Here is a 61,034-nt window from a genome sequence, read left to right on the forward strand (position 1 = left end):
GCTGGAAGGGGTCTCCCAGGCCATCTAGTCTGACCCCCGGCTCCAGCTGGCTCAGCTCATGACATGCCTATCATGTGGAAGTCCAGCCTGTCCTTGAACACCCTCCCCGATGGGGCCTCAGCCATTAAAAACAAGTCTGCCCACCGTGGCTTTAAATGCCATTCAGTTCCTGGGAGAAGACAGCTGTCCTGTCCAGGCACCAAAGAGATGACAGCGCTGGCACCGTGCGGCCCTCGGGGGCAGAGCACCCACCAAGTTCTCCTCAGAGGAAGGGGGCTCGGAGGAGGCCTCCAACGGCGCCTGGGCGTCCTTGGGCACGGAGAGGCGCCCCGCCAGGCGCTGCAGGGTCCAGAACCACGCGGCGCCCTCTGGGCTGAGAGCAGCAGCTTGGAGCAGCCCCGCCCTCGCCCCGCGGCAGGGATGGGGTGCCCCAGCCCCCAGCAGCCTCCTGCTTGGCCTGCGGGGGCTCCCTCTGGCTGGGGCGGAGGAGTCCCTGCTGCCCTCCCCCACCAGCCTCGCCGCAGCAAGCCCCTGAGTAAGGCGGCGGGGACCCCTGGTGCCCAGGAGACCTGTCCTCAGGCAGGAAGGGACCCAAATGGCTGGACTGAAGGGCGCCATCATCTGGCCCCCTCCCGGGTCTCCAGACAAGCAGTGCCAAGCAACCCTTTGGGAAAGAGTCCTGGTAGGGGTCAGGATGGGGGGCCTCCTGAGCACCCCCAGCGTCCAGCTGAAAGGCGCAGAAGTGGCGTCGGCGTGGCTTCCCCCTCTCTGCTGTGCAGGCAGCCGCCAGGCCGCGAGCATCACAGAAAGGGTGCGGCCCGGCTGCAAGCGAGCAGGCCCAAACGGGGTGCCCCCCGGCCCCCCCGAGCCAAGCTTACCTGGACTGCTGCAGGCAGTGGAGCCGGAAGGTCACACAGCCCGTTGTCTCGGTGCGGAAGCCGAAGCGGCTCAGGCGGTCGCCCTGCAGGGAGGAAGAGGCCCAGTCTGAAGCGCCCGTGCGGCCGCCGGCCACTTTCCTCCACTCCCTCCCTGGGCTCCCCTCTGGCTGTTACGAAGGCTGCAAACACTCACGGTGAACGTGCTCGGCACCCTGACGTAGGCTGTGTCCTCGAGCTCCGGCGACCCACCGATGAAGAACCTCTGCAGCTCCGAGAAGGTGCCGGGCCGCACAGGGCGCCACGTGGCAGCCGCCAGGACGTGAGCTCCTGAGTCGCGGGGGGGAAAAAGGCACGCCACAGGCGCTGAAGTGGGTCGGGGAGCCGCCTGGCACACGTGCGCCTGGCCAGCAGGGTGGTTGGTGCCCCCGGGGGGGCGGCCAAAGGGTACCTGTGAGCGACCCTGGCCAGCTGGCTCCTGCCCGAGCCCTGGAGCAGCCTGCTGGCCGACGCAGCCCAGAAGAGGCGGCGTCCCTGGGGGTGCAAGCCAAGGAGGGCTCTCCCGCTCTGGGGGCCGCCACGGCCTCCTCCCCTCCAGGCCTGGAGGAGCCAGGAAGGAGCAAGGGGGATTCCGCCTGCCAGACGCATGCGGGATTCCTAATCCAGCGGGGTCAGTGCCGGAGGGAACCCTCGTCAGTCCCAGATTATGCGGCCCTTCCTCCCAAGGAGCTCAGAGTGAAGAGTCAGCACTCAAACCCCGTGAGAACAGAAGGCACGCCCTGCTGGATCAGACCACAGAAGGCCCGTCTTAGCCAGTGTTCCGTCCCACAGGGTCCAAGCAGCAGCTCATGGGAAACCCAGAAGCAGGACATGTGTGCAGAACCCCCTCCCCCATGTGCCCCAGCAACTGGGGCACAGAGGCGTAGTTCCTCTGATACTGGAAGGCGCCTCCCGAGAATGGAACCTGCTCTGAACAGATGCGAACAAGGCGGTGCTGACTACGCAAGCCGGCCAAGGACAGGAAAGGCCCTGGAGAAACGGGAGACGCCCGACCCTTTGCAGGCGGGTGCCGGCGGCTCGGCAGCTTCCCACCGCATCCCCCCATCGAAGGAACGCGCGGCTCTGCCTGGGCGCTGCATCAGCTTGTGCTTCCCACCCCGCCTCCCAAGCCTTGATGTTTTTCAGACACTGACACTGCTGCAGCACCAATGATTGCCATCCGTTCTGCATGCACACTTGCGCAAGATTTCCCGCAGGAGGAGGTCCGAGGGTGGCTGAACCGGGCGTTTGAAGAGACGACCGGGCCGGGCCCCGATCTTGACGAAGCCGTGCCACGAGCACAATCACGAGCTGTGGCGGCTCACTCGGCCCCCAGGCCCAAACGCCAGGCTCCGTGGCCCCCAGCCCTTTTACCTGGCGTTGCCGGCAGTACCACGAACCCATAGCCCTCAACGCGGTACCGCTGCCAGAAATCCAAGGAGAGAACCTCAAAGTAGAGGACAGGCCACTGGGGGAAGGTGCCTAGGGAAAGGAGAGGCCAAAAGCTGCAGTTTGCCGGCTCCTGGGGGGAGAACCATGGTGGGGGCGGCAGCGGCGGCCTCCAGGCGCTGGCCAGACCCCCTCACTCACAGGCAGGTTGGCCGGAGGCACAGCCACACCACACAGGGCGCGCCTCCGTCACGCCGTTCCCCGCAGCGGGGCTCGTGTGGAGAAAGCCGCCCGGTATTCCCCCCACCCCAGGCTGCTGTCCGGATTTGCCCGTGCCCAGATCCCCTCCCAGGCGGATCCCCTCCCCTTGTGCTCACCTTCTGCATGGTTTCCTGGCGCAAAGAACAGATCCAGGGTGAAAGGGAAGGAGAAAAAGGCCACGCTGTCCTGGGGACGGAAAGCAGGTCAGTCTCTGCCTGGAGCAAGGCCAGCCGGCTCACAGACCGAGCATTTGAGAGCATCCTTTTGCAAGCCGGCTGCCTACAGCCCCATCCTCCCCCAGCCAAAGGACACCAGGTCAGGGAAGGCCCCTTCAAAATGCCCGGGGCGCCCACGGCTCTTCTCTGTGGCGAGAGCCGGGCAGGGCCGCCACCCGCTGCCCGCCCAGGAGTGCGCACTCAGCCACCCCGCACGGACTGCGGCTCGGCCGCCGGCCCGCACACCACAGCTGCCCACTTACCCTGCCACAGGCCTGGGCAGCGCAGGTCTGGGTCACCCCCGAGAGCGGCTGGGATGGCGGGCACGACCAGCCTAGGGGCAAGCGAGGCAAAGGCTCAGCGAGGCTGAGGAAAGGGACCGACGGGCCAGGGTGGGAGGTGGGGAAGAACTGGGAAGCGGCGATGCCCCAGCACGCGAGGCCGCGGCTGCCCAGCTGGGCCAGGGCTGCCGCCACGCACAGAGCAGCGCCTCGCTCGCTCCGGGAGCATCTGCGGGGCCCCTGCGCAAGGACGCTTTGCCCTCGGGAGCCTCTGCTCCTGGCTCCGGAAAGCGGGGCCCGGTTATCCAGGGGCCCCTCGGCAGGCCAAGACCGGACCTTCCCGGGAAACGGGTGCGGAAGGAGAGGAGCGACCCGTAAGTGGAGCGCACAAGAAAGCAGCTCAGGGCGGGAGGGGAAGAGCGGCCAGGCCCGCGCAGCTCCGGGCTCGGCACGAAGGGGCTCTTCCCCTGGCAGGCCCAGGGCGCCACCCAGCCTCGGGCCCCCTGCCAGGGGGCCGGCGGGCTCAGCAGGGGCTGCTGCTCCCGCCCTGTCCTGGCCCAGTTTCCATTCACTCACAGTCGGGCAGCTCCACGAAGAAGCGGACGTAGAGGTTGTCGTACTCGTAGCCCTGGGCTGAAACTGGGGGGGGGGGGGAGAGGAGCCCACGCAGGGGCTTGAGAAACTCCCTGCTCCATGGCCGCCCACCCCCAGATCTCCGCAGCCTGCAGCAAACGGGCCTTCTCCCCAGCCCAGGGCGGGGGAGGCACCGAGGACTGTTTGGCCGGGACCGCCAGCCCGCCCCACGGACACGCTGGAGCGGCCGAAGCCACGCCAAGGGTGGAGCACAGCTGGCAGCAGCCCCCCCAAGTGCCAGCCCGGGGGGGGTCCCCGCCCCCCCCAAGCCGTGTGCCACTCTCAAGGGAGGCCAGGCCAGGCCAGTTCCCAGGTGGCTCGGCTTGGAATGCGTTCCCGCCACCTGCAGGCACTCTTCCCCCGTGGGAGGGAGGGAGGCGGGCAGCCCTCCATGGCCAAGCCTCTTACCGATTTCGCCGTTAACAACGAGCCGGAGGGTGCCTGGGGGGGTCTGCAAGAGGCGGAGAGAGTGGAGCTCAGCGGTGGGGGGTCGCCACGGAAGGCCCGGCACTTCCAGCTCAGGGGGCTCCGGAAGTCGACGGCAAGACCCCCCGGGCGAGACTGTGGGAAGCCACAGATGGGGGCTGCAAAGCCTCCTGCCCTCCCCAGCCTGGAGAGGCTCTCCGGGACCACGTTCCAGAGGACACGTGGGGCAAGCGCCCGAGCCAGCAAGCTCGGGAACGACGAAGTGCTTCTGGCCCACAGCAAAGGCTCAAAAACAGCATTTCGGCCTCTGGGGACGACGGACACAGATCGCTGGCAAAACCTGAGAAAACGTCTGCACGGCTGGTGAGCGGGGGCAGAGGCCGGTCCGCCTGGGCATCTCGCAGGGCCATGTCTGGCTCCCGGGCCAGGGCTGCGCACGACGCAGCATCAGAGGAGCCGGAGGCCCGACCCGAGACGAGGCAGCTGCGGGCCCCCTCCCTCTTGCATGCTCAGGGGGTGCCACAGCCCCGCTGCCCTCCCCGCAGACTACTCTGCGCTCTGCTGCCACTCAGACGGGAGCCGTCCAGCTGAGGTGGAGCGGCTGCAGGAGGGCGCTTGTGCTCTCTGCCCGCGGCCTCGGTGGCAGGGCCCGGCGACACGCACAAGCCGTGTCGGTTGTTTCCGACGCTCTGCACTGCTCTCTGGGCCGCCGCAGCTCGCAGCCCAGCGGGTCAGGGACAGGTGGGCTGGCCCCTCGGCAGCACGCAAGCTCTGTGCACAAACGGTCGGAGAGCTCCGCTCTCGGGGCAGCTTCGCAGCTGGTCAAGTTGTGCGGGCCTGCGCAGCCCAGCAGGGCCGCCGGTTCTCCAGCTCCCCAGCCCCGAACCCGGGGGGTCTGCCTTAACAGAGTCATTCCAGCAGGAGCCACTCACCATCTCAAAGTCGGAGCCAACGAGTCTGCTGAGGTGCTCCTTGTGGCGGCTGTACAGCTAAGGAAGGAAGCGCAGGCGGTAGGGGAGCCGTCCGAGGGGACAGCGACCAGGGGAGCGCTCCTGCTGCTGTGGGAGATCCCAGGCAACGCCGTGGCGTCGCGGGTGCCGTGGGACTCCGGCAGATGCTCTGCACCGGCCGAGCAGGCGGTAGGAGGGTTGCCCGTTGTATGACGACGACCCTGAACGCAGTGCAGTGCCTTGAAGGCCAGCTGACGGTGCGCTTTGCAAGGCGCCCCCTGCAGGTGGAACCCTGACATCTCCCACGTCAGCCACCTGGACCCTCAGTACTTCCTCAGCATAAGCTGAGCCAGCACACAGATGTCCACGTTTAAAACAAGCTGCAATTTGTGCTCAGGCAATGTGTGCAGGTTTTCAGTGCTGCAACTTGTGCAGCTTTCCCCAGTTTTGCTTTTTAAAAAATCTGGACAAAATTGGCAATGGCCCGTTTCATGTGAAGCAAGGTCTACCCAGGAAGCAGTGGGACGAACCAGAGGCACCTGAGGTGGTTCTTTACTAAGGAAACATCCTGGACCAGCAGTTAGATGAGGGACTGCTAAAACATTAAGAACAGGGCAAATGCTTTATGCAAAACTGAAGTTTCAGACCCCATTTGAGCAAATCTGTATTTATGCAAATGACGCTGAAAATATGCAGCTCTGTTCTCCTGAACCCCTCCCCGCAAACTGAAAATTCTGGCTGGGATTTTCAAAATCCCATTTCCTGGACTGGAAGCGCTATGGAAGTCCACTGGGTTCCAATGGGCAGGGGTGAAAAAAATTATTATTATTATTATTATTATTATTATTATTATTATTATTACATTTCTATGCCTGCACAAGACCAGCATTTCACTAAGGAGGCCTGACTGCCCCCCCCACCCTCCCCAGGGGACATCCTCCCGATGTGCCAGGCTACGAGGCCAATCAGGCCGAGAGCTGGACGGGGGGCTGCGGTCTGGCACATCGGAAGAAGAGCAGCCAGACGCGGCCAGACCGGGAGCCCAAGAGGGCCGCCCATCCCGGGCAGCACTGTGGCCCTGGCGAGCGCAGGGGAGTCGACTGACGATGCCCGGAAGTCCGTGTGCCCAGCGCAAGGCTCGACTCCACGCCTGTAGACGACAGTGCCCTGAGGAGCATGCCCGAGGCCTGCGGAGACGGGCGGACGCAGCCGCCGGCACTGGGCTCCCGTTCCGGACCGAAGGGCAGCGAGCTCAGCCCGCAGAAACGCCTCTCCCCTCCAGGGCAAAGGACCGCAGCCTTACGTCCTTGAAGACCCGCTGCTCCTGGGCCGCCGCCTCCTGCTGGAAGTGGGCCGAGGCATCCTCCAGCGTGTACTTCCACATGTCCCGCTTCTCCCCTTCCGTTTCGATCCTTCAGCCAAAAAGAGCACGGGGGAAAGACTGAGAGGAAAGCTCCTCCCCACAAGCAGCCCCTCCCCTCACCCGGAGAGGCCTTGGCCTGCACACCACGGACCTACCTGTACGGGCCCTTCGTGCCAGTGAAGTCTGGCTTGACCGTGATGACGCCGTTGCTGTCCGCCCTGATTGTGCAGAGGACGTGCTCGCAGTCTTTGCAACCAAGCCTGTGGGGAGAGCGGGTCAAAGAGCAGCCCTGGCTCCCAGCTCCCGGGGGGCTGGCCAGTCGGGGCACTTTTGCCGGGCGTGTGGGTGCAGCTCCTTTCTGAGAGCCCTCGGCCAGCCAAGGCAGCCCGCAAACGGCTGCGGGAACCCAGTGCCCGAGCAGACGGTGGTGCCCAGGCAGGAGCCCTCTGCATCTCCTCCGCACCCGCTTCACCTGACCCCGGCAGCAGGGCAGCACTGCCCACCCCCCAACCAGGGTCCAGGCTGCCCTCTGCCTCTGCTCACCTGTGATGCGCCCTCGGCCTTAGATCTGCCAGGGATCTCCTGGAGGTCGGAGGCCTCCTTCAAGCCCCTGGCCTGGCTGCTGGTTGCCGCGGCCTAGTCTCCAAGGCGAGCCGATTACTTTCCCTGAGCTTGTGGAAGCCGGACAGGGACAGTGGGGGAAGAGAGATGGGGCAGCAGCCGCTGACTTACTTGCCAGGGGGTCCCAAGTCCCCCATGATGTACATGGTCTGCACAGGGGTGTTGATGACATGGTTGTTCTTGATGAACTCTTCCGAGGGTTGCCAGGTGATGAGGCGGGATTTCAGGGCACCCCCTTCTCTGTCAGAGGGATGGGAGAGGTCACGCACGGCAGGAACGGCCCCCTCTGTGGGAGCAGCCAAGGGGCTGGGGCCCGCCAGGGTCTGGAGTGGCCAGCAAGGAGGATTCCGCTCACGTTGGCTGGCGCTCCTGCCGCCGCCTCCTGACGTTGGCCATCCTCTCCGTCAAGTACGACGGCACTTCCTTCCCAGATGTGGTCACCTTCTGGCAGTGCTGGAAGGCAGAGAGGGCTGGTTGTGCTTCTCCCCAGCCTGTGCTTGAGGCAGACGCGACAACCCACCCCCCATCTCAGCCCAGTACAGTCTGTGGCTCGGCAGAATGACCCCCAAACAGCCCACAATTCTGAGTTAATATACCAAAGCCCCCCACGGTTTAGACAATCCAGAGATTATAACCAAAGAACAAATCTCGGCTGTCCTTCCGGATTGTTCATGGCTAAGAAGCCACAAGTATTTGCATGGGGACCCTTCCAAATTTGGACACACGTGAATTCAACAATCTAAGCCATAGCTTAGTGTTATGTATGAACCAAGCCACAACTTGTCGGGCAGCTTTTGTCAAATTACCCTCTTGCTCCCTAATTTTTATTTATTTATTTTATTATTATTTATTAAAACATTTCTATGCCGCCCCATTTGCTAAAGCCTCGGGGCGGCTCACAACATTAAGTTAAAATACAAACATCAATTTTCCTTCCTTTTGTCTGTAAAACAGGAAGAAAGTGCCTCTCAAGAAGCTGCGATGCAAAGGAAACACAGAGAAAGGCGCAGCAATTCATAAGGCAGCAAAAAGCAAGCTGCCCGGTTCTATTCTTATTTTTCTGAAATGAGCGACTCCTTCCGTCCTGTTGCTGAAACTCAGTAGGCAAACTTTGCATTCTGTGCCACCAGGAAAGGGGGTCATAAATCACATCCCTGTCCTAACCCCCTGAAGAAGTAGGCAGGCACCTCCTCCAGGTTGGTGAAGCGGTCGTGGTCTGTGTACGTGAAGATCCGGGTGTTTGTCCGCCTCCCTGACCCTTCCAGCTTCAGCACGTCCTGATGGTACTGGTGGTCAAGAGGACTCTGGCAGGCGGACTCATTCTGGTAGAGATCCACTTCAAACTGAGCAGAGCACAGAAAGCTCTAATGGGGGAGGCACAATGCCCCGCAACGCCCCAGTCCCCTGAACAAGAACTGCATTTGAGAATCTCTAGGTCAGGCTTCCCCACAACCCGCCGCCCTCTCAATGAGCAGGTCTGCAGCTCCCAGCGTTCCTGGCATCAGCCACCCTGGGCTGCACCGACACTCCTCTGAAGCAAGTCGGGCGTGGAACGGCTGAGCTGGGCATCAAGGCCGCCCACTTGGGACCAAAGCTTCGCCTGTTTCCCGATCATTAGAAAATTCGCCTCTTCTGCCCCACCCACTGCTGCAATGTGGCCCCCAAAATTGTTTCTGAAACCAAATTTGACTCTTGAGCTGAAAGAGGTTCAGCTCTCATGCTATTCAGGAAGAGCTCCCGCTGGGGAAGATGCAGCCCTGTCCTCCAAGAAGGGGGTGGAGGCGCTCAGCAGCTGGGAGCCCCTGCCACAGAAGCGCTCCTGGGGGAGGTGGGCACACAGGAAGCACCAGACCTCACGGCGCACAAAGACCGTCCGGGAACGTGTGCCGGGGCTCTGCGGGGCAAGCACAGCATCCTTGGATGAAGGAGGCCTGGAGTCAATTCACCATTTGGCCATTTAGACATGAAACTGACTGGCTGGCCCTCAGCTTGGCCTTCCCCACAGGAATGTCACAAATATCAACGAAATCGGGATCACAGACATTCGCTCAGCTCTCACCTGGCTGAACAGTTTCTCTTGCCAGCCAATTATAGCCTCCTCTTTCTCTTCCTCAATGCAACTGTCATCTGAAACACAGGTATTTATTTATTTATTACATTTTTATGCCGCCCCCATCGCAACAAAGCCTCGGGGCGGCTCACAACAAAAACAAAATACATAAATATAACAATTAAACAGTAAAAATATTAAAACCCAGTGCATCTTGGCTTAAAAGATTTAAAATCCTATAAATACAATTAACAATTAAAATGAGTTTTAAATAAAAAGGTCTTAGCCTGGCGCCGAAAAACAAATAATGATGGCGCCAGGCGGACCTCTCTGGGGAGCGCATTCCATAGATGGGGCGCCACCGCAGAGAAGGCCCTCCTCTGGGTACTCACCCTCCCAATATCATTCACAGAGGGTTCCCAGAGAAGGGCATCTGTAACTGATCTCAAGGGATGGGAGGGCATATATGGACGCAAGCGTTCCTTTAGATACCCAGGCTGTTGAGGACTTTATAGGTCATAACCAACACCTTGAATTGGGCCCGGACTTCAATCGGGAGCCAGTGGAGCTGACGGAGAACTGGGGTTATATGAGAACAACGCCCAGTCCCCGTCAGCAGCCTGGCAGTTCTATTCTGCACCAACTGAAGGTAGGGGGTAATGGCTGGATCAGGTAAGCAGTCCTTTCGCACTGTCCTTTATCAAGCCAACAGGGGTGAGACATGAGTGGGGAGACAGAAACAAAGAGGTGCGTTTGCTTCCAAAGGAGAAAACACGGCCTCTTGTAGGAACACCCAGGATTCCTGCAGGAGGAGGCTGCCCTGGATTGTGGGCCATCTTGGACCTGGCGTGAAGGAAGCAGCAAAGTACTTTTTCCGGGATCGGAGGGCATCGGCAGCAGGCTGTCCTGGACCAAACCTGGCTGCCTGTCACCGCCAGCCCCAGAGCGGCAAGTGTGCCACTGGGGGAGGTAAGGCGGGGGTCTCACTGGCGCGCATCCCCGAACTGCTGCCTGTAGCACTCAAGGGGCTGGCACGGCCCCCCGCTGTGGTCTCTCAGTGTGTGGACCGTGTGAACTGATGAAACGCTTTCTTCACCTGTGGAACCTCGTGACCCAAGTCAAAGCCTCAGAGATGGCAGGTCGATGAGCCGACGAAGCACGGCAGCACCTGAGCTCGGGCGCACTGGGGAACGGCCGCAGCCGCTGTGGGAACCCCTGCAAAATGGCTCCCACAGAGGAGCTGGCGACTTCCGCGGGGCCCTGGCTGATCAAGGGCGGGGTGCGCGGAGGACAGGGCTCGGGGACGGAAGGAGGGAGTGCGGCCAGAGACAGGCAGGGAATGACATGCCTCCTGGCGTGCCCACGCAGTGCTCGCCTGTTGCCCGTCTCCAGCCTCGCCCTTTCTCACTTCCCTGCCTTGCTTCCTCTTCCTGCCCGCAAAGCACCAGGTTCAGGAGCTCGAAGCCCTAACATTTTTATTACCAATCTTTTTTTAAGGGGATCCCAGAGGGAAGAGCTACGTGGGTCCCCCGGAGATGCTGTGGCTGTTGGTGCTTCGCATCTGTGAGTGTTGCGATCGAGGTGCCTGGTTTAACCAGTAGGAGAATGCGACACACGGGGATGTTTTGGCTGAAGGGGGAAGGAATCTCATTAAGAACTGGTGCCAAAGAGATGGTCTGCTGGTTTTATGGCAGTCGACTCAAAACAGGAGCCCTCTGGGTGGTTCGGTCCTCAATTCCCATCAGCCCCCGCCAACCTGGATGATGGTCTGGTATCCCGGGGCAGTCATTCAAAACGCCTGCAGGGTGTCCGCTCTGTGGGAACAGCCAGCCTGGCGGCAGCTCTGTGCCACCACGTGGGACCCCCAAGGGCTGCGGCACTCACCTGTCGGGCCATGAGGGCCGAGGGTGGCCAAGCCGACGAGCTGCCGGCCGGGGGGGCAGAAGGGCTGCTGGAGCTGCTGCAGCAGGAGGCTGGTGGAGGTCACCCGCTGGAGGCAGACCCTGCAGGGAGGGAGGAGAAAAGGAAAGCCATGCGTAGCGCTTGCCCAAGAAACAGGCATCATGATGCCTGGGGAGAAGCCAGAGACAAGCGACCGCAACTGGGGGCGGGGGGAGCAAAAGCAGGAAGGCTTACGGCACCCTCCAGAACAACGATTACGGCAGAAGTTTTTACAAGCATGGATCTGCGGGGACAGAGGGGACCACCCTGGGCCCAGGACGGACCTGCAGCGGCAGGCCTGTGACTGTAAACGGAGGAATTATCTTGCCGCTTCGGAGTGGGTCACCCAGAAGAGGGCTGAGCAGACATTAGGTCGGGACTGCCACTCCCAGAAGCCCCCATTACGGTGGCCAAAGGTCAGGAAGGGTAGGTGTGGGTGGCCAGGGCACCTGGAAATCACCTTTCTGCTCTAAACCAGCTTGCAAAGGGGCTCTGGCTGATGGAACAAAGATGCTTGCATTCAAACAGGCTGTAAGCCCATCAAATGACTTGCTGGGCAGTTCCCTCTGCTGGCCTCCTCATTCGGTCCTCTGTATTTTATTGCTCTTCAGTTGGATTTTAAGTCCATGCTTTGTGGCCGTTAACCACCTTAGGCCAGTGTAGTGCCATGGCTAAGAACACGGGTCTGGCACTCAGGCAAGCTGGCTTCTAGTCCCCGCTCGGCCATGGAGCCAACTGGGGAACTTTGGGCCAGTCTCAGACTCTCAGCCCAACCTACTTTGCAGGGTTGTTGTGGGGAAACATTGGGAGAAGCTGGAGGAGAGTATTGTAAGCTGCTGGGTTCTTTGTAAGAAAAAAGACAGGGTATAAATCTTATAAATAAATGAATAAGTAAACACATGGTCTGAAAAGTTCATTATTCTATTCACTTTTGAGACGGCGCACCCTGCTGCAGCTTGCAAGAAGAAAGGCATGGGCTACCCTGGCCTCTCTTTAGACTGCTGGTGCTGCGATCCTTGCACACGTTTAGGGCGCAATCCTCTGCACACTTATATCAGTTCTGCAGACCTAGGCACATTCAGACAGCAAGATATATCTATGAAAGGCTGGAAAATCTTGCAGCTCCCTGGTCAGCACAAGCTGGCCAAAACCTGCCTACATCGCACCCTTACGCTCTTGAGACCCCTTGCGTCTCAAGTCCATTACTTTTTGGATTTGTAGGACTACAGCTCCCATCCCGCAGCCGGAACGGCCGAGGATTAGGGGACCTCTGGCCCAAAGCACCCGGGGGGCGCCGGGGCGCCCCCCCCCCCCCGGCTGCGCCCCGACCCTTCGGCCGGGCGCCCGCTCCCTTGCGAGCCGGACGGGCACCGACCTGACGCGCAAGTTGCGTACGGGGTCCCGGGAGCGGTAGACCGCCGCGCCCGCGTCCTCGCCCCACGCCACCTCCGCCATGGCGCCCGCGGCCGCGTCTCCCCGGACGCGCGGGGCGGGGCGGGGCGGGGCGCGGCGGGAGCGAGAGCGAGAGCGACCCCTGGCGCCCCGCTCGGGAGGCGCGCCCGCCGGAGCCGCGTGAGGGGCGGCCGGCCTGCGCACCGTGCGCTGCCGCCAGCAACCGCGCGGCCGGAGGGGCCCGGCGGCCGGCCAAGCCCGGAGGGCGGCGCGAAGCCGGGGCGCGATGAAAATGCGGTGCGCGCGGGCCCCTTTGAGAGCTGCGCCGCTGTTGCCGAGTGGGGCCCCCGCTGCGAGCGAGCGAGCGAGCCAGCCAGCCAGCCCGCGCTGCCGCCCGCGGTCCTGCAGAGTTGCCCGCTACCGAGCTTTCAGGCTGTGGGTTCCCAGACAGAAACCTCGCCCGCACCCCTGCAAAAGTCCCCTTCCGAGTTGCTGCACGGCCTTCAGTCCCCCTCAAGCCAGGCGTCGAGCGTGGATTGCTGTTGGAGCCGGCGGAGGCGACAGGGCCCGGTGGGCAACCCGCAGTTCACCTGCAGCAGCAAACTGGGCTTCTGGCCGGCGGAGGGGCTGGGAGAGGCGCCGGTGGCGCGCCTGCCCTGTCCGCCCGTGCTGGCTGCTCCTCGGGCCAGGCTGCTGCTTACCCTCGTGGCCTGCAGCTTCCCATGTGGGGGGGGGGGGGGGCTTGGAAATCAACCCCAGGTTCTCTTCATGGATAACAAGCCCCACCTTGCCAATGAGGCTTAGTGCAGGTGAAGCAACCGCCCCCGTTTCTTCACCAGGTTGCCATGTTGCCCGACTGCATAAACTCGAAACGACTAATTGCTTAAATCTGCGCACATTTCTCAGCAAAGAAAATGATCCTTCCGAGAGGGGCGAGAGGCACTGCAGGCAGAATCTGCAAACCCCCCACCCTCCCGGGTTCCTGCCCCATGCAGGGAAGTGAACATGAGCAGAGGTGCCTCTCGGTTCTGGTCTTCCATATTTTCCGCTTCTTGCCTCCTTGCCACATAGAGCTTGTTGTGGAGAGAAAAGGCAGAGAAGGGCACCGATTACTTAGCGCTGACGCCCTGGAGCCCCCCAGGTCGTAAAGCACCCCGAATCCTGAAGAAGGCGACTGCCACCTGTGGTTTGGGGGGAGGCTTCTGCAAAAAGTGATCAACCATTCCCAGCTGGCGAAGCTCAGGCTGGCCCAAGATTTTAAAATTGAAGACATCCCATTTCTATCCTGCCTCGTCTTCCCACAATCCTCGCCATCCCTTCATTCCCCTAACGCTCTCGCAAGTCAGGCTGAGGGTCCGGGACCTGCTGGAGCCGCCTGGTGCGCGTGCGTGACCAGGGAGGGACTGGAACCGGCTTTCTGGCCCAACCATCACGGCAGGGAAGTGGCCTGAAGCTTTCCTCCAGGCACCTGCCTCTCCTGCAGGCTGTGCTCTCCTGCCCCAAACGGGGCTCACGCCAGTCCTGTGCCGCAGGGGAATGTCCTGGCAGGCTGGGCCCCGGCGCGTCACCCCCGCCTCCCGTAGGCCAGACGGCTGCCTTATGCGGCCAGGAAGACCTGCTGCTCCCGTGCCTGTCCTGCCCCATCAAAGACGCATCAAAGATGCTTCCCGAGGGGCAGCGCCCCGTGGGCCTACGCAGAAGGCCTGGCACAGCTCTTACGCCTTTCCCGTCTGAATGGGGGGCGGGGAGGCACAGCCTGGTCCTGGTGGAGGTCACGGCGCGCTGCACCCAGAGAGAGGGCTCCAACCCCGAGAGAGACGCTCTCCCACACACATGCTCTATTTCAAATAGTTTAATTTTAAAAAATATTCTCTTCAGTGCGAAAATATCTCTTTGCTGCCCCGGGTGGCCGGTGTGCTGCGCCACAGCAGGGCCTCGATCACAAACTCGATTCCACATGCAGATTGCGAGCAGGAGGGTCTGCAGAGACCAGAGGGTGGGGAGGTGGGCAGCCGCGGGGCTCGAGGGGGCAGGCCCCGTCCCTGGTGGCTGGAGGGGGCTGGCTGAGCAGGCAGGATGCTGGGGGGCCTCTGGAGGTGAGGCCTCCCTGCGTCCTCCTGCGGGAGAGCCCTCGGCTGCCGGAGGCAGCTGAGCCGTCGCTTCCGAGGCCTTCCAAGCCTGCAGGCGCCTCGCCGGCCCCCCGAGGCAAATGGCTTGACCCCACAATTATTGCACAGAATCCCAGTTAGGGTCCCATCAAGCCCTGAGTGACCTCCCACAGGGCTGCCTTGTCCCTGCTGCTCCCTCCCCGCTCCCATGGCGGCCTCCTGCCCCGCAGCCCCCCGGGCTCCCGAGGGGGTCTCTCCGACAAGGCATGCAAGTGCAGCTGCAGCCTTCCACCCCCAGGCGTACCAAGCTGGGGGGCTGGCCCCTGCCGCGTGGAGAATGGCGGGGGGAGCCGGCGTCTGGAGGGAGCGGCAGGGCGACTCTCGGAGGACATTGCACATCCAGGACACGGAGGAAAAGGGAGGGCAGCTTCCAGCCAGACCGGCAGCTTGGGCGGGGGTCTGCGGGAACGGGGGAGCAGGGCGGCTCTTGGAGGAGGCATCTGGCGAGGGGAGGGGAGGGGAGGGGGCAGTGCAAGCCTAGCTAGCTCTCCGAGGCCGTGTGGCAGGTGGCGCTCTGGTCCGCGCAAAACCTCTTGAGCGGAGGGGCGCCCGAGCACTCCTTGCCTCCGGCTGCCTGCAGCGGGGAACAAAAGGGGGTGATCAGCAGGGGTCTGGCCGGGCACGGCCCTGCACATGCCGGGGGGGCACGGGGGGCCCCTTCCCACTCAGCATGACTCCGCTGGGGGCCAGGGCCTGGCATGCTCCAGGGATGCTGGGCCTCGTGCCCACCTTCTCCGGCCAGCACAGCCGTGGCTGTGGCCCAGGAGGGGGCTGGGTGCTGAGCCCCTTCTTGCTTCTGGCCGCCACGCAATGCCAGAGAAGTGCCCGAGTGGAGTTGCCCGCCGGTGGTTTGGGGGACGTTAAAGCCTCAGCTGCTGAAATGTGAACAGGGCTGTGCCAAACCGGGTGAGGGGAGGCTCCCTCACCCGCACCTCCCCAGCCAGGCAGGGCTGGGGGCCCAGCCACGCAGAGCGGAAGGTGCGCACGCCGCCGTCCCACAAGGCTCTGCAAGAGCAGAAGAGGGCCGTGGCCGGGCAGCCACCGCTCCAGCATCGCCTGCTCCGGTGTCCCTCTTCCTGGTGGGCCACGGGAGGTGCTGCAGCAGGCACTGGGGGGTCACCTTGTGCCGGGAGGCACCTCAAGGCCCAAACCCTTCCTCCCTCCCCTCAGGGGCCCTCTGTGGTGCTGCACACCAGGCAGCGGTTCCGCTGTACCAGGCCGCTGCCCTTACCTGGGCCTCGGGTGGCACAGGCTCCTCCTTGGTGAGGGTTGGAGGCTCGTCGGCAACTTCGGAGGGCGGCAGGGCAGGCTCTGGAGAATGGGAGGGGCAAGGGCTGGTGGTGAGGCTGGAGTGCGCAGTGGCTCCCGGGGTGCTCCGGGCAACTCGGCACCTGGCCCGCCTGAGGCTTCTCCCGCCCATCCCTGGAGGGGATCAGCCCAGCCTTCAGGTCTGCAGCGGCGCCTGCTGGTGAGCAGCCCCAGGAAGGAAGAGGGGTCTTCCTGGAGCGCTGAGCCCACCCTGGCTTGCCGCTCACCTTCCAAGGGCTCCTGGCCCAGGGTGGGCGGCTGGGAGTCATCCGTGCGGAAGTCAGAGGTGTGGCTGGGGCTCAAGGACTCGCTCTGCTGTGGGCTGGGGCTGGAGGCAGCGCTGCTGTCCGCCTTGAGCTGGTAGGTGTCCGAGAGGGAGCTCTGGTTGCTGTTCTCATCTGGAGAGCCCAAGGAAGAGAGGACCTGAGCCAGGAGCCAGCCTGCGGCCGGGGCACATGGCTGCCGAGCAGCGCGACTTTCCACGAGTTCAGGGCAGCTCCTGTCCTTGCCAGCCCAGGCGACCCCCCAGGCAGGCAGGCAGGCAGGCAGGCAACCGGGAGCTGAGGGACTTCCACTCCAGGCCGGATGCCTCCTTGTGGTTCTGCCAGCAAATCAAGCGGAAACCGCAGGCAGGTCTGCCCCTTTGCTTTCAAGGGCAGGCACAAATTCCTTGCCCTCTTCTCACAAAAAGCAGCCTGAATGTGAGTGGCACTTGGGGCCTTGGGCAGGCATCCTCCTTGTGATGGGGGCAAGGTGGGGGGAAGACGTTGCCTGGCTGCCAGGGCTCGCTCTGGCTCACACCAGCCCTGCCTGGGTCTCCCTGGGCTCTGCTGACCTTGGAACTCCAAGAGGAGGGATGAGTTGGCTGCCGCGTCAGCTGGAAAGCCATTCGGCTCCCGGGCAGCAGCCCCGCTGGATTTCGACTTCTCCTTCTGGAACGGGAGAGAAGGAAGGCACATGAGGAGCCCCCACTGGCTGTCAGAGCAGCTCCCCAGAGCCATGGAAGGGGGTGGCTGCCCGCTTCTCTGGGGGGAAGTGAAGCAGAAGAGGAGGGCCTGGCACAGCCTCTCCGCCCTGCCGATGCGTGGAACGGCGGCTTCCATCACCCCCTGCTGGCACATGGGCACGGCAATCCCACGAGTCCCGAGGGCACTGCCTCAGGCTGGGCTGGTCCGCCACAGTGCCATCTCCCCAGAGCCTTACCCTGGAAGCTGGACCTGAGGGGCAGGCTTGTCTCCACCCAGGTTTTGGGCTGCTCATGTCCCCCTGGCTCCACACATCTTCAGGAACCCAGAGCAACCCTCCTGGACCTCACTCTGCTCCACCCAGGGGCGGGCAGGCGGTGCGGAAGGAAGGGGGGGGGGAGGGAGGAAGCCTGGCCTGCTGGCTGTGTCCCACCAAGGATCGCCTCGCCACCCCCTTCCACCAGGTGGCCAGCTCTCCAGGCCTCACCCCACTGTGAAGGGCAGCCTGAGCTCTCCATCACAGGCTCTTGCCCCTCACCTCTTTGCTGTCGGCCACAGGGACCCATTTGAATATCCGCAGGGAAGTGTCTCCCACCGTCACCCACTTCTTCTCCCTGCAGGAAGGCGGGAAAGGCGTTAGTCCTGAGCTAAGCCGGCAGGGGGGCTGGGCTGAACGCAGCCTGAAGGCTGGCCCTCGCCGGCCGGTGGCAGCTCCAGCGCTGCAGTGCCAATCACCCGCTGCTCGTGCTCCCTGCCCCTCTGTGGCAGCACCGTGTCAATGGGGCATGCAAGAGTGGCATAGCATTGGTGCTGCAAACCAGACCTCCCAGGGCTGGGAGTCCCCCATGGAGGGCAGCTCGGGAGGCGGAAGGCAGTGGAAAAGCTGCAGAGGCCCCACGGCGAGACACCGCTCTGGAACCGGCCCTGCTATGCCGTGCGCATCCTCCTGGGCTGCTGCGGTATAGATCTCCGGGCAGAGATGGATTCTCGTGGGTGGATGCCCGAACTGAAAGAGACTGCTTCTTACTGAGTATCCCTGTGAGGAAGATAGTGGGTGTGATCCCAGGTGTGTTTACATGGAAGGAAAACTAGGGAGTCCAGCAGAGATTGCTCTGGGTCAGTGCACACGAGACTGTACAAGCCCTGCCCCGGGGAAGCAGAGTTCCACCCGTGTCTTGCCCTTGGGTGGTCTTCATATTTTTAAAGGCCTTCAATGTTGCCTTTCAATTTGACATCCCAAATTTATTTTAAATTGTTGGATACAGCCTTTTTAGCATCAACGCGTCTACAATTATTTGTTGTTATTCCTGTCATTCCTAAAATTGTTTACAATGATAAACACAATAAAAATTAGTTGTGGGGGAAGCAGCACTGAAAACTGTTGCAGCAGGGGGGAGAGGCCCTAGATGAACGAGGAGGCCTTTGCCTGCCCCCTAAAAGATATCTGGCTGGCTGCCTTGCGGAGGCAGTTCTACCAAAGAGGGGCTGGAACTGCCCGTTTCACCTGAGATCGTGATGGTGGGGCAGGAGAAGACATCCAAGGGACAGCCTTGGGCAGAGGCCAGCTGATCAACCTGTTCCCCCCTGGGCCCGGGTCCTAAGGCGTGTGGGGCTCTAAACAGGAACTAGCCCGGAGAGTGCCAGTGGTTTGTGCCGTGCGAGGAAGTTGCCTATTCAGCCAGAAACGGGGGAACGAGTCTTACGCCCCACCAGTAAAGGCTGCCTCAGAGATTCCGATCGTTTGCTGGTCTGACACCCTCCCGGTGTCACGCTGCTGTTATGCGCTGCTGAGCTGTCCCCCATGCAAGGCAGCCCTGTGAAGGCAGCCCTGCTCAGCGCTTACAGCTCCCTTGCTGGAGTCCATCCACATCCTAGCTCCTCCTCCTCTTCTGTCTTCTATGGAAGTCTGCCTTTTGAATGATGGAATTTGCTGCCACAGGAGATGATGATGGCCTTAAAAGGGCAGATTCATGAGCGAAAAGGTTATCAGTGGCCACAAGCCTGGCTGGCAATGTGCTCCCTCCACCAGAGGAGGCCTGTCTGCATACACTCGTTGCTGAGGAGCTGGGCAGGAAGACTGGGCTCGCACTCATCCTGCTGGAGGGATCCTGTGGGCATCGGCACCACGTGAATGGAGTGCCGGGCTGGCCGGTCAGGGGCGGCAGGGCTTTTCTTAGGCTTGGATGTCCTTCCACTTTCCCTAGCACACTGGTCCTCTCCATGCAGCCCTGCCCTTCCATCATGCACCCAAGCGGGGCAGCCTCAGCTGCGCACCTTCCAGGGCAGATGCTGGCCTGGCTCTCTCCGGGCTCACGGGCCAGGCCACCGCGTGCCCAGGGCACTCGCCCAGCACTCCTCCAGCACCGCATTGCGAGCGGATCTGCTCCCTTCCGGCACGCTTTCTCCACTTGGTGGCCAGAGGAGCTGCGGGTGATGGGAGCTGCAGTCCAACACATCCGGAGGACGCCGTGGGGGCGACATGAACCAACTCCTGGGCCTCAACCTGAGCGACGCCAAATGCGCGTGCAGCTCCAGCACGTGGGCACGCGCAGGCAGCTAAGCCGATCCCGCGCCCGGCTGCGCCAGCCCAGCGCCCGGAGGCCGGGCCCGCCGGTCTCCATGGCAACCGGGCTCCCTCGGGATGCGACCGGCGCAACGCGAAGCCCATCCGGAAGCTCGGGAGCGGCCTAAGAGCGGGAATGACCCTTCGCTCCGCCAATTGCGCAGCACCTCGAGACCCCGCCTCTGCCGGCTGCTGCGGCGCGATTGGCCGCTCCAGAGATGCCTCGCCCACCAGGCCAAGCGGTCGCCGCCGGTTGGTGACGGCGCCTTTCCGCCGCCGCGATTGGCTGAGTCCCCGCCAACGCCCTCCCACGCACCACCCCGCCCTCCATGAGCTCACCATTTGCGGACGCGCTCGATGGCTGCCATGACTTTCTTGATGTCGTCCTTAGCGCGGCTGCGGGTCTCTGCCCGCACCGAGCGACCCGACATGGCGCCGTCGGCCCCGGCAGCCCCAGCTCCCGCCGCTGCTGTGCCGCCGCCCTGCGCATGCGCGCGCCGCTCGCCCGGTTGCTCGTGCGTAGCGCGTCAGCGCCCTTGCCTCGCGTAGAGAGACGCATGCGCAAGTGGCCTGACTCGGCTTCATGGCGCATGCGTAGAGGAAGGAGGCGGTGCTACGCTTGTACGGTTCACAGCACCTTTCGCCACGGGAGAAAAGTTAGCACACGCCCAGAGACACGCTTGTTTTCAAAACTAATACATTTCTCCCCTCTGGGTAAAGGCAGAAACCTTGGCACATTTTTTAAAAAATTAGATCATGAAGCTCCATGAACTGGGTGGGTTACTTGTGGCCAATTGGCTTGTTTTGCAAATTACAGTAGGGCAACGTTATTGTGTTACCCTAACACAAAGGCTGAAGGAAGGAGCTGCCTGCTAAAATGGGCCAAATGACAAGGTGGGCTATGAGGAGAGACAGAACTTGGGAATAAACCCCCCACTCTGCATGGATGATCTTGCAGGTTCGATTGCCTGCACCTCCAGGCACCTCAGAAGCATCCCCCCCCCACCACCACTGGCTCTGGGCAAACCTGCAGGGACCAGACTGAACCATGAACTTGCATGATCTTGCATTTTTTTTCCTGTCGGAAGGCATTGCAGCATTTGTATGTAGGAGTGCTCCACATGGCTGGCAAGCTTTTCCATTTTCATACTGTGCTTTATAATTATTGGACGTAGCTAAAAGAAGGCACTTTCCAGCTTGCACTCTGCATGTGGCCGAAGAACAACAATGTTTAAAGGATTTCACTGTGCAGTACATGAATCAGAGCTTAGTCCTAACCCTGAATATTTCACGGAGTAGGCAAACAACTGCTTGAGGGCAGACAGTTACTTCAGGGGGCTGAATGGCACCCATTAGCAATCTGCATGAGCCCCCACACGAATGGAGAAATGCTGTATTCGAACTACAACCCCACCTTCAAGGGCAAGCTGTCGCTCAGTGGGATTTCTTCGGCTTCAGGAGAGCAGTGCTTCTATCCCTTGACAGAGGCCAGTGGCAACCACTGGGGCGGCTATTCTGGTCTTTGGCCAGCAGGGGGAGCCATTGCGCCGCCTCAGAACCTCGCAGTTGCGCTTCGCATCCCTTGCTAGTCTCAGCTCATTTCCTGCTTTAGCCTTCCTGATGCCGTCCCTGCAAGTCCTCGCTGTTCGATACTCTTCCTTTGTGGCCAGGCCCTGCTTCCACTTCCTGTGCATGGCCCTTTTTTGCTTCCAGGCCGTCACTTAACTCTTTGTGGAGCCACGCGGGCCTCCTCTGCGGTCTTCTACACTTTTTTCTTGGTAATTGTGCCCGGAGAATCTTCTTTTTCAAGACTTCCCATCCTTCCTGGACTCCTTTTCTCTTAAGAGTGAGTTGCCATGGCACATCACTTACCATTGTTCCGCGTTCGTAAAAGTTGGCTTTCTTGAAGTCCAGGATGCGCATTTGGCTCCAGTTACCCTTTGTCTCCTTCATAATTGAGAATTCAAGCATGACATGGTCACTGTCCCCCAGAGCTGCCAGGGTCGCTGTTTTGTCCACCAGGCCATCCCTGTCAGTTAGCATTAGATCGAGGACAGCTGGTCCTCTCGCCCCTTCCTCTACCTTCTGCTGGAGGAAGTTGTCGGCAACACACGTCAGGAATCCCTTGGAGGGGCCACGCTTGGCAGAAATGGTCTCCCAGCAACTATCAGGGGAACTGAAGCCCCCCATGACGACTACCTCATGCTTCTTGGAAGTGCTGGCAAGTTGCTTTTCGAAGGTTGCATCTTTGTCCTCTTTTTGACTGGGTGGATGGTAATATATGACAATGACTGCATTTTTCTTATTTTTTGCTCCCTTGAAATTTAGCCAGATGCTTTCAATGGCTAAATTCAGTTCCTCTTCTTGTATTTCTGTGCAGATGTATGTGCCTCTCACATATAGTACAAATCCACCTCCCTTTTTGTCCTTTCTATTTCTCTCAAACAGGTTGTATCCATCAATTGCAGCATTCCAGTCATGTGAGTCGTCCCACCAAGTTTGTTATTCACATGGATCAAGAATCCAGCACTTCTGGTTTGCCGCCCTTCCAGTCTTCTTCCCTTTCATATTGTATCTTTTAGACTGGGGACTGACTTATTTCCACCTCTGGAAGCCATCTTGGCTAAAGGGAGGAACTATAATAGAAACACAGAGCAAATCAGAAGGGGCCTCCCGGGCCATCTAGTCTGACCCTTGGCTCCAGCCAGCTCCGCTCATGACATGCCCACCACGTGCACGTCCAGCCTAGACGTTCAAGGGAGGAAGGGAGGAAGTCCTGGTGCACGCAGGCATCCCGGGCCTGACAGTGCCTTGAGACTAGGTGGGAGCACGGAAATAAAACATGTGATTCCGGCTGCTGCTGGGCTTGTACAGCCCGTATCTGACAGCATCTTACAGAGACCTCCAATTATGGTGGAGGAATGATGCCAGCACATAGTTGAAGCTTGTTTAGGATGAGGCCCATGTACCAGCATCCCCTGAGATGCTGTCTAGTGACGGAGTTAATGTCCCTGCCTACTCGCAGGTCCAGCGGTTCAGGTTCCTGGGCAGAGCCCTGCATGGCCCCCCAAGCTTCCCACCAAAACCAGCACCACCTCTCCCCCTCCTCGCTTGAGCAACTTCCCAGTGGGCCAAAGGTGTGCAAAACGGTTTTTATTTGCTCTCACCCCCAGTGATTAAAATCCTAGCCCCAAGGCTGCCCTCCTGGAAGTGGGAGCTCAGTCTTTGCTCTTGCCATAGATGCTGCTCAAGGCACTCTGCGCCTGCGTGATCTGTTGCTGCAGTCTTTGTTTGGTGGCCTCGCTGGTCGCCTTTCTGAGCAGGCCTTTCATTTCCTCCACCACAGCCCGGTAGCCAGTCGTGTTGTGGAAGACACGGATGGCTCGGTCCCCACAGGACACCAAGAAGCAGCTGTTCACATCGAAAGCCAAGTCTGTGATGTGCTCCCCATGGACAGCTTCGAAGCGCTCCTCCTCCTCACCCCTCTGGGTGTTGTAAACAAAGATGCTGGTGCCGCAGGAGATGGCCAGAGCGCGGGCATCGGGCGCCAGGGCGATGCGGCACGGCTCCGCCACCTCACACTTCCCTGTCAGCAGCAGGTACGGATCCTGCTGCTTCTTGTACTCCACATCTGTGTCCCACAGTTTCCACGTGCCGTCCTTCGACACAGTTGCCATCCTGTTCAGCAGAAAGGGAGGGATAGTGAGGGCTAGCTTCTGCGTGGAGAGACTGGGAGCACTTTCCAGTCAAGTGCTCAAGACAGGAACACATCCTTGGGTGCAGCATTCTTTAATTTCATTCACGGAGGGTGTGACTTGCATGCCAGGATCTAGCTGGTGGGTTGTGGGGTTCCAGTGAAGAGCACAACGAATTCCACAAGCCTCAAGTCCAACCAGCCCAGATCTAAGGAAGAGAACTGGGTGGAGGGAGGCAAGTCTGAACAAGCCCTTCAGCCCAGCTGCCCAACATCAAAGTTGCCAGAAGCACAACAGAGGGGCTGGCAGGTGGCAGAGGAGCGTGAGACTAGGCAAGGGGTGCGTGGCCTCTCCCAAGACCCCCACCCTTTTGGGGGACACTAGGAAAGAGCTGTGGCCTCCTCACAGAATGGCTGTTGTGGGGAAGCTTGCCTGTTTTCAAAATGGCTGCCATGGGAGGCAAGGGTGGTCACGAAACACTAGTTTCCCAGGAAACATAGTGGTGAGTCTAAGAGAAAAGAAACCAGCCCAAGAACTGATGGAGAGAGCAGAGGGGGTGCCTGAGTTTCTGTTTTCAGAACCCAAACGAAGACAGCTCTGGAGCACAGCACTCCCTTGGCTGCATGCCAGCCCCTACCCCCCCGGTAAAAACTAATTTTTCAAACATCTCAGAACATAAATTAACGTTCGAGAGGAACAGAGCCCGCTGGGCACCAGAAAGGGTGTCTGCATGTGCTGCTGCACCACAAGAGAGAAACCTGGCCAGGTTCAGAGCAGGTAACGGATAGTTTCTCACCGTCTGGAGTCATTGGAGAAAGAGAAGGAGTACACACCAGCAGTGTGTCCCTTCAGCTCAAAGGCCCTGGTCACCTCCCGGAATTCCCCACTCTTGCTGAAACACACTTCCCACACCTTCACATCGGGGGTGAAGCCACATGAGGCGACAAACCTGGAGGAGGCAGAAGGAACAGACTGACAGGGAAGGGGTTTATTGCTCCAGCAGGAGCTTCGGCCAAGTGGGCGCCCTGCAGGCCAGCACTTCTCAGAGGCTCGCAAACGCTCACCACTGACGTGCAGCTGAAACCAGGAGGTATGCAAGCCACACGCTCCTTACCTCCCACATGGGGACACAGTTGCGAAGGTGTTGTGCATCTGATTGGTGTTGATGGTGGCCAAGACATCCCCCTTCAGGTCCCAGATCAAGATGGTCGTGTCACTTGAGGCTGTCATGATGTATTTCCCTGGGGGTTGGGGGGGGGGAACAAAGGTTAGAGGCTTTCCTGGTTGATGCAGGGACAAGCACGGAGATTCTTCAGGGCCTTCTGGGAGAAGGGTGACTCGCTGGACAGCACTGCCCACTGCACCACACCTTATCTCATTTAGACGTTTATAAATCACCTTTGCATGTGTTTTCACCTCTCTAAATGATAGGTGGGCTTGCAGATTCTCTGTCTACAGCTCTGATTACAGTGAGATGGCAAGGTAAGGTAAACTGAAACATGTGACTGAGCTGACCGCCTCATATATACTTCTCCCCTTTACTCTTCTCTTCTGTTGCCTTTCTACTGTTCCTTTTTACTTCATTCAGCTTTTTGAACCAAGGTAATAATATTCTAACTTGCTGCAACCTAGATTCTTCAGGCATTTTTGTTTATGTATTTGGAAAGGACTCTGAAATGGACAGTTTCTTCGTGTTTTATTTGAACTTTAATTAGACCTTAACAGCTGTAAAATTATCTGATATCTTTGCTTAAGAAACTAAGAATTATGGATACTGAAAACTGACCTTGATATAGGTGAAGCTTTGGTGTGATGAGACAGAGACAGCAGTCAACCTTCCTTGGTTTTCTATAGTGGGAGCTACTGGATGTTTGAGCTGGAAGGGGATGGGACTGGGAGGAAGCGGCTCACTTATTTATTTCGACCCCTCAGCTTCCCTTCTCTCCTCTGCTGCTCCTGGCCCTCTGCTCCTCTGCCCAGCTCCCACCTTGCCTTCACCAGTCCCCTGGCCACTCAGCACTCTCTCCCAGCCTCTGCCGCTCCGCTGCTCTGCCAAGAGGCAAGAGCCAAAAGAGTTGAGGTCAACCCTGACTGCTCTTTAGAAGGCCAAATACTGAAGATGAAACTCAAATACTTTGGCCACCTAATGAGAAGGAGGGACTCGCTGGAGAAGAGCCTGATGCTGGGAACAATTGACGGCAAAAGAAGAAGGGGGCGGCAGAGGATGAGGTGGCTAGAAGGAGCCACTGAAGCAGTCAGTGTGAACTTGAGTGGACTCCGGGGGATGGTGGAGGACAGCAAAGCCTGGAGGAATGTTGTCCATAAGGTTGCGATGGGTCAGACGCGACTTAGCAACTAGCAAAGCAAATATACACACACATTTCTCTGAATTTCATTTATGTAAAGAAAACAATAAAAATAATTTTAAAAGCAAGGAGATTCTTCCAGGGAAACAGGGTTAGTCTCTGACTTCTGCAGCTGTAGGCCAGGAAGCCCCAAGTCCCTCGACCCGCTTCCATACCTGTGTCAGCCACTTCAATGTTGATGATGGGGCCTTTGTGATGCTTTGGAAACTCTTCTGGAACTGCCACATATGTCATGCTGCCATCCTCTTTCTTCGCTATCTTAAAGAACCGGAGGGTCTCACCGTTGGCAAGCCAGACAATGAAAGCTCTGAGTGAAGGAAGGAGAGGACTGGAGGCATTATTGATCTATCTCTGGCTTCTGCTTAGAAACAAATCTTGAGGTGCTTTACAAAGGAATAAAAGCAGGCACAGCAATGAACAAAAAGCACACACTCAGCTGCTCAATACTGGAAAAGTGAGGAGCTGCCCACCGATGGATTGATTCTAAGAAAGATCTTGGACTGTGCAGAAATGGATAGACTAACTTTATCGTTGAAGGAGAAAGAGGATACTGATTTCTATCGAACTTGGGACTCTTTTTATAATTGGCTGGAGAAATGGGACTTGGCGTAAATTTAGAGATGTTTTTCAAACTATGATAAACTAACTGGAATTTGATATTAGAATGTTAAAAAATATGTAGTAGGACGTTCACCCAGTGAATCCAATGTTAATGTTTGTGATGTTTGATTTTTTTTTTTAGTCTTAGTTTAAAAATTGTAATAATAATAAATAAAAAAGCACACGCGGTCACAGACTAGTATCATGAAGCTGGAACAGAGAGGGTTCCCAGTTGGGAGAAAGCCAAAGCGAACAGCAAAGGTTTCAGTAAATGCCCAGGCCATGCCAGCGTTTGAGTGTTCTGTGAGCAGGGGGAGCCTTTGCAGAGAAGGCCTCTCCCCCATGTTGCTGTCAAGGCCCAGCAGGGACAACCCCCCCCCCCACGCACACAGAGACAATCAAATGCCCTGGGAATATGGGGGGACATGGTCCTTGAGGTCAGTAGTCCTGAACATAATGGGCGTAAACCTGGCCTTGTTGCAGACCTGGCAGCCAGCACAGCTCTCTGAGCACAGGTATCATATGCCAGAGGTGTGGCACCCCAGCTCGGGACCCTGCTGGAGCTTCTGAGCCAGTCTGAAGGGCAGCTGCTGCCAGACTCGAGGTTCCCAGTGGACCCTTGTGTTGGCCTGCATGCGCAGAAATTCTGACGGCTCTGTCCCCCAGCCCAAACCCCCTTACTGGACAATCCCTCTCCTGTTTCAGTTATTGAAGAGGACAAGGAAAGGGGGCCACCCATACATCTCTGCCCCAGCCACACCTGGAGTCCGGGTAGAAGCGGACCAGGGTGGCATGATCCAGCTCCACGTTGGCCCGCAAGGAGCGATGCTCCCGCTCCAAGAAGTCCTTGGTGCTCCAGACACGCACTGTGCGGTCGTCAGAGCAGGATGCCAGGTATTTCCCGTTGCTGCTGAAGTCGAGGCAGGTGACGCTCCCGCTGTGGCCCTGCACAACACCGAGAAAAAAGAGACGCATTGGGTGGGCTCCAGCTGGGGCACGGTAATCCCAAGGCGCAGAAAACTGGCCATGAGAATGCACACTGGGGAAGGGGAGAGGGAGGGGCTGAGAGATTCAGGAGCACTGTGGAGACAATCCCCCCACCAGTGTAGCCCCCCTTTCCTTCCAAACAGGGGCAGGCAACTCGTGGACCCCCAGTCTTCACCTACAACCTCACCAATTTCTATGCTGGCTAAGGCTGATGGGAGTTGTAGGACAAAGTATCTTGCAAACCGCAAGTGTCCCACCATGCCTTTGAACTGCAAGCTTCTTGGAGGGAGGCTTTGAGTGCTGGCAGTGTTGCTTAACCAGCAACATGGCCTCCAGTTCTTGTGCAGTTTCCCCCATCCTGAAAGACTTAAATGCCCCCCGAGAAGAAGGTCTTTAAAGAAACATGCTGGCGTTTGTTGTATTTTCTGAGCCATCCCTCACCCACCACTGGCTGCCAAGAGTACCTCCGAAACATAACTCCCCCTCCAGCTGAAGGAGACTCCACATGCCAGGGAAGGCTCTGCCTTGCATCTCGAGAACAGCAGCGCTCACCTTGAGGACTGCTGCCAGGAGCGGGTGCGCGAAGGCATGCTGCTGGGGTTTCTCTTTCCGGATTCGCTGGTGCTGCTTCTGCTTCAGGCCTGAGGTTTTGCTGGGCATGCTGCTGTTCACATTCAGATCTGAGGAATACAAATGAAACAAGAGCTTCTTAAAGTAACACTTCATCATTGCCAAAACTCAAACTCTCCCGATCGGATACCCGTATTGTGGCATCTGGGTAGTGTGAAAGAGTAAGGCAGCAGGTGTATTCACTCTGGGGCAGGGGCAAGGAGTTCTTGTGATCCCAAGGAAATGATTCAGCCAGCTTCCAGGTTTACTTATAAGGAGAAACTTGATTCTTGAAACAAAATACAAGCAAGCTAGCTAGCATTCCTAAAGTGTTTAACAGCAACCCCTGCAAGGTAGGCTCCCATCCGTTGGAACCGATGGAGTCAGCAGAGCCTCCTCAAAGCAGTCCAAACAATAGTACATAGGAAATGGCCGGCTTATATAGGTTACGTATACGTAGAGCCAGTGTGGTGTGAGAGTCCGTGTGGTGTCGTGGTTAAGAGCCTGGGACTGGGACTCAGGTGATCTGGGTTCTAGTCCCCGCTCGGCCATGGGGCCTACTGGGTGACTTGGGCCAGTCACCGGCTCTCAGCCCAACCTACCTCACAGGGTTGTTGTTGTGGGGATAAGATGGAGGAAGAGAATGATGCAAGCTGCCTTGAGCCCTTTGTAGGAAAAAGGCAGGATAGAAATCGGAAAATAAATAAATGTATGCATACACCGAAACATTCAGCAATTATGCATCAAGGTAGATTTGAGACATGAATCGGTGCCAGAGGAGGCAGCAGAGACACTGGGTGCACAGGAGCAAAAATGCATTTGGGGGAAGCGAGTCAGAAAGGCCTGTCAAGGCTATTTATTTATTTAACACATTTTTATGCCGCCCCCATCGCAACAAAGCCTCGGGGCGGCTCACAACAAAAACGAAATATACAAATATAACAATTATACAACAAAAACATTAAAACCCGGTGCATCTCGGCTTAAAAGATTTAAAATCCTCTAAATACCAATAAATTAACAATTAAAATAAGTTTTAAATAAAAAGGTCTTAGCCTGGCACCGAAAAACAAATAACGACAGCACCAGACGGACCTCTCTGGGGAGCACATTCCATAGATGCGCAGGCTATATAGCAAGGGGACGGCATACAAAAACTTTAAATAAATAAATAAATAAATAAAGCTGTGATCTGGAGGATTCCCCTCCACTGTGTGGCCCGTCCAGGCCTCTGAACTGGGGGGCTCCTCTGCACGGAGGGTGCCAAAACAAGAGGGCGTAGCCTGAGTCAGCTGCTTCCATGTGAGGGCAAGAGTGTATTAAGGCGAGGTGGATTAAGAAGTCTGGTCAAGGAAGCAAACACTGCAGCAAGCCCATCTATGAAGGCCAGAAGATGTCTCTGTACGGTGAAGGCACTCAGGTGGGGCCAGGAAAAGATAACTAAAGTGATCGATTTTAATTAAAGCAGAGAAGGTGTTTGGAGTTCATCCAAGCCTACGTTTTGGGGAGTCAGAGCCGGGCACATGCATCTCTACTCCTAGGGAGCCCTACACTCTGCAGAAGCTGGACCTGATGGCCTCACCGGCCCCTCTTCACTCGCTCGCCCGTGCCTCGATGGTTTTTAACCTCCTCCTCCAGCTCGGCTCTTGCACCCATTTCGCAGGCGGGAAAGGTGAGGCGAGCCGAAGGAGGCGCGTCCCAAGCCCGCCGGGGGGTGTGGCCTGCGCGAGACACACCCCCTCGCGCCCCCGGCTCACCCTCGCGGGGCTCCGCGTCCTTCTCCGCGCCGAGCCGCGTCCCCCGCCCCTTCCCCAGCACCAGCAGCAGCAGCGCCGCAAGCACGAGGCCGCCGAGCAGCACCGTCAGCGCCGCCAGAGGGCCCGACGCGGCCAGCGCGGTCGCCTCCATCTTCCCGCCGCCACGGCTAAGCCACCTCAGCGCACGCGGGCGCGCGCGCGCGCACGCACTCACGGCGCGCGCGCGCCAGCCAATCAGCGGTGACGCCACCAGCGTGCGCACGCTTCGTCTCGCACGTACGGCGCGTGCGCGGCATCCTGGTTCGCTGAGAGGTCTGAGCTCGGGTCAGAAAATAGAAATAGTACTGTTAGAGGGACGCGTTCTTTCAATTGACTGCGTATTGCAAGTTTCTGAACGCAAAAAGTTGTTCTTCCGCGGCTGAAGTGAGAGCAGCCCGGACGAATCCACGCAGAGACCCAGGACATTTAGGCGAGCTGGGGTCAGGTGGCAGAGGGCAGCCAGGCTTCCCAATCTCGTGCCCTCCAGAAATGCGGGACTGCATCTTTGGGTGGCAAGACCGTAGACATCCGTTTTCTCCAGCAGCCATGACAGCAAGTAGTAAAGACTGATATCCGGGAGAAGCGGAGCCGCTCCACAGGCCTTGCACCAGGACCCCCTTTTCCTCTTTCCTCCCCATTCCATTTTCCTTGAGTGCTATGTCTTTTGAGATTGTAAGCCTGTGCGGCAAGGACTAGCTTCTTTTTATTGGCTGCATGTCAGCTGCTCCAAAAGCCATAGATTCATAGAGTAGGATTTGGAATGGGCCAATAAGGCCATCAGGACAGTTTGGCAGACAAGCAGCGATACTCTGCAGAGTAAACGAAATGGAATAAAATAATCACCAGGTTAACGCCGCACTACAAAACAGGCCTGCTTTAACACTCAGTCCAGCTTCACATTTGCAACCTGGAGATATCACTGGCCGACTCTGCAAGGTTGTTGTTCACACGCGCTGTCCCCTTCTTCTGCAATCTTGCTCTGGACAGGCCTACATGGCAGGACGGTTGTAAAATCATTCAGCCCTAGCCTAGCTCCGATACTGAGAGTGGACAGCGCCGAGGGGTCGAAATCATCAACTAATCAGTGAGCCGCTTCCTCCCAGCCCGTCCCCTTCCAACCCGCCGCATGGAGATGACGTTCCGCGTGGGGGTTGTTCGGCTCACGCTCAAACACGAGGCGGCGAGTTCAAGAAACGCCTCGCGGGCTGGACAGCAGGCTCCGAAGCAGGCTCTCCCGCGGCTCCGAGGGCGCCTCTGCACGTTTCCGGAGCTCTCTGGCGGCGGGCGAGATCGCGGAGCGCGCGAGTCACGTGCCCGGAAGGCGGAAGATGGCGGCGGGCGGCAGGCGGCCTGAGCACCGCGGGCCCCCCGAGCTGGTGAGGCGGCGCGGGCGGCCGGGCCTCGGGGGGCCGTCGTGCCGGACCGGCTCCGGGCGCCGCAGTACCTCTTCCCGGGCCGTTTTTCGCTGCCCGGGCCTGGCGCCCGCGCTTGTGCGGCGCCGTCCCCCCGGTCGGCCGGGGCGGCCGCGAGTCGCAGGCCGCGCGCCTGGAATGACGCCGGCGGCGCGTCTCGGGGCCGCCCGGAGGAAGCAGCACGCCGCCCTCCGTGCTCCCTGCGAGCGCGTGTGCACGGGCACGCCGCCTGCGTGGCAGCGGGGTGGGCGACGGGCCGGGCGCCGGTGAGCGCGGCCTGCTTCGTCCTTCTCCGAGGGAGAGCGCCCTGAGCCCTCGCTCTGATCGAGCGACCGTGCTCGTGTCTTTCCTGTGGCTCAGCTCCCGTTTATGTTTCTCTCCCCAGTTCTATGACGAAGTGGAAGCCCGGAAGTATGCGCACAAGTAAGGCAGTGTCTGGGCTGTGGGAAGCAGCCTGTTCTTTGATGTAACTTTGGGGGGGGGGGGTTCTTAAAGCATGCTGTGCTTTGAATCTCTCTTGTTGTGCATCACTTAAAGCTCAGTCCTTTGCTTCAACAAATTCTTTAATCTTTGGACAGTGTGGGGCATGATGGGAGCTGTGGGCCTTTTTTCTTTCTAAACTTGTGTAGAATGTGGGTACCCCTAAGCACACACAGTAGCCAATACTGTGGCTATGTGCATTAAAATTCATCTGGCTACCATAGTGTTCCATGGCCACAATTGAGGAGCAGGCACTCCAGATCCAAAAGGATCTGGACAGACTATGGAAGTGGGCAGGAGACAACAGGATGGCGTTCAGTGTGGATCAGTGCAAGGTCTTGCACTTGGGGCATAGGAACGGGTGTCATAAGTACAGGTTAGGGGACAAGTGGCTGGAGAGCAGCACTTGCGAAAGGGACCTCGGGGTGCTGGTTGACTGCAGGCTAAACATGAGTCAGCAGGGTGATGCGGTGCCCAAGAGGGCGAATGCCACCCTTGGTTGCATAGCCAGAAGCATGGCTTCTAGATCGAGAGAGGTATTACTGCCACTCTATACGACTCTGGTGAGCATACAGCTGGGAATATTGTGTTCAGTTCTGGGCCTCTCATTACAAGAGGACTATAGCAAGGTTAGAATCAGTGCAGTGAAGGGCCACTAGGATGCTGTCTGGTTCGCAGGGTAAGGCATATGAGGAGAGACTGAGAGTACTGGGTCATTTCAGCCTGGAGAAAAGGAGACTCCGAGGGGATCTGTTAGTAACATATAGGTACATGAAGGGGTGTCATGCGGAGGTGGGTTGTGACCTTTCCCCCTTGCAAATGAGGACTGGACATGTTCCAATGGAGCAAAGCTCAGGGATCCCAGGTTCCATTTAGATGCCAGGATGTACTTCCTGACAGTTTGGGACCCCGAGGGTGTGGAATGGGCTTCCACGAGAGGTGGTTGAGGCCCCATCGGTGAGGGTGTTCAAGGATAGGCTGGATGTCCACATGGTGGGCATGTCATGAGGAGAGCCGGCTGGAGCAGGGGGTCAGACTAGATGGCCCGGGAGACCCTTTCTGTCTCTCTTGTTTCTACTTAGAAGGACCACCCCAGCCCCCAACTGCTGCCAGATTTGATGCTGAGAATCAGCAGCACACCGGTGGGAATGGCAAAAAAAAAAAAAAAAAGCCATGCATTACTTTGACCCACCCCCGGTGCACACCGAAGCGAAGCAAATGCCCCCCTCCCTCTGGTTGGGGGCGTACTGGGGGCCTGCGCCAGTCCTTGACAGGGAGTGCTGATGAGGGGCATATGGCTACAGACTGCATGTTGCCATCCTTTGTTAGGAAGGTAGGTCTACACTGCATGCTGTTATGTTGGGTGTGTGATGAGGGGAATTGTGCTGGTTTGTGCAGAGGTATACTGCAGCCTGCCACAGTCCTTAACAGCTCCCTCCATTCACCCATACTTTAAGGTAAACGTAAAGATTTCCCCATTACCTTAAAGTCAACATAGAATCAGCGAGTCAGAAGGGGTCTCCCGGGCCATCTAGTCTGACCCCCTGCTCCAGCCGGCTCCGCTCACGACATGCCCGCCATGTGGACGTCCAGCCTATCCTTGAACACCTGCACCGATGGGGCCTCAGCCACCTCCTGTGGAAGCCCATTCCACACCCTCGGGGTCCCGACTGTCAGGAAGTGCTTCCTGGCATCCAAATGGAGCCTGGGGTCCCTGAGCTTCGCTCAGTTTTCTTTTTTTAGCTGCTGGAATAGGCCATTGCTTTTGTGTTGCTCATCTTAACTTTCAATGTGTCATCTTGCTGCCAGTGGATTGTTGTTTTTTTGTGTATCTTCCTCCACCTTGTCTCTTTAAGGCAGGACTAAAATGAGGTATACCCTGTGAGTTTTGATGAAAGACCCTCCCTGGACATTTGTTCACCGCCTGTTTTGGGATGCTTCTATCTTGCAGCTCTCGAATGATTGAAATTCAATCACAGATGTCTGAAAGGGCTGTAGAATTGTTGGGTCTCCCAGAGGACCATCAGTGTCTCTTGCTGGATGTTGGGTAAGCTTGCTGCACTTCAATTTAAGAGTCTTGTTTTCTCCTGTTATCCATCAATGTGGAAGTGCATTTTTTCCCTATTCTATAGGGCACTGGAAGATCACAACAGCATATTTCGATGCTCCTCAAAAAACAGTTGACTGTGTAAGCTGGGCAACTCCTTTTAGCATTCAGCTTTTAAAATCCAGTTTCAGTCTTGTCTGCCTTAGTAGGAAATGACCAATATTTCAGACAACAAGACTTGTCTTTTGATGCCAAATAGGTAAAGAGGTCATCAAAACAACATTTCATATTTCTTTATATTATTCCAAATGATTGTTGCCAATTATTTTAATGATGATGATGATAAATAGCAGAGGTCCTGCAAGGACGGACAGGCAATGAATTCCCCATTACCAGCAGCCTTTGGTCCTTTAAAAAATGCAGATGTGGGACAATTTTGCGGCTAGGTGATTTTAGGCTCTGATGGAGGTCTCCCACACTAGAGGCATTGAAGGTGCAACAGGACAACCATCTGAGAGAGGTGGTTTAACTGAGAGTCCTGTACTAAGTGGGAGGTTGAACCTTTTGGCCCTTTCCAACTCTAAGATTCTGTCTGGCCTTCCATATTTTAAAGTGCAATCATACCCTCATAACTACAGGGATAAAATGAAACTTGCTTCTTCTGCCCTGATGCTAAACATGTTTACTGGGGAATAAGTGTCATTTTATTGTGGAAAAGGATGATACATTTTAAGTTAATAAAATAGAAAGTGCAGTTATAATCATGTGCATGCCACGGCGACCCTGCATCTAAGATGCATTTAAAGCTAAGACATAGAGCTGGCAGCAGGCCTGTTTACCTCGGGGGCAGGGGGGAGCCATATTGTTCTGAGCCAAAGGGCTATGCACAGATCCCACTGGGCACTGCCAGACGCCTGCATGTGGCTCAGAGGGGCCTGAAGCACTGCCTCACTGTGTCTGCCTGTGCTCTTTCGTGGCAGCTGCGGCTCTGGCTTGAGTGGCGATTACATTTCCGAGCAGGGGCATTGCTGGGTCGGCCTGGACATCAGCTCTGCAATGCTGGGTGAGTGGATCCTGACCCGTCCGTCTGTCGGACTTGAGCCTTCTGGCCTGGGGCTGCCAAGGTCGTACGGGAATTGCATGCTCTCTCTGTCCCCTCTTTTCTGATCAGATGTTGCTGTGGAGAGAGATGTCGAGGGAGACCTGATGCTCGCAGATATGGGCCAGGGGATCCCCTTCCGGCCGGGAACATTCGATGGCTGTATCAGGTGGGAGCCTGCTGTTGGGCATAATTTAACAGGGGCTGGTTGTTGGAAGTCTGTTCTGAGAGAAGACTGGGACAGAAGTACTGGGACCCCCGGCTGGGGAACACTGGGAGTCGCAGGGCTTTTATTCTGTCCAAACATGCATAGAATTGCACCCTCAACCGCAGCTTTTTATGTACGTTTTTTTCCTGCGCTGTTTGTGCTGCTTCTGTGTTATGTATTGCTTTTATTTATTAAGCTATATGAACTTGTGTTGTTCACAAGGAAGCCCTGGATGGCGCACATAACATTAGAAACAAATGTCCGAAATGAAAATTATACATCTTCCATTAAGAAACGAATTACGTGCCAACTCTTCAGCTGCCAAGCCCAACTTGAGGCATGGCAGCCGGCTGGGACATTCTGGGAATTGTGGGGCTTTTTCTGTCTAAACGTGCCCAGGATCGCATCCGCAATATAGTGCCACATAGGATGAAATGGGGCAGAGGGATGCTATAAAGGGGATGTGTCGCGTCCTGTCTTCCTGACAAATCCACGTCCCCTCCCAGCATTTCTGCGGTGCAGTGGCTGTGCAATGCCGATAAGAAGACGCACAGTCCTCCGAAGCGGCTGCGGCAGTTCTTCTCGACCCTCTACACGGCTTTGGTGAGGGCCGTCTTTCCTCTCTGAGGCGCCTCCCTCTTTCCAAACCCCGCCTGAGAAAGGACGGCGGGTCTGAGCGGCTGTGTGGCTGCAAAGCCTCCTGCTCCACCCACTCCTCGGCAGGGGATCGGGTCGGGGGAGGGAAGAGAAGGGCAGACTGCAGAGAAGAGGGGACAGTGCTGGGCAAGACCCCCCCCCCCCACCAAGGCAGCTGTCACGCCAGGCGGCAAGTCAAGCAGGGCAGCCCCGTCTGCAGCCGCTCCAGACCCCGCACTGGGCAAGGTGCGGTGGCAGCGGTAGCTTGCCGGGTGCAGCACGGCGGTCCCTGACAGCCCTGTCCTCTTCTAGGCTCGAGGGGCCCGTGCAGTGCTGCAGCTGTACCCAGAAAACCCTCAGCAGGTGCGTCCCGTTGGGGCGGGAGGAGGTGGCCGGAGGAGGTTTCTGCTGGCCGGCGGAAGCGAGTGTGACGCACTCCTGGCCTGCCTTGGAGGCTGGATGGGCCCCTTTCTGGGTAGGCGGGCCGTCAGTTCCTTGCTGCGCCTGGACATCCCGGAGGCGGGAAGCACTCCCTGGAGCAGTCGGCCCCTTCTGGCCTCCTGCGGCGCCGGGCGAGGGCGCCGGCCCTGTGGCCTCAGCAGCCTCTCCGTGCTCGGCGCCTGCACAGGGGCGGTGGTCCAGGCAAGCGCAGCCGGCACGGCTTTCCCCGGAGGCTCTCCCAGGGGAGACGCCTGCTTGGAAATACTTGTGGGAAAGGGTTAGGAAAGGCGGTGCAGGGGGAAGCTGCACTTCGGCCCTGGCTTGCGTCCGAGTGCCACGCACCAGCCCCCTCGGGCTGTGGCTGGTTCTCCATGCCCGGCATGGCTGCGCTTTGGAGTCCCCCGATCGCCCGGGATAAAGAGGCAAAGGATCGGAGGCGAAGTGATGCAGTGGGAGGGCCTGCCGGGGGGACGGAGCCTGGCCGGGGCCCGGGCGTGTGGCTGGGGGGCGTGGGGCGAGCTGCTCGGTCTCCTCACTGCCCTCTCTTCCTCCAGCTGGAGCTCATCACCTCTCAGGCCATGAAGGCGGGCTTCACCGGTGGGGTAGTGGTGGACTATCCCAACAGCACCAGAGCCAAGAAGTGAGTCTCCTGTCAGGAGAGGCCTCGGGCTGGGCGAGGCAGGGCTTGTTCCGGGAGAGGGTGGCCCTCCGAATACCGGGGAAGCCAGTGGGCCTCGATCGGAGGTGTCGGACCTGCAGCAGCTCTGAGGGGGCTCCCCGCCGGTGCCGGGTGGGGCCAGAGAATGCGGGGAAACGGAGAAGCTGGAGACCACCCAAAGATCTGTGGTCCCAAGAGGCGGATTGGGCCCAAGGAGGGACGTGTGACTGCCGGGCGGGATGGATGTGGCCTGGGGCAGGAGGTTCAGCAGCTCTTGCCTGGGGCGCCAGGGAGCCATCCCAGTGGGCTTCTCCCGAGACACTTGCTGACCAGAATGAGGGATCCTGCAATACAGCTGGCGCCTTCCAGACATTGGGCTGTAACTCCCATCGTTCAGTGCTAGCATAGCTCATGCTGAGCAAAGACGGGATCGCTTGAGTTCTGCCCTGGGAAGATCCCAAGCCTCTGGCTCAGGCCCCCAACTGGCTGGCCCACCCAGGGCTGCCTCCCTGCCCCTTTGTCCATGCCTTTGAGCATCGACTCAAGGGCTGTGGGGGGCGGGGGGGGGGCTTCCAGCAGAGATCGTGAAGAGCTGCTGCTGAGCAATCCTGGTGGCAGCACCGGCTCTGCTTGCTGCTCAGGCAGCTCCTTGAGCCCAGCCACCTTTGGGTAGTCACGATCTGCCTCTCTTTTCCCCCAGGTTCTTCCTCTGTCTCTTTGCTGGTGCAGCTGGTGTGTTACCAAAGGCAAGCAGAGCCGTGGGGGCATCACATTCTGGGCCCTTGCACGTGTTCCCCTAGCCCAGCAGCAGGGGCCGCGGAGTGCTGCCCAAGAGCCCGCCCCGCTTCCTGCTGTGCGGCGGGAAGCAGGGATGCCGGCAGTGGTCCTGCAGGGCAGAGGTGCTGCCCTCTGTGGGCACCTCCCCGACACGCAGGCTTGTTTCTTTAAAAGCAGGACGTGGGGGTGGACAGTCAGGCTGATTTTGGCCGAGATCAAGCTGGGGAGCATTGGGAGAGATGCCCCTTCTCTGTGGCAGAGGCATGGAGCCTCAGGCCAAAATCCTGAGACGGCTGCCCATCACCAGGCGGTTCCGGTCGGCTCCGAGATGTGAACAGCTGGAGTGAGGAAGGTGTCGTCTGCAGAGGCTTGCTCTGGCAGAGCCGGGCTAGAGGCCCAGGCGGATCCGGACAGAGCCGGACATGGGCAGCCTCTCGGGACGTGGGGAGGGTGCTTTCCCCATTCCATGCGGAAAGGCGGCAATGTCCTGCCCAGCCTTCGATCCTGGCAGGACGGGCCGGCGATTACAACAGACGGCTAGCCTTGATCCCCCGCCTTGATTTCTGCCCCTCCCACTGATGCAGGGTGACTGCCCTGGAAGAGAATTTGGTCCCTGGCGGAAGAGGCTTTGCTCTTTTGTGCTCAGCCACCGCCTCGGAAAGGACTGTGTGCCGTCCGTTTTGGAAGGGGGGTCTCTAAGCGTGCTGCTCCTGCCCTGAGTGCGAGGTGGCCTGCAGCTGGTGGGCCTGCCATCGTTCTCCCCTTGCCTCTCTCTCGTGGGCGGCCGTGGCCCAGAAGGCAACGGGGTGTTGTCTGTTTGCAGGGCCTCAGCACGGAGTGTGGCGAAGAGGAGGCGACCCGGGCACAGTTCACCAGCGAGAGGTACCGAGGCCAGAGCTGTGGGAAGAGGGATGGCCGTCTTGGGTTGGCAGGTTGCCCTCCTGATGTGTTGGACTACAACTCCCATCTCCCCGCCAGTAGGGGTGATGAGAGTTGTAGTTCAACACATTTAGAAGGCCAGCAGGTGGCCAGGAAAAGAAGGCTGCGGAGAGAGCCCGCTTGTCCAGCCGGGCCCCGTGCGGCTTTTGTGGAGGGCCTCCTGCACCAGCACCAGCACTGCCCTTCCAAAGCACCGCGAGGGCAGAGCAGAAGGGTCCCTGCTGCGAGTCCGGAGAAGGCAGCAAGCCTGCTTTGGCCTGGCGCCCGGTTGGCGTCGGCATGCCGCGTTCTTCCGGGGGCAGCCGTGGGTGGATGAGTCGGGTGCCGCCGCCCTTCCGCAGCACCTCCCCGTGTGCTCTGCAGCAGGGCATGCTTGGGACTCGTGCCTCCAGTCCCAGTAACAGAAACGGCTGCAGTCCGGCTCCTGCGTCCTCTGCTCGCGGCCCTGTCTCCTCCCTCGTGGCAGCGCAGGGCAGCCCCCCTTCGCAGCTTGCGGGAGAGACGAACAGCAACAGCCAGAGGATTGCCGTCATGGCGCCTGGCAGTCTTGGGCTGCCGTGTTTTCCTGCCTCTGACACCCTCTCCATGCGATTCCAGCAAGTCCTCTGAACGCGCTTCGGCGTGTTCCCGCTGCTGCTGCTGCTGCGCTGGAAGGCGGGCCAGGCCCTTCGGCTGACGCGGGGTGCTGGGTCAGCCTGCCGTCTTCCCAGCCTCCTCCTGAGGCTTCTGCTTGAGCTCCCAGCTCAGGTGTGGGTGGAAGGCACAGTGCTGGGCTTCGAACCTCGAGGGCCACGCATGGTTTGGATCCCAGCTGTTTAGTGGGGAGCATCTCTCTGAGCTTCCCTTCAGGAGCATCTCTTGAGGCTTAGCTCCGGCTTCCGTTTTATGGGAAGGCTGGTTCATTCATTCAACCACTCAGCTTCTGCAGCTGTCGACTGGGGTGATACTGCAGAATTTTCTTCCAAGACAGGTTTGTTCTTTATGTTGGCTTTTGGAAGCCAGGTAAGAACACTGAAATCAGCCTTTAAAAACTGGCTTCTTTTCCCAGCCCAGCCCAGCCCATGCTTCCATTCCGGTTTTCTCGACGCTTCTTTAGTTGCTACGGAATGGTTTCCTGGGTGTTGTTTCTTCCAAACAAAGGCGGCAAGCTGTGGCCATGCTGTGACTGGGCTCTGCCTGGGGGGCTGCAGGATACCCCAGAACGGCACGTTCACATTTGGGCTGACTCTGGGCTAAAAACGCGCCTGCGCATTGGTGCAGTGGCGTGGCGGTGGCCCCGGTGGCGTGGCTGTGGCCCCTTGGGCCAGGTGGCCGGCACCATCTCTCCAGAGCAGGAAAGGCTATTTGGAGCATCCCAGGCCGCGCAGTACCAGCGGCTCATGTCGTGAGGCAGAGCTCACACAGGAGCTGGCGGTTAAGGCTTTAAGCCCAAAGCTATGCAGGCAATGAATAATGAAGGAGCTTGTAATGGGGGCGCTGTGCAGACATCCCCTCCTTTCTGAGAGGCTTCAAATTATGATGCACTCCACACCCGTCTCGGATGCCCCTCCCTGGCTGGATTACACAAACTTCCCTCCCTCCCTCCCTCCTTCCTCTCTATTTCCCTCGACTCCCGTTGTCCCAAGTGGCCTGCTCTCCTCCCATCTCGAGCGCTCCGGAGTATTCCCAGACTGTTTATCTTGCTCTGCCGTCACCGTAGCAGCCGGCTCACTAGCCGGTCCCCTAGTTCTGCTCTCTCTCCTTGTTACAAGGCCGTCTGTCTCTGGTCCCAGAAAAGCTTCGTCGAGGTCAGAGGGCGGGGGGCGGCGTTTGTGTGATGGGCGCCAGGTAGAAATCTTGCTCTGAGGCTAGACTCTCGCTGGGAGCTTCTTGCTTTCTCACGCGAGCCAACGGCTCCTCCAAGTCATCGGGCACGGCAGCTACTTCTGACGGACCCCGTTCCACTTCTGTTCCTCTCCAGGCTGCGGTTTAGAAGTGCAAAAGGGAAGTCGGCCAAGAAGAGCCGGGACTGGGTGCTTGAGAAGAAAGAGCGGAGACGGCGGCAAGGAAAGTGAGTTCGGGCTCTGCGCTCTCCGTGGCCAAAGGCGCTCCCTTCCCGTGGCTTTGGGTGGCCGGCCACTGCTGGCTGGGAGTCCAGCGTGGCCCAAGGGCGCCCGCTGCTGGGCAAGGCTGGGGTGTGAAGCGGCTGTTGGAACCTGAATGCTGCACGCCCGTGTTCTGCTTAAGGTCATTCCACCCTTCGCTTTCTTGTGCTTCCCCTCCAGGGAGGTGCGAGCAGACACCAAATACACGGGCCGGAAGCGACGGCCACACTTCTGAGCCCCCGTCTAGCCAGTTGGACAGTTGGAGTTCTGGTGCCCGTCCGTGCTCCCCTCCTGTTACGGGGGGCAGACACCCACTGAGGGCCTGCGCTCAAGCGGCCCCCCCCCCCGCCGGGCGAGTGGCTGCTGCCTCTTGCTTGCCTGCCCCGCAGACTCTTTCCGGCTCAGGGACCAGATGGCCACGTGGAACCTACCCAGCCTGCAAGGACAGCGTTTGGCTCCCTGCCTGTCGGAAGGCTCCTTCCCAGCACCCTCCACCATCACAGGCCCTTCGCTGCCCCCGCTGCCCCATTAAACGAGGCCTTGGACAGTTCTGCTTGCAGTGAGTGCTGGCTGAGCCTGGTCGAGGCAGGGAGGGCTGCCCTGCCCCCTCCCGGATTGCCAGCCTCGCCTTTCCAAATCAAGCCCTCGGCCCCGCAGCTTCCTCAGGTCTGGCTGCCAGTTCCCCACCTTTGGTGCCGTCCCCCCTTCCTGAAGGTCAGAGCGCCTCCCCCTGGGCTGAGCTACTGGGGGGAGGGAGGGAGGAGGCTGGTAGCTTTGGCCCCACCCGCAGCAGCCTTTTGCAGGCCCCGCACGCAGCTGCCCCGCACTCCCGGCTCTCTGCCGGGTGGCTCTGGCCTGCACGCTGAAAGCACCTCTGCCTCTGGTGCAATCTCGGGAGGCCTGCCGTGTTGAGTCAGGATGCTTCTGTTGCTGGCGGCGTTCACAACAACGCTGCCGTGCAAGCCCAGGGCACGTGCTGCTCTCCACCCAGCCCGTCCCCACGGGAGACTCGCAGCCGGCCATTACGTGCTGGCTGGTGTGCTCAGACGCTGCACCTCAGGGGCAGGAGAACCTTTCCCGCCTGGTGCCCTCCAGCTGCAGTGCCCAGGCAGCTCTCCTGCCTGCAACAGCCCTGTGTCTGCAGCACCCCAAGGCTTCCTCCGGTTTCTGTGGTTGGGTCTTCCTGCCAGACAATCCTGCTGGCTGTTCACTTTTTCTTATAAGCTTGTGGAAGGGTGCATGCAGTCTCAGCTTTCACGCCGCCTTCATTTTCTAGTTCCTGACCCTCAAATGGGTGGCCATAGCGGGAGGAAGTCTCCAGTGCCAGAGAGGTGGCGTAGTGAGAGTGATTCTGGTTCAGGAGGCGTTTGTCTCTCTCCCCGTAACTGTCAAAACCGGAGAAAGTATGCAGTAAGAAAAATACGTAATATGTAGTAGTTAAGAATTGCTTCCTGCAAACCGTAGGATGTTGAATGCCCAGTTCCACAGTCAGGAAGTAGCTGCAGTACTTGCTGCATGGTTCAATTCATGGAAGAGTCAAAATGATGCTTCACAGATAGAAATATTTTTATTCTGTCTAAAATTCCATCCATAAGAAAGCTGTTATCTACCCTGCAAAAAAGGGTTTGGCAATGGGTAGGAATGAGTTTATAACTGAACAGGGAAGCAAAGTCTGAAAAGCAGAAAGGAGGTGATGGATGGGAGGGGGTCCACATCCACCAGGGGGGGCAAGGCTCAGGGTGGGCTGCAGTGAGGCAGCTCCAGAGGCAGGCCGTCTCCAAGAAGCCGCATCCCCCGGGACTGTGCTGGCACATTGGAGATTTTCCCTTCAGAAGCGAGAGGACGACCTGCACCCCCCCCACAAAGCCCCTCCCCGCACGGCTCAGCCTCGAGCCCAACGAAGGCAGGCCTGTCTGAGTGGGAAGGGGACTGGGGCTGTAGCTGCCGCAGCAGCAGTGGCATGCGGTCAGCCCTTCGCCAGCTGACTCTGCAGGGAGGGGAGAAGACTGAGGACCAGCCGCATGACCAGTTCCGCTCCGGCCTTCTGCTCTCTGGGCGGCCACCCAGGAGGGGGAGGAGGAAGGAAGACGACGCGCCCCTCACCAGGGATGCCCTAGCGCAGGCCTGCCATGCAGTCAGTCCAGCCGGTTCCTTGAAAGGTGGGCTGCACTGCATAGCATCCCAGAGGCAGAAGGGGTTGCTTGGGCCAGGGAGGGCCTCCGCCTCCCTGCCCAGTGCGGAAGCCATTCTGAGCTCCCCAGGGAGGTGCGTCCAGTGCCTGCCGGAAGCCCCTCAGTGCCGGAGAGCCCCCCCCCCCCGCAGGGGGCACCATGTTCTGGCCACCATGACGGTTTGGAAGCTGTCCCGGAGGCTCAACCCCACGCGGCCCTCCTGCAGCGCAGGCCTCTCATTCGTGCCCGGCCTCCTCTGCCGGCAGAGCGGGTGCCGCGCCTCATCTGGGGGCTGCTAGTGCCAGCCTCCCAGGCCTCTGGGGCTCCACATACCTGGTTCCTTCCGTCTTCCCTGGGAGGATGAGTTTCCAGCCCCCTTGGCCTTCCCTGACTGGCTCCAGTTTGTCTGAATGGTTCTTAAAATGTGCTGCTCGGAGCATGTGAGATAAGGGAATGCCGTCCTCCTCTAGGTGGGAGAACACCTGCCCTCCTCTGCGAGGGGCCATTTCTGGATAAGGAAGCCCAGATGCAAAGAGCTTTCTCTCAGGAAGCAGAGCAAGGTCACAGTCTCCCCCGACCCCCGTTGCCAATGCTTCCCTTCCCGTTACTTAGTCCTGTTTGCAGGGGGTGGCCCAGGATGGCAAATTTTGGCAGGAAGGACCGGAGAACTCGCCCTTGTTTGGAGGCGTCGTGGTGCTGCCTTGCAAGATGCTGCCAGCACCATGCAAAGCTGAACATGCGGAGTTCGAGGAAGAGGCAGCCATGCCGGGGGGGCACGGGTGGGTGGGGAGGGGTGGCTTGGCGGTCACATGGGGCATGCACAGCGGTCTCCAGGCGTGGGAAGGCGAAACCCCCCCCCCATCACTGGACGCAGGTCCAGTCCCCTCTTGAAGAGGGAAGGGACACCAGTGGGAAAGCTCTGGGTTTCCATGGGGGTGCGGTCTTTGCATAGCTACAGGTGAAACCCTGCAGGGTGCAGCCCGAAGGAGAAGAGGGGCCTGCAGTCGCAGCAGCGTCTGAAAACCGGGCGGGGAGAAGCACACGGCCCGAGCTCAAGCAGGGCCATCCAGTGTGTGGCGCAACATGGGGCCATTCCGGAAGGAGCCAGGAGGGGCGCGAGCCCGGCCCGTCCATCGCTGGCCCTGCGGAGAAGGGACCGGCTGAACGGGACGAGCGAGGCGGGGCTGCCAGCCTCCCGTTCAGCACAGCTGGCACGGAACCGGCAGGCGTACGGCGCCGCGTGGCCGGTTTTGGAGGAAGCCCTTGCTGCGGGTGGGCGCCTTCTGCGGGCCCAGGCCCCAGCGGGCGCCTGCCCGCAAGAGGCCCTGGGGGAGGCAGAGCTCGAGCAGGGCCTGGGGCTGAGCCAGAGGTTGGGGGCTGAGCCGAGGCTGCTCTGGCGATTCCCTGTGTGCTGCCCCAGCACAGCGGCATCCCCAGGAGAAGCTGGGGGGCTCCAGCTGGGCCGAGGGAAGCAGGCACAGCCGCAACCACCGTGGGGGGACTTTGCCTCCCGGCCTGGGCCAGCACCGCCTGCCCCACGGTGGAAGCAAGTGGGGAGAGCAAGAGCCTTGCTGGAGCTGCTTTGGGCGTGGGGGGCAGGCAGGGGGCCCCCTCCCCAGGCTGGAGGAGGCGCCTGGGCTGCCAACCCTCGAAAGGGCCTCTTGTCCTGCACCCGGTCATGCACACCGGCTCACCCACCACATGTGGATGGTATGCGTCAACATGAACACTCATGCGTCGGGGACCGAAGTGCCACTGGGGGGCACGAGCGGGCCGGCCCGGGTGGGGAGGGTCCCGCCGGGGCAGCCTCTTTGCCTCCCGTTCCCCAGGACCAAGAGTCTGGGCTGCGGCCCCTAGCCGAAGATCCCGCCGACGGTGGAGGCGATGACGACGCCCAGCACCACGCAGCAGATGACGATCATGATCTTCTTCTGGAAGAGGAGGAAACGACAGTGGCGCCGTGTGAGCCGAAGGAGCCACGCACGCCAGGCACGAGCCGGAGGAGAGGCCAGGCCACTGCCTGCACCGCTCCCTCAGCAGCCTCCATTTCGGCAGCACACCTGCAGACACCGTTTTTCTTGGTGGATCCGTTCTTGGGCTTTGATAGATCGAGGCAGAAACCCCTTCCTTAACCAGCGTCACTCTCTCTCACTGCACCGCCTCTGGCGCTGAAGACTCCCTGCCACCCTCACCACCCACCAGAGGGTCGGGGACCTGAAGATGAGAGTGACGGCACGGAAGCGGCACCCCCACGCTTCTGCAGATCCTCAGCAGGCTTTCCGGGAAAAGCGAATAACGAGCAGAATAGTTCGGAAGAAGACCAAATAGGTGGTCGGCCCCAGGTCCAGGGCGGCAGCGCAGGGTGCCCACAGAGGTGGAGAGAATGGTGTGTGCATAGCGGGGGGGGGGGGGTTCAGCCCCAGTTCCCAGGAAGGGCTGGCCAAAGCAAGGGCCCCAGGTCCAATGCCAGGGCCTGCGCCAAGTTTAGCAGCACAGGAGTCGACTGATCATCCGAGGTGCTCCAGAGTCGGTCCCCGCAAAGCACCCCCCCAGCCCCTTCCCTTGCACGGGGCAGGGGGGCCTCAGCCCCCACACAGACGCACAGAGGGCTCACCCGCCGGGCTTTGCTCTGGTACTTGACGGCCTTTTTGGTGTCCGAAACGGCTCTCTCTACATAGTCCACGGCATGTTCCACGTTATATTCGATGCGATCGATCATCTCGCCCTGCGCAGTGGGGGACGCACAGAGACCGGCTCACTGCCGCGCGGCGGGTGGTGCTCTGCAGGACCCGCTCGCCTGGAGAGGGGTGGCTCCTGGCTCCCTTCCACGCCATCCTGTGCTGGACCTGCTGCCGGGGGTGGGGGTGGGGGGAATAGCATGGATTGACACCCCTCCAGTTCCTCACAGAGTGGAGCTGGACTGGGGGATGCGAGCTCTGAAGGGGCAGGGCCCTTTATTCCCCCCCCCCCAACCCAGCGATGCACATCCCTAGAAGGCTGCCTCATCTGCTGTCCCGATTTCACAGAAGACCCATTTCACCGAAGGAAAAGGGAAGGGCCAGCCAGGTGCTACATGACAGAGGAACATCCAAACTCTGCATTCCGGGCAGCCAGAGAAAGGAATTCCAGGCTTTCCCTGGGTTGAGTGCCCAAGGCTGCAAGGAAGCAGAAAGGGGCAATTCCGGCAGGAAAGGGCGGGGCGGGGGGGGCGGACGTCACCACAACATACCAAGCAAGCAAGCAGGAAAAGCACCATTCCATAAAAGCCGCCCAGCAGTGCCGAGGGCACAGGTGCTCCAGCACCTGACCGGAGGGACCCGAGTGAAACGGACATGCAGGGTGAGGTGCCCCCCCCCCCCCCCCCCCTGTTCAAGGCGCGCCCTCCGCCCCCCCGGGGGGGGGCGGCCCCCCCCCCCCCCCCCCCCGCTTGCTAGAGCTGCCCCGCATGATGCGCCTTCACTGCACAGGGCCGGCAAGCGGCTGGTGCAGGATTCTGGGCACAGTGCCTGGGCTGCGGTGGCACGCAGGGGCCGGGCCCCGGCTCTGTCCTTCCCGAGCCGGAGGACTCCTTTGGAGCCGGGGCTGGCGCCCACCTGCCCCCAGGCTCCCTCCCGCCGCTCGCTGGCCATGGATCCTGAGCCCCCGAGTGCAGCAGGCTGGCCAGCTCCGCAGAAGCCTGCGGGGAGGTTCAGGATGCCGCCCAGCAGGGGGGCCGCCGGGGCCCAGTCCGCCGGACGCCTCCAGGAACCGAGAAGGGCCCAAGCCCTCCAGGAGGCTGTCCTGGCCGGGACAGTGATGCCGCGCTCATTCACAGACCCCACTAGAGCTGAAGCGGGGCTTGGGGAGGCAGCCGAGTCCCTGGCCCTGTGCCCAGGGCTGCTCCCGCGGCTCGGCCTGGGGCAGGCCTGCTCTCCGCACGGGGCCAGCCGGCCGGGACCGTCAGAGGATCCGCCCCACCCCAGGCCCCGCAGCCCCCCACTGCCCAGCAACATGGTGGCGGCCATGCAGGGAGGGGGCGGCCATGCACCAGGACACAGCACGGCCGCGGCGCCGAACAGCGGGCTTTACCTGCCAGGGCTGAGTGCCCCCTCCACGCGGGACGGACCGCAGCATGGGGGACAGAACGGGGGGTCAGAAGGCTCTGTGGGGGTCGGCCCACATCCACCCCCCAGGGCACCAAAGCTGGAGCCCGCAGGGGGTTGCGAGGGGAGCCGGATGTGGGGTCGCCAGGCGCCACGAAGGGGGTCCAGGCTGTCCCGGTTGCCTGTGCCGCACCCGGTGCCCACTCAGCAGGAGCCTCCGCCCTCCACCGGGGCAGCCGCCACTTTGCCTGGTGAGGTGCTTTGGGGGGGGGGGGGGATCATCAGGAATTATGCCCCAGGGACACTGGAGGTGGCTCCAGCGACCAGCTGATGACCAACCCCTGAGTTGGTGGCCCCATGGGAGATGGGCCATCGCCCCACGGCTGGCTGCCAGGGAGCAGAGGGCTCGTGGCCGCTCCTGGGGATCCGTGCCGCCTTGGCCTGAGAGGGTCTGCGCCTCGCCGAGGCCGGGTCAGCACGGTGGTCTCGCTGGCTGCGGACTGGGCTGCCCTCCGGCTGCCCTCCCCGGCTTCGCCCCATCGTGTTGCTTTTAGGCGGAGTGCCTCGTGCCCCCACCCGGGTGCGCTGCCCTTTTCATCGGCTTGGGTCTGTTGTGAGCGGAATCCAGTGCCTGGTCCAGGAGCGGCGGGGCCAGGGAAATCCCAAGCGCGAGTCTGGCCAGGCAGCCGGGGGGGGGAGCCCCAGGAGGTTTTCCATCCCAGGGCCCAGTCTGGGCCGTGGGCCAGCTCCTTGGCATCTCAAGACTGCTGGGCCCCAGAGCCAGTAGAAACCTCACTGGCTATCCTTGGGGGGGGGGGGGCTAGCAGGGCAGGTGGGCAAGAGTGGGAGACTGGCAGGTGAGTGGCTAAGGAAGCACGGCCGGCCGCCGACAGCCAGAGGGGCAGCGCGCGAGAGGCAGAGGCCCCGGGCAGAGGAGCAACGCGTGCCTGCTGCCCCACACGCTTTGCTCCCCCAGCTGCTCGCAGCGTGGAGGGGGTGAGGGTCGGCCGTCAGGGAGGGCGGCACGGCTGGCCTCTCAGGGGACGCTCCACGGACCGCGGCCCACCCGAGGCCGGTCTGATCCAGCAGCCACCACTGCCATGGGCTCTGGGCCTTGGCAACCAGAGGCCCCCGCCCATCATCCTGGAGAACCAGCCCGGCCCGCCCCGCCCCGCCCTGCCCGGGGGCGTCCGTAGCTCCCCGGAGCACGCCAGGGCTGGGCCCACCTCGAGGGCCGTGCTCGCCCCCGCCCCCCGCGGCCGCCCGGGCAGGGGGGCCCAGCGGCTCTCACCTGGCTCTCCACCAGCGTGGCCATGTCCACGAACATGTTGTGCAGCTCGCGGATGCTGCTCTCCAGCTTGAGGATCTCGCTGTGCCGGGTCTCGATCTCGTGCAGCGCCTGCCTGCTGACGCTGGAATCCACGACGATCTGGCGAAAGGCGGCCCCGGTGAGGAAGGCACTGCAGGAGGGAACTCCGCCCTGGGCAGAGCCGCTCTGGGGGCTCCCCCACTTCTGCGTGGGGCAATCCTGCACTGGCACAGACGCTCACCTGTCTGAGAAGGGCGGCTTCTATAGCATCCCTGTTCAGAGATCACGTTTCTGGCCCCTTTGCGTTTGAAGTGAAGGACGTGAGCAATGAGCAGTGCCAGGGGAGGTCGGAGGAGTCTGCGGGACGCGGGGCAGGGCAGGGCTGCTTTTCATGCCAGCTGAGCGACCCAGAAGTGGCCCTGCTGTGGTGGGACGAGGCGGCTCCCCCCCATGCCGTCTCCCCAGCCCACCCACCACGCCCAGAGGTCCTCCACTGCCCCCTTCAAGCCGGAGGGGGATTGTAAAACTGCGAGGTGTGGGGGAGCATTTACCCCAGAGGAGAAGATGGCAGGGTTCCCGCTCTCCAGCATGTCCTCCAGCTCCTCGCTGGTCGTGGCTCTACCAGCTGCAACAAACCGGAGGGTCAGTCCGAGGCCACAGGATGAGCCTCTTGGCGGGGCTGCCGTGGCGAGGGGGCTGCGCTTGCCCCACAGAACCGTCTCGCCCCATGGGAAGCCCGGGGCCCATCTGCCCACACGCCCTGCGCGGACCCAGCTGCCACACATTCCAGCCACGAGCGGCCCAAGGCGGCCCACGGCTCGGCCTGACAGCTTGCTGAGCAACCTCAGAAAACCAACTGTTCTGTTTGGCAGGATCGGGCGACACGCGAAAAGCCACGTGGTGTGGAATAGCTGATGCAGGATCCAATTTCGGGCTTCGTTAAAAAAAAAAAAAAAGGGAGCAAGCAAGGAGCTAGGCCTCATGACTTGAGACACTCTGGGGGACCAGTGACTGCTGAGATGGACTGGCCAGCGATGAGTGGCTCAGCCTTAGAAGGCCCTCGCAGTGAAATTGCAAAAGCCCGCACACTGCACCGACGGAGCTCATTTGAGCACGAGATTCAGTGCAGTTCCGAAAGGGGAACTGGAATGAAGCAACCGGAATGACTACATGATTTCATATTCAGCAGCATGCAGCTGCTGGTCCCGGCAGAGGTAGCACGGTTATTATGGTACTGTTCAAATACATTTATCAGTACTATATTGTTTGTATTGTTTTAGAATTGTGTAACTACAAGTTTTGTTTTTGTTCAAATGCAATTCACTAAAATTGAGGAGAGCGAGAGCCTTTGAATGTGCATGGCTTAGGCAGGCAGCTGGCCTCAGTTTTTAGTGCTGTGGGCCTGCAGGCCAGCCTGCCGCAGTTCAGCACCTCCAGCTGTGCTGGAACAGCTGTTCCCAGCATCCCCCAGCCAGGAGAGTCAAGGCAGCGGGGCCCAGGATGCATCTCAGGATCCGGCCGGGCATGGCTGGGGACGCTGGGCACGCGGGAGCATGCCGCCGAAAGGGAGGCCTGCGCGGCTTCCGGGGGGCAAGAGTTGCTCCGAGGATGCAGCCCATCCCTCTGCGGGCGGGAACGGAAGACACTCACTGATCTCCAGCTGCCGCTGGATTCGCCCCTTGCAGCGCTCCCGGTAGTCCGACTGCGTGGCGTTGTACTCCGACATCACCTCGACAAACTTCCGAGACAGGGTGGAATGCTGGCGAGAGAAGGGGGCACTGCTGGCGAGGCCTGCTTCGCCCTGTGGCCCTGTGGCGGCCTGCCTGTCCGCCCCTTGGCCCCGGCCCCGGCGGGGTTGCGTCTAGACCGGGCCTGGAGCCCGTCTCGCTGCTCATTTCCGGCACCTGCCTGGGGGCCCTCCTGTGCCTTCCCACGCACCCGAGTCTTGCTGGGGCAACATGCTCCGGAGAGAAAACGGGTGCTCCAGGCCACAGCCCGCTGCACGGCTGTTCGCGCAGGGCCAGCCAGCATGGGCTGAGGCGGCTGTGGAATGACCTCTGGCACGGGGGGCCAGCAGCCCCCTGCCCGGAACAGCCTCCCCCCCCCCCCGGCAGAGCCCGTCCTCCTCCTGCGGGGGCTTCTGGGAGGCACTGTGCTGACACGCCGGTCCAGGCACTATGGACTCCTGCGCCCAGCATCCCTGGCCAGGGGCCCTGCTCTGTGGGGCTCCTGGCAGCAAAGCCCCAGATGCCCAGAGGCTGAGCTTCTGCCTGCCCTGGTGCTACAGGGACCCGCCAGGACTTCCCGAAGAGCCTGAAAGCTGGAAGGAGCCGCCCTCCCCCCGTCCCCCAGTGCTGGGTTTGGTACATGCCTCCCAGGCTGTTGTGCACCCATCATGGGCACTGGCTTTCCTGGGCATCGGGCCCATCTGCCCCGCCTCAGGGAGCCTGGAGGAGGAGGAAATGCTCCTGGGTGGCCATGAGCCGTGGCTCCAGAAGGAGGGCCCGGAGGGGAGGGGAGGACCAGAGGGGCGGTTTGCTCTCTTCTGCCCTTTGGAGAGGCGGAGAAGATGGAGCAGCCTCAGCCGCCCCTCCCCGGAAGCAGCCGAGTTGGCTCGTCCAGGGGGGACCAGGAGGGCCAGGGCAAGAGCTTCCTTGCTGGCTCCACGGCCAGCCAATTTCCCCCTGGCACTGACACTCTCCCCCCACCCAGAGACAGCTGCGCTCACCATGCGCAACTTTGCAGAGCACCTTGTGTGTCCACCCAAGAAATCCTGAGACCCGTGCAGACTCCGAGCTCTCCCACCTGCTCCGTCTTGCATCGCAGGGATGCAGGGAGCACCAAGCTAGCTGCCAGCACTGGGCTGGCCTGGGAAAGCCAGGGCCGCAGCTCCCGTTCGGGCATGTGGCCGGGCTGCTCCCGGCCCAGGAGAAGGCATCTGGTGCAGGCTCAGCAGCCAGGGGACGCCTGGCCTGGTCTCAGTGGAGCAGCCAGAGACGGCACTGCAGCCATGTCGGGAAGAGCTTTGGAAATGCTGGTGCGGCAGATTCGGCCAAGGGCAACAGGGCTCTGCCAACAGAGCTGCTTTGCTAGCGCTGGAGGGCACTGTGGAAGAGGGAGGGCGGCTTTCGGGGCAGCTGGCCAGCGCATCAGGCAGAGGGGGGTGGCTCCGGCCCCAAGGCACGTGCTCTGCACCGCCTCAGGATGGGTGGCTTCTTCAGCTGCTCAGAGAGGACTGACCTGGGTCTTCCGTATTCGCAAGTCCGCTGATGACCTGTTCAGCCCTTCTTCGTGCTCAATGCTCTGCTCAAAGCCTACGAAGAAGCCAGAGAACCGAATCTATTTTTGGAGAAGGAAGCGAAGTTGGGGAGGGGAGCCGAGCAACCAGTGGGGCTTGTGTGCCTGCTCTCTCCTGCCTTCATTGCCTGCCAAACGCCCATTTCAGAGGAGGCTAAAAATAGCTCTCCAGGAGGCAAACGGCATGTTTTAAGAAGGGCTTTTTCTATTAATGTCTGAACAGGCAGCACCAGACCTGGTGAGTGATCACCCGAGGCAGCGAGTCTGCAGGCTGCTGCGCTTGACTGAAATTTGGCAGCAGTGGAGATCTGGACTGATAAAAGATGAATTCCAGAAGCAAAGAAGATGCCTTTTAAAATATGCACGAAGCGAATATCCATGCATATGTGCAGAACGTCTCCCTGAGTTCAGCCAGCTGCAAGAGAGAAGCTGGCTGGATTTCGACGGGTCGGAGGACAGCTCAAGCACAGATTTTTGTCATGAGGGCTAGAAACCTTAAAAGCAGGTAGATTCCTGTGATATTGGATTCCTTCCTTTTAACTCACGGACCGATGGCAGAGGCGCACAATGCACATGGGGTCCCTCCACCCTGTCCCCCTTTCTCTGTAAATCTGACAGGCTGGGAGGGCTCAGAGAAAGGGGTGGCGCTCCGCTCTGTGAGCTCTGCGTGAACGCACAGATCGTCGCTCAGCTCTCCAGGCAGCAGCGGCGGTCACTGTGCCTCGTTGCCCTTAAGAAGCCGAAGCGAGCTTGCGAGGGGAGGATGGCCATAGCGGGGGGGGGGGGGGGGAAGGGGGCGAGGGTGGAAAAAGTTTACACACACAACTGCGAACCTGTGCGGAACCCAGGCAAACAGCAGCGCCGGGAGGGCAAAGAGGTCTGTTGAGCGCTGAATGGCCCAACAGAGCAAGCCACAGAATCCCAGACCCGGAAGGGGCCAGGGGGCCGTGGGGGCCAGGCCCCCGCTCAGGGCAGGACTTCCCGTGTGGCTGCCCTGTCCTGGATGTTGGGCTGAAACCCAGCGAGCCCCACGCACCCTTCAGCTTGGAGCGGACTTTGTGAGCCGTCTTCTTGATGTCCGCCATCAGTTCCTCCAGCTCCGCCTTGGTTCCTGGAAGGGAGAAGCGCCAGCAGAGAGACAAAGGCCGAGGGCTCCATGCCCGCAGCGTCCCCCCTGCTCTGGCATCTTTGCCAAAGACACCTGGACGGAAACGTGCTTTATTTTCTGCCCCTGGATGGTGCGGCTCCCGGGCTGGGCTGAGGCCGGAATCAGAGGGAGGCGGGCAGCACAGACCGGGAGGAGGAGAGCCGTGATCGCGCTGGCCACCTCAGAGAATGCGCGGCCGCAGGGCGGAGGAGGAGCGAGGCACTGCCCGCCCCTCCCCCTGCAGCACCGGCAGCCAGTGGCCAGAGGGCCTGCTTGGAGGAGGACTGCTCTGCAGCCGAGAGAGGAGCCAGCCTTGCCCCCTTGGGCAGCGGCTGCCACTGGGAAGGCCTTTCCCCGCACCCCCACCGAACGTGCCTCTGTTGCCAGGTGTACCGAAAGAAGGGCCTTCCTGGAAGGTCTCCAGACCCAGGCAGCCCTGAGCAGCGGGCCCTCCAAATCTGGCCCCCCAACCGGCTTCAGCAAACGCCACTGCACTTCCAGCAGGAAGGGAAGGAGCCCAGGCGCCCTCCACGCCTTTCCCCCAGCACACTTCCCCGCTCCAGCCCTCACCAGAGTTAAGAGAGACGCGAGGGGGGCATGGCAGGGAACGCCGCAGCGGAGTCCGCGATTCTGTGGCTCTGGGTTGCAGACGCCGCTGTGGAACAGCTTCTGCCGAGTGGCATTAACGCCATGGGCTGGTGGCCTGCTTTTTTTACTTGGAAAAGAGACTTGCACCTTCACGCAAATGTGGGCATTTTCAAAAGCATGCATTTCCAAATAGACATAAAATCTGTGGACATGCCTTGAAAAAATCCTACTCTGTCAACAAGGGGATGATTTAACTAAAGACAGCCGACAACCTGCAAAACGCAGACGGGCAAGACTGAACGGGGCCCACGCATCCCTCCAGACGGTGGCTGCACTCACGCTCGCCGGGATTGGGGGCCGCCAGGATGGCGCTGTGCTTCCGCTTCACCTCCTCCACGTTCTCGGAGATCTTGTCTATGAGTCCCCGAACCTCTTCCACCTGCAGGGCAGAGCAGCCAATGGAAAGGGCCGGGGTGGAAGCCCAGGAGAGGCACCGCCAGACCTCTTTGGACTAGCGTGCCCCTCGGTGGGCTGCAGAAACTCCATCCATTGTCCGCCCATTATTTGTGGACAAAGGTTCCCCACCCTCGTTGTGATTCTAAGCCCTGAGCAGAATTCAGGACGCTCAAACATGTGTCTGCCCAGGAGAACATCCCGTGGGATTCAGTGGCTGTGATCATTTGGTGAGCCATTCGAAAGGGAAAGGGGGCCACAGAAGGGTGGGATATCTTCAAAGAAGAAATGTTGGAGGCACTACTACAAACAGCTCCAAGGGAGAAAAAGAGCGGAAGCCCCTGCGGCTTCACAAGCAGCTAAGAGATTATCTGGAAACAGATGGACATGCGTAAGAGGTGGAAGGAAGGCCAGGCTGCAAAGGAAGAATACAAGCAAGTAATAAGGAACCGCAGAGACGGTATCAGGACGGCTGAAGTGATGAAAGAGCGGAGGCTAGAAGGGGAGCTAAAAACAACAGAAGAGCCTTCTGAAAAGATGTCCAAAGTGAAAGGGAGATGATAGACAAGGGAGTTCAGCTGCTCACCATGGAGGAGCAAAATGACAAACTAAAGGCAGAAGTGCTCAATGCCTGCTTTAGCTCAGTCTTCTTCCAAAAGAAGACCTACAACCCTCCTGACAAAGTTGTAGCACAAGCTGAAGGGGCAGGATGGCAGACCAGGATGGAAGACCAGGACCTTCCAATTGGGTTAAATGAATTAAAAACTCCAGGCCCTGATAAACTTTATCCTAGAGTCATAAAAGAGCTACCAGAACAACTCCCAGAACCACTCAAGGATGATAATCTTTGAGAATTCATGGAAGACAGAGGAAGTGCCAGATTACTGGAGAACGGCTAATGATGTCCCCACGTAGAAGAAAGGAAAACAAAAGAGGAACTTGGGAACTATAGACCAGTTAGGCTGACATCCATCTCTGGAAAAAATCTGCTCCATGCCGGAGTGGTGGGTCTGAGCGGAGCTACTGGGCAGCTTCCCTGAATACATCAGGGCTTCTCCTCCCCTTCCAAGGCTCAGAGGAACGCCTTCTGAGCCAAACGGGCTCGCTGCTTCTCTACCGTATTTGCCAGGATTCCCTCACCTCTTAGCCATGGAAGCCACAAGTCCATCAGCCGCTCCGCTGGCAGACAAGGTGCCGGCAGGTGGCGAGCGGTGGGCAAGACCTTCCTGTCCATCCAGCATCCCACCTGGCTGCTCTCCAGTGCATCTCGACATGCCCCCACCTCACCTGCTCGAAAAACTCGTCCATGAAGTGGTCCCGGTCGACCCCGAGAGCAACTTCGTCGTCGTCATCGCTGTCCTTGGCCTGCAAGACAAGCACCCCCACCAGAAAAAGCCCTTTCGGATAAACAAGCAGCAGTGTTCACCCTTTGGAGCTTTCAACAACGCGCGGGTGGGACACTTGCGATTCCTCAGTCACAGTTCCTTAGACTGCTCTGCCATCCTCCAGCATCAGTTTGGGTTTTAGGAGCACTTTCCTGTTATTTTTTAGTTGTAATAAGAGAAAAATACAGTACTATTTCTGAAATCAAACGAAACGTGATTTTCCTTGTCGTATAATTAAGATATTCCCTGAGGCACGTGCCCCCTAGAGGACAGGTGGAGGAACAGCAGGAGGGAGCAGCCCTCTGCCGGGCTTGGCTCCCTGTTCCGTGGCAAACCGAATGAGCCGCAGGGACCGCTGGCCTTGTGCAGCGAAGCCCCGTGGGCGCCTGAGGCCTGGTCCGGGCAGAAGGACCGCGCGCTCTTGTCCCCAGGCAGCCAGCCGCCAGGCGCACTTGCTTCATTTCATTTCCATAGCACCCAATAGCTGCAGTTTTCCAGGCTGTTTACAGCAGTTCTTAAAAATAGTACAATACAATGCCACAAAATCTTATCAAAATACAAACATTTCAAGCAGAAAAAAGAACAGCTACAAAACAAACACGGATGAACGGCCCTGGGAAAAATCCTGGGATGAGTCCTCTGCTCAAGCCCCAGATATCCTTAAAGGCATCTCATCAAGGGTTTGTTCTCCCCAAAGCAGGATGGGGGAGATACACAGGGGAGATTAGATGAGGCCGGAGACTTAGGGGCACAGATTAGAGTCACCCCCTAGAAGTCGAGGGGCTCCTCAGGGCATTGGACATTACAAAGGTGCCAAGCTCTGATGGGTTACACCCAGGAATACTTCAGGAGTCGGCAGGGGTTCTCTCACGCCCGCTGGCCTCCATTTTTGAGGCCTTGTGGAGAACGGGTGAAGTTCCAGAGGACTGAAGGGTGGTAACAGTGGTCCCAATTTTCAAAAAGGGTAGTAGAAAGGACATGGGGAATTACAGACCCATTAGCCTTACATCCAGTGTAGGAAAAACAATGGAAAGGCTCATAATAGAGAGAGATCTAGCGATGCTAGATAGGGAAGGGAGGCTGGCAGCCACACGACACGGCTTCCGCAAAAACAGGTCCTGCCAGATGAACCTTGTGGGATTCTATGACAAGGTTTCAAGATGGCTGGATGGAGCGGATGCAGTGGGTGTGATTTACCTGGATTTCAGCAGGGCCTTTGACAAAGTGCCCCATGATATCCTGGTGGAGAAACTGAGGAGTTTTGGGATACACCAAAGCACTCTCCGGTGGATTAGGGCATGGCTGACTGACCGAAAGCAGAGGGTAACCATTAGTGGGGAATCGTTGGGATGGCAGCCAGTGACAAGCAGGGTCCCCCAGGGCTCTGTCCTGGGACTGATCCTGTTTGATATTTTCATAAATGACATGGAAGAAGGGGTGAACAGTCTGCTGATCAAATTCGCAGATGACACTAAAACTGGGGCAGTGGCCACAACTGAGGAGCAGGTACTCTGGATCCAAAAGGAGCTGGACAGAATGTGGAAGTGGGCAGGAGACAACAGGATGGCGTTCAACGTGGATAAGTGCAAGGTCTTGCACTTGGGGCACAGGAATGGGTGTCGTAAGTACAGGTCAGGGGACAAGTGGCTGGAGAGCAGCACTTGTGAAAGGGACCTCAGGGTGCTGGTTGGCTGCAGGCTGAACATGAGCCAGCAGGGTGATGCGGTGGCCAAGAGGGCGAACGCCACCCTTGGTTGCATAGCCGGAAGTGTGGCTTCTAGATCGAGAGAGGTATTACTGCCACTCTACACGACTCTGGTACGCCCACAATTGGAGTATTGTGCTCAGTTTTGGGCCCCTCATTACAGAAAGGATATAGCCAAGTTGGAGTCAGTGCAGCGTAGGGCCCCAAGGTTGGTGGCCGGTTTGCAGGCGAAGCCGTATGGGGCGAGACTGAGGGAACTGGGTCTCTTCAGCCTGGAGAAGAGGAGACCTGGTGGGATCTGGTGGTGACTTATGGGTACATGAGGGGGTGTCACAGGGAGGTGGGCAGAGGGATGGGGTTAGGGTTGCCTGGCGGCTCCATGGCAGAGAGGGCTGGATGCAAGTCCCTGCCTTTCCACCTCCTCCGGCCCTCAGCCGGAGCGAGACGCCTTCCGTGGGGCTCCCGGAGGCATGCCACTCCCCCAGCGCATAGGCCTGCCGCCTGCTCAGCCTCCATCTTCCCCACCCACTGCTGTGAAACTTTCGGATGCGGAGTGACAGTGAAGCTTAATTTAGATTTGCAAAGTGCCCACTGACCTGCACCACCTCTAGCGGCAGGATTCTGGAGCACTTCCAAACTTTTAAAAGGGAATATCAGCCAGGCAACCTCCTCCTCCGGCAGGAGGCAGAACCATGGGTCCCTCAGCCGCCCCCTTTGACAACTGTGCCCACACACCTGCCCTCCGCCCTCTCCCTCCTCTACTGCTCCCGCCTACAGTTAATTCCACCTCTCCCATTGTGCCGCTTTTATCCATGATTGTTTCCAGCCCGGGCCTTTCCATCACCAGCAGCTGCGGGTCCCTCCCACCGGGCGTCCGGGAAACGAGGCAAAGCGGGAGGAGCAGGGGAGGGCAGGCCTCCTTGCCAAAGGCCCCAGCTGCCGGCCACGCCGGCTCATTCTGGCACGAACTGATAGCAAGAAGGGAACATCTGGACCCACCCCATCGCGCCGGCAGTGGCCGAGATCCTTCCGCTCCAGTGGCTTCACTGCTAGTGCAAAAGAGTTGGTGGGCGCTGCAAAGGCTTAATTTGAAAGCTGGTGGCTTTTGTGGGAGGTGAGAAAGCACCAAGAGGGAACCGGCCGCCCGGGCAAGAGTGGGTGCCACCCTGAGGACGGGCTTTCCAAGGGACGCAAAGAGGCCCGCCTTCTGCTTGTGGCGTGATGGCGGGGATCCGGCCTAGACTTGTGGGGCTGTGAGGGAGAAGCACATGGCAGGGTGGGCCTCACAGCTCTGGAAGGGCGGTGGGGGTATTTGGCCAGGCACCCCGCTTGGCATGCCCTGGCTGCCCCAGACCCGAGCGCGGCTCCCAGCCTGTCCACAGGCGCCTCCAGGAGGGTGTCCCGTTGGCGGTGGCGCCTCTGCCCCCGCTGCGAGCCGAGCAGCTGGATCTGGCAGAACGGAATCCATCCGTTCCATCACACCTGCTCCCAGCGCGGCCCATGGGAAACCCGGCAGCGGGCCAGGGCGGCAACAGCTCCCCCCGGCCCATGCTCCCCAGCCACTGGTGTGCAGAGGCATCCTGCATGAGGCTGGTGGGACAGAGCGCCCAGGGCCGGGAGCCCCGGAGAGCTTTCACCCTCTCCAGGAACGCCCCTCGGCCGTTTCCTGGGAGCTACTGCCCGGTGCCGGGGTGGAGCGGAGCGGAGCCACACTCTGGGGGAGGAGGCCTGGCGACACGTCCAGACTCAGACTGCGCACAGGTGAGCGTGAATGCATGGTCTTCCGTTCCTGCTTCTAGTGCCAAATCCAGACTAGTTTGCAACTCTTCCCAAGGCCTTCATGAAAACATGCATGGACATCTCTAAGTGGACAGACTGTCTATCTCTTGAATACATAGGCATCTTTTCTTGCATGTGATTCTACTAATATAATGCAGTTTTATGCACACCTCTCTCTCATTTACGTGGTTTTGTATACAGGTCCCTCTGTCATATGCATGTTTAAATGTACCATCTCCAGTGGAAAACCTGGGAAGGCACTGCATTTTGGTCCCTGTGCAAGCGCGCTAAGTCAAGGTGCAGGGAGCTCCCACGAAAACACCACCCCCGTGCTTTCTTAGATGCGGAGGCGAAGGAGGCCGTGCCTACAGGGAAGCAGACATGTGGCTGCTCAGGGGGCCTCTTCACACAAAGGAGGAGCGGGAGGAAAAGCAGGCGTGCAGGCCGCCCGAGGCGGACACGAGCCCGCGGGGGCCCGTCGGATCCTTGCTGGGGGGGCCAGGGCGCTTGCAGCCCACCTTCTTCGCTACATGTGCAGGGTCTGCTGCCAAACATGAAGATGGGCTCAAGGCGCACCAGAGGACACCTTTGCACCAAGCCAGATCCTGGGCCCGCCTAGGCAAGAGGCGCCAGCACAGGTGGGCAGAGGGGCCCAGGGCGGCGTGTGGGAAGCTTCGCGGGGGGCCCCTTCCGCACGCTGAACAGGGGCTGCACCACTGAATGTGGCCCTGCCCTTTGAAGGGGGGGTTGGGCGAAGTCGTGGCGGAGGCTGACTATGGCCGGAAGGCACGAGAGAGAAGTGGGATGCCCACCCCACAACCAGAAGCTGGCACCGAGCAAGACAGAGAACCATAGAAGCAGAGTGAGTCAGAAGGGGCCTCTGGGGCCATCTAGTCTGACCCCCGGCTCCAGCCAGCTCTGCTCATGACAAGCCCACCATGTGCCTGTCCAGCCTATCCTTGAACACCCACACCGAAGGGGCCTCGACCACCTCCCATTCCACACCCTGGGGGTCCCGACTGTCAGGAAGTGCTTCCTGGCATTTAAATGGGACCTTGGTTCCCTGAGCTTGGCTCCATTGGAGCGTGTCCTGCCCTCCTCTGCAGGAGAAAGGTCATGACCACCTCTGCGTGCCCCCCCCCCACGTACCTGTGTGTCGCTAACAGGTCCCCTCTGAGTATAGAAAACGATACACCGGCAGTCCAAGATGCTGGGTGGGACTGGCCACAGAGGCCTTCCATGGAGGACCTGCCTCCCGAACTGAAACAGGGGCCTTACAAAGAGGTGCCCCCCTCAGCGGTGACACCCCCGCCATAGAACGCTCCTTGCAGCAGCGTCACCTGCACCTACTTTGTCACCCTGATGGGACAACAAGCAAAGACGCCCCCTTTGCCCTCCCAAGCTCCTGAAATGCTGCTGGAACCCTGCTGATCAAGTTCCATCGCCTCCGTCCTTGCAGCAGCATTATTCAAATCTAAAGGCATTTCCAAAGCAGGATAGCTAAAAATACAGAGAAAATATGAAGATCGCAAGTACACACTCATCTTCCATCTGGAAGTCATTGTCAGTCCTTGTCTGGATATTCATAAATGGCCCTTCTTCAGGAGTTATTAGGGTAACGAACAATAAATATGGGAGCAAAACAATAAAGCAACACTCATAAGAGAAACAAAAGCAGCCAGAGAAAAAACAAAACAAAAACCTCACCAGCAAACAGATGGCCAGCTGGAAATGCCGGTAACGGCCCACCTCTTTTCAGGGGCTGGAGGAAGGCCCAGAGCGCCAAGCCACGCCACCGCGCCTAGGGGAGTGCTGCCTTCCCACACGCTGGGGTCACCTGGGAGGACGCTACCGGTGGCTCCGGCTCTGGAGCTGCGGCTTTTCCGCCTAAAGCCTGTTTCTCCTCGCGGCCACTCGAAGGGGCCAGCAAGAGAGACAGACGCCTCCCAGAGTGCCCACCCATGTGCCGGCGGAAGCTCACATGGGCGGCAGCAGTGGCGACTCCGGACTCAAGAGCGTCGCCTTGCCCGCTGTGGCGCACCAGCTGCACTCAGCAGACGCTCAGAGGCATCATTTCACATGTCCCAGAATGCAGTGCCCACACCCCCAAGGAGCGGCCCCTTGGCCCTGCTGAGTCCGCAGCCCCTCAGCTGCCGTGTTCCCAGTTTGTGGGGGGGTCCCCCACCTCCCGGAGGCCCTCTTTCCACTTGGGGTGCTTCCCAAGTTCTCCAGAGCAGGCGCTGGGTCTGCCCCACGCTCCCTGAACTCTCCCGGCTCCTCCACTGCCTCACGAGCATCCACGAGCAGCCTTCCCCAGCCTGGCGCCCCCCAGACGTGCTGAACTCCAGCTCCCAGGAGCTCCGTGGCCCAGTGGACTCAAAGGAAGGCGCGGGGGGGGGGCGCGCGTACACGCGAGCACGCGAGCGCATCGGGCGGGGCGCGGGCGCATCCTTTGCCCCTCCCGGCCCGCTCCGTCTCTGGGGACGCGCTCGCCGAGGGTGGCAGGCAGCCCGGCAGCCTCCGGCGCCCCCCTCTCCGTCCTTCCCGCCCCCCCGGGGAAAGGCGCCCCTCACCCGACCCTCCTCCCGGCCCCCGCACTTGGGGCGAGCTCCCGCAGGCGGCCGGACGGACCAGGTCCCTCCGCCCGGGGAGACGCCGCGGAGAGGCTGGCCCGCAGCTCCCATCGCCTTCCCGCGGCTGGGCGATGGGAGCTGCGGGCCAGCACCCGCCCGGAAGCCCCGGCGGAGGGGCGGGGGAAGCCGCCACGCCCGCAGCCCGCGCGGTGCGGTGCGGTGCGGCGCGGCCCGGCCCGGCCCGGCCCGCGCTCCCCGGGCTCCCTCGACG

General features: G+C 59.8%; 5 protein-coding genes across 9 annotated transcripts in view; 1 reads left to right on the forward strand and 4 right to left on the reverse strand.

The window, feature by feature from the left end:
- MKS1 (MKS transition zone complex subunit 1) overlaps nt 1-12,506 on the reverse strand; it is a 14,407-nt gene extending 1,901 nt beyond the window's left edge. Inside the window, exons 1-16 of the mRNA XM_044456162.1 lie at nt 12,420-12,506; nt 10,988-11,106; nt 9,113-9,180; nt 8,241-8,396; nt 7,409-7,506; nt 7,165-7,293; nt 6,588-6,692; nt 6,373-6,481; nt 5,052-5,108; nt 4,102-4,144; nt 3,637-3,699; nt 3,043-3,113; nt 2,681-2,750; nt 2,289-2,396; nt 1,072-1,205; nt 879-961 (exon numbers count right to left, since the gene is read on the reverse strand). Of these exons, the coding sequence (XP_044312097.1) occupies nt 879-961; nt 1,072-1,205; nt 2,289-2,396; nt 2,681-2,750; nt 3,043-3,113; nt 3,637-3,699; nt 4,102-4,144; nt 5,052-5,108; nt 6,373-6,481; nt 6,588-6,692; nt 7,165-7,293; nt 7,409-7,506; nt 8,241-8,396; nt 9,113-9,180; nt 10,988-11,106; nt 12,420-12,499 (1,493 nt within the window). The 5' untranslated portion in view covers nt 12,500-12,506. The remainder of the gene's footprint in view (nt 1-878; nt 962-1,071; nt 1,206-2,288; nt 2,397-2,680; nt 2,751-3,042; nt 3,114-3,636; nt 3,700-4,101; nt 4,145-5,051; nt 5,109-6,372; nt 6,482-6,587; nt 6,693-7,164; nt 7,294-7,408; nt 7,507-8,240; nt 8,397-9,112; nt 9,181-10,987; nt 11,107-12,419) is intronic.
- Nucleotides 12,507-14,273: 1,767 nt separating this feature from the next.
- BCL7B (BAF chromatin remodeling complex subunit BCL7B) lies at nt 14,274-20,007 on the reverse strand. Of its 2 annotated transcripts, none has more exons than XM_044456183.1 (6): nt 19,780-20,007; nt 17,416-17,491; nt 16,748-16,844; nt 16,140-16,310; nt 15,836-15,915; nt 14,274-15,178 (listed from the first exon to the last, which is right to left on the reverse strand). In XM_044456183.1, exons 1-6 carry the CDS (start codon nt 19,869-19,871, stop codon nt 15,086-15,088), a joined length of 609 nt encoding a protein of 202 aa, XP_044312118.1. In that variant the 5' UTR covers nt 19,872-20,007; the 3' UTR covers nt 14,274-15,085. The 2 variants fall into 2 exon arrangements, with proteins under 2 accessions (XP_044312118.1, XP_044312117.1); XM_044456182.1 differs by lacking the exon at nt 19,780-20,007 and adding an exon at nt 19,152-19,418.
- Nucleotides 20,008-22,578: 2,571 nt separating this feature from the next.
- Nucleotides 22,579-29,628, reverse strand: TBL2 (transducin beta like 2). Its single transcript, XM_044456170.1, has 7 exons — nt 29,455-29,628; nt 27,641-27,768; nt 26,862-27,046; nt 25,657-25,808; nt 24,250-24,376; nt 23,932-24,084; nt 22,579-23,118 (listed from the first exon to the last, which is right to left on the reverse strand). The coding sequence occupies exons 1-7, from the start codon at nt 29,603-29,605 to the stop codon at nt 22,659-22,661; spliced, it is 1,356 nt and encodes a 451-aa protein (XP_044312105.1). The 5' UTR covers nt 29,606-29,628; the 3' UTR covers nt 22,579-22,658.
- A 1,173-nt stretch (nt 29,629-30,801) lies between these two features.
- BUD23 (BUD23 rRNA methyltransferase and ribosome maturation factor) lies at nt 30,802-40,824 on the forward strand. Of its 2 annotated transcripts, XM_044456138.1 has the most exons (12): nt 30,802-30,869; nt 31,291-31,328; nt 33,337-33,432; nt 34,413-34,495; nt 34,604-34,700; nt 35,246-35,342; nt 35,688-35,738; nt 36,371-36,456; nt 37,175-37,220; nt 38,075-38,133; nt 40,151-40,240; nt 40,455-40,824. In XM_044456138.1, the coding sequence occupies exons 1-12, from the start codon at nt 30,822-30,824 to the stop codon at nt 40,507-40,509; spliced, it is 846 nt and encodes a 281-aa protein (XP_044312073.1). In that variant the 5' UTR covers nt 30,802-30,821; the 3' UTR covers nt 40,510-40,824. The 2 variants fall into 2 exon arrangements, with proteins under 2 accessions (XP_044312073.1, XP_044312074.1); XM_044456139.1 differs by lacking the exons at nt 38,075-38,133; nt 40,151-40,240; nt 40,455-40,824 and adding an exon at nt 37,429-38,060 and having other exon boundaries at nt 30,812-30,869.
- Nucleotides 40,825-44,247: 3,423 nt separating this feature from the next.
- On the reverse strand, nt 44,248-54,931 carry STX1A (syntaxin 1A). Of its 3 annotated transcripts, XM_044456142.1 has the most exons (9): nt 54,609-54,742; nt 53,208-53,307; nt 52,170-52,244; nt 51,077-51,150; nt 49,487-49,595; nt 48,388-48,461; nt 47,819-47,956; nt 45,060-45,170; nt 44,248-44,376 (listed from the first exon to the last, which is right to left on the reverse strand). In XM_044456142.1, the coding sequence occupies exons 1-9, from the start codon at nt 54,627-54,629 to the stop codon at nt 44,299-44,301; spliced, it is 780 nt and encodes a 259-aa protein (XP_044312077.1). In that variant the 5' UTR covers nt 54,630-54,742; the 3' UTR covers nt 44,248-44,298. The 3 variants fall into 3 exon arrangements, with proteins under 3 accessions (XP_044312077.1, XP_044312076.1, XP_044312075.1); XM_044456141.1 differs by having other exon boundaries at nt 44,284-45,291; nt 54,609-54,931; XM_044456140.1 differs by having other exon boundaries at nt 44,284-45,294; nt 54,609-54,930.
- Between the last annotated feature and the right edge of the window lie 6,103 nt (nt 54,932-61,034).

Source organism: Varanus komodoensis, unplaced genomic scaffold (assembly GCF_004798865.1).
Source record: "Varanus komodoensis strain SLA01 unplaced genomic scaffold, ASM479886v1 scaffold81, whole genome shotgun sequence".
Classification (NCBI taxonomy): domain Eukaryota; kingdom Metazoa; phylum Chordata; class Lepidosauria; order Squamata; family Varanidae; genus Varanus; species Varanus komodoensis.

What these genes read in the sequence shown, in the direction of transcription:
- TBL2 (XM_044456170.1), bottom strand. Translation starts at nt 29,605, where the DNA reads ATGGAGGCGACCGCGCTGGCCGCGTCGGGCCCTCTGGCGGCGCTGACG. An exon ending in GGACGCGGAGCCCCGCGAGG is followed by an intron (nt 27,769 to 29,454) that starts GTGAGCCGGGGG and finishes TGTATTCCTCAG; the next exon opens with ATCTGAATGTGAACAGCAGC. An exon ending in ACTGTGTCCCCATGTGGGAG is followed by an intron (nt 24,085 to 24,249) that starts GTAAGGAGCGTG and finishes TGCCTCCTCCAG; the next exon opens with GTTTGTCGCCTCATGTGGCT.
- BCL7B (XM_044456182.1), bottom strand. Translation starts at nt 19,333, where the DNA reads ATGTGTTGGACTGCAGCTCCCATCACCCGCAGCTCCTCTGGCCACCAA. An exon ending in CTGTGGCCGACAGCAAAGAG is followed by an intron (nt 16,845 to 17,415) that starts GTGAGGGGCAAG and finishes CTCCCGTTCCAG; the next exon opens with AAGGAGAAGTCGAAATCCAG. An exon ending in CTGTGCCACCCGAGGCCCAG is followed by an intron (nt 15,179 to 15,835) that starts GTAAGGGCAGCG and finishes TCCCCGCTGCAG; the next exon opens with GCAGCCGGAGGCAAGGAGTG.
- BUD23 (XM_044456138.1), top strand. Translation starts at nt 30,822, where the DNA reads ATGGCGGCGGGCGGCAGGCGGCCTGAGCACCGCGGGCCCCCCGAGCTG. An exon ending in CATCAGCTCTGCAATGCTGG is followed by an intron (nt 34,496 to 34,603) that starts GTGAGTGGATCC and finishes TTTTCTGATCAG; the next exon opens with ATGTTGCTGTGGAGAGAGAT. An exon ending in CGACCCTCTACACGGCTTTG is followed by an intron (nt 35,343 to 35,687) that starts GTGAGGGCCGTC and finishes GTCCTCTTCTAG; the next exon opens with GCTCGAGGGGCCCGTGCAGT.
- STX1A (XM_044456142.1), bottom strand. Translation starts at nt 54,629, where the DNA reads ATGGACGAGTTTTTCGAGCAG. An exon ending in TGCGAATACGGAAGACCCAG is followed by an intron (nt 49,596 to 51,076) that starts GTCAGTCCTCTC and finishes TTCTCTCGCCAG; the next exon opens with CATTCCACCCTGTCTCGGAA. An exon ending in ACCAGAGCAAAGCCCGGCGG is followed by an intron (nt 44,377 to 45,059) that starts GTGAGCCCTCTG and finishes CTCCTCTTCCAG; the next exon opens with AAGAAGATCATGATCGTCAT.